The sequence below is a fragment of the Hippoglossus stenolepis genome, chromosome 4, assembly GCF_022539355.2.
Source record: "Hippoglossus stenolepis isolate QCI-W04-F060 chromosome 4, HSTE1.2, whole genome shotgun sequence".
NCBI lineage: Eukaryota > Metazoa > Chordata > Actinopteri > Pleuronectiformes > Pleuronectidae > Hippoglossus > Hippoglossus stenolepis.
The window spans coordinates 17,570,708-17,635,797 of record NC_061486.1 but is presented as its reverse complement, the minus strand read 5'-3'; the positions used below and the strand labels follow the sequence as shown (position 1 = coordinate 17,635,797).

The following is a 65,090-nucleotide window of genomic DNA, read 5'->3' as shown; positions in this document are numbered from 1 at the left end:
GAATGTGCAGTGTAACATGCACTCAGGCACACGTATGCACAGACTCTGACACACACACACGGCATACAAGCAGAGACGTGTACTCACCACACATTGCACCAGGGGGGCAGCCAAAGACTCCTCTCTTTCTTCCCCTTATCCGAGCATGTTGTCAGTTTTTTCTTCTCCTCTGTCCTGCTGGTTTCTTTCACCTCCCTCTTCTCATCCTCCTCCCCCTCCCTGTCCCCCCTCTCACCACTGCTGTTCAGGTCCAGCTCTGTCGCTGGTGGGGAGAATCCAGGCGACACACACACACACACATACACACACACTTCCACACACAGCTCCGGGCAAAGCTTTGAAAATACACTCAGACACAGCTGGATTCAAAGCTCAGCGCACTCACACACACACACACAGACACACCTCTACACAAGCTCACACAAGCATATAAAGCACAAACACAGCTGAGCTCCTCGACAGTCCTTTACGCAGCCACACACAAACACGCAGCTGGTCTGATGTGCGCAGCTGGATGGAGACGTTGTGCGTTGTGTCTTCCTGCGTTATTGTGTTGACGTTTTGAGGAATGGGTGAGTCAGGTAGGAGAGGCAGCCTCTACGTTAGTGTCACAATAATATTTCGAGCCATCGTGACTTTATCCAGTCATAGATACAAAAACAAAGTATGCATCTCGCCTCCAATTAAATGATCCTTTGTGTTGATTCAAATTAAAGCATTTCCACAGGTATATATTTCCTCAAGCCGTGACGGCAAGCCTCCACTGGACTGTTCTCAGAGTTGGAACTGTACCAATCAGTCCAGGACAGAATAATGTGAGGAAACGTTCATGCACGCTTCAGCGCTGTTTGGCTCATCTTGTCCGGTAGTGATGTACCTCAAAGTCAATCCAGGATATGAATCTGTACTCAGCAGCCAGACCTGGTTCTTGAAGAAAAGAAGAAATCGCTCCAGTCCTGATGTGATCGCTCACATCTTCTTCATCCCGTAGATGTTCCCATGTGAGATAAACTTCCAGTTTTCTCTGTAGACTTCCAGGAACCCCGAGTCTTGACAAATGTTAAGCTCTTGCCTTAATTTCTAGCAACGTCTCAACTTCGCCACCCTCGGCCGTCTTCTGACAAAATCCCTTAGAATAAAAAAAAGAAAAGATGACTGTGGTTCTTCCCCCTGCTTCCTCTTCTGTGGTGCACGGAGCGAGCTTTTTCCAGAGTGGCCTGACAGCATCAATATTTAACAGGAACCTCTTGCTGTGCTGCTGTCACAGTTAAAGTTTCCTTGTCCCTGTTGTTGCACGTTGAACGACAAGTTCTCTGGTCTGGGATGTGTTCTGCTCCCCTCTCTTCCTGGTCTTTTCAGCTCTCTGCCGGGATGTATTGCGCTAACGTAGCCTGAATTGCCCTTTTCCTTAGGGTTATCGCTTCTCTACCATTTTCCTCCTTTCCTGTGGTCAACGGGGACCTCGCCTGACCATATGCAAACCTCACTCATCTTCTCTCCCTGTAGCGAGACACAATCACTCAGGACTTTCTCCCCTGCAGCAGCTCGAGCGTTTTTTTCATCAAGCCTGTCCTCTGCGTCCACTTTCCGCCCCCGCAGCAAACCTTCATTTAACCTTCCCTCAATCAGCTTCAGTCATACCAAACCCTTTACTTCACTTCCCAAACCTGCCTCCCTCTGCCTCTGGCACGCTGATTCACTTGGCCTATATCTCACTCACTGGCCGCCAGTGCTGCTGCTGCTGCTGCCTCTGTCCTCACCCTGTCTATTTCTTCTTAGTCTTACGACTGCTCAATTCTGGTCAGGTCCTCCTCCTCCAATATCTTTCCTCCCTGTGTCTCTCCCCATTGCCTCTCTGGTCTCCCTCTGCCTCTTCTCTTGCATGTGGAATAAATACCCTGTATTCTAGCTGCTCTGCTCTGAGTCATGCAGTTCTCTTTCCTCCCTGCTCCTCGCAGAAGCTTGCAAATGTTCTTCTGTGCGTGTGTGTGTGTGTGTGTGTGTGTGTTTCTTGTCTCCTCTCTCTAATGACACGCCTGGATGTGCTCAGCATCTCTTTTTGTCCCAAACACCAAAATGATGCTGCTGCATCCTGGCTGGGACAGATGGAGGGACGGCCTGTGGATAGACAGTCAAGCAAAGAGCGATGAAGGAAAGAGAGAGTCACACTTTCCCACAACTGACGCAGGAGATCTGCTTTTCAGTGCACAGCCTGTGTCTCTCTCTGTTCTTGCTGCTGCTAATAGCCTCTTAGTTTTGGTTACAGGTGACTGCTTTTCCCCTCCTCTCACTGAACTATTATCCTTTTACTTGCTCTGGTCAGTCATGCAAGTTCGCTCCCCCCCCCCCTCTCTTTAATCCCTGCTGCTGCTGCTTCTTCAACTCCATGTGTGTGACAGTCTGAAAGTGACGGGATAAAACAGGTAAACAATCCCTTAAAACACAAGTATACAAGAGAGGAGCGACTCTGAGAGGAAAGGACAACGACTGGAGAAGAAGGATGGGGAGCTGAGTTTAAGAAAAAAGAGAGATGCCTTCAGGATGACAGTTGAGGAGATGTGGGGGGGGGGGGAGAAGAAGCGAGGAGGAGGAGAGTTAAGAAGAGGGGGGAGGTTGTGAGGAAGAAGAGCTTGTGTGTGGGTGGAGATGATTGTAAGATGGATATGGAGTGAAGCAAATGTGGAGCTTGTTTGGGAAAGAAAGGGATGGATGGGTGAAGGTTGAGCGGACAGAGGCACGTGGATGTATGGATGGTTGATGGAGAGAAAGAATGATGGGTGTGTATGGATTTGTGGATGGATGGAGGAATGGTTTGACAGATTGACTGCTCTTCTGTGACATCAGGAAATCTTTTCATGGGGCTGTCATGGAAGAAAAGTGCTCTCTCAGTCACTGTTTGTCAAAACAAATAATCTTCTCATCAAGAGCTGACCCATGTTTTTCTCTTTTTACCTGCATGGGAATCCTGAAGCTCTCTCCTCTCCTCTTTCTTACTTTTGACATCCTTCTCCTCCTCCTCCTCCTCCTGCTCCTCCTCCTCCTCCTCCTCCTCCTCCTCCTCCTCCTCCTCCTCCTCCTCCTCCTCCCCCTGTCCCCCCACACTCCCATTCTCTCTACATTTGTCCTTCTCTGCCTCTCTCCCCCTGTCCTCCTCTCCTCCTCCTGTTTTCACTCTTCACTCCTCTATCCTCCCCTTCTCACCCTCTGTCTCGGAACCTCTCTACATATTCCCCATATTCCATCACCACGTCTCCACCTCCCTTTCTCTTTCGCCGTCCTTCACTTGTTCATTTTCTCCCTTCCCTCCCTCGCCGAGAGAAGCTTCCAGAGCAGAGTGGACAGGCTCTGGGAGAGGAAAGCTCTCACGACATGTGAACACCATTCATAACCCTGCTACATGAATAAAACACACACAGTACATTCATATTTTCTCATATGCAGGAACATATAGACCTCCTCACACACACACACACACACACACACACACACACACACACACACACACTCCCTCCCTCCCCATCTGTCTGACAAAAAACAACCTGCTGAAAAATGAACATACAACAAGGTTAGTTATGCATGCATACCTGAGCAGCATCCACAGTGCAGTCACACAAACACACACACACACACACACACACACACACACACACACACACACACACACACACACACACACACAGTATCCTGAAGGCATCGATAATAAAAGCGGATCTTCTGTGGTGTGATACCACAGCTGTAAATCGATTACAGGCTGAACAGAGAATATATGTGCATGTTCATGACGCTGCAGAATGCACACATGATCGCATGCACGAGCGCACACACATGCTGGAAAAACAATACTTAAAAACAATATATTTGAAAGGGAAATTCTGTTTGACAAACAGCGACCGACTCACTGAACAAATAAATGCAACCTCAGCCTCATTGAGTTTGTGTGTACGGTCAAAGAGAGAAAGATAGAAATAGAAGAATAGTAAGAGAGAAAGAGAGAGAGGGAGAAAGAGAGAGAGTGTGTGTGTGTGTGTGTGTGTGTGTGTGTGTGTGTGTGTGTGTGTGTGTGTGTGTGTGTGTGTGTGTGTGTGTGTGTGTGTGTGTGTGTGTGTGTGAGAGTGTGTGTGTGTGTAACTGGTTAGCGCTGTCCTTTTGGCCTCCAGCATCACCCAGTGCCACCATCTGTGCTGCCAACCCGATGGGAGGGGTTTGTGTCTGCACGACTGTGTGTTCATGAGTGTGAAAGTGTGTGGGAGGAGATCTTTTGGGTGAACTGATTAACAGATCAACATGAGTTAGGCTGGTTATTGTTTTGTAGGAATTATATCTCTGCAACTCTTACATCTGATTCTCTTTCAGGTCTCTGACTCATCTAGGTCACTGGATAAACCTTTTGGTCTGGATGAGTCTTAATTTTCAATCCTTAATCATTTCCAAACATCCCACTCCAACCGTTTTGACTCACTGCTTCTGCATACATTTGATTGTTCTCTCAGGTAGTTTTAATATTGAAATATATTTGACAAGTTGCATTAATCTGTTCACATTTTCCTTGTGACGCAGATGAGACCTTAACAAGAGGAACCTAACGTCCTGAGAAAACATCTCCAAACAGTATCAATGATGAAAAGGTGGAGACCAAAATGGAGTTTAAAAATCACAGAGTCGCTGTGTATTTTCATTGATAAAATTAACGTTTTTACAAACAATGACATAAAGGAAATGTCCATTCCTGTGTGCTAAAATCATCCCCCACTCCGCAGCGTATACCGCCAACAGTGCTAGCCTGGACGTAGCTGTGTGTACTGTAATACGGACAAAGTACAGTGACAGAAACAACTTCCGCCAAGACATATCTATAAGTCAACATAACTTCATTTCCAGAGCTCCTCCAATCACAACAGAGAAAATCGTCTCGTCTTTCTATACTTTGCACGCTGACTGGTTTCTACTGCTGAAAGTCTGCTTAAATGCTGATTCAGCTATCAATATTATCAGGTATTATCCACGTCTTTCCCGACTCACCACCCTGGAGAGTGCACTTAAACTCCACCTGTCTTGTTCCAGATTCTTCATTTGTACACAGGATGTGGCAGAAAAGCATCTGAATTTCTGTAAACATCCAATAACAGCATATCATTGACATATCCTCCTCCCACTTAATGAAGTTATTAGTAAATGTTTGCCTGTTTTCTTATCCAGCAGTTGAGTTGAGTAAGACTATCATTAATATGGAGGTGTGTCTTTGGCCGCAAATTTAAACCACCACTGTCTTTCAGCTCTTTTAGCTCAGTTTTGGTCTCTACCAACACCTGAGAGATATATGTACAGTTAAAGACTGCTTCATCTGCTTTTCAACTTATATATATCTATATAATATGAATATACAAACATCTATAGAATATAAAGAAAATAGGAAATTGGTGGTAGTTTTACTGGTGGTTTTAAATATCTTGGTACTACAGATGACATTACAGTGTGATGTCGTGTAGATGTTACTGATGTTGTTGCTCAGATTTTCATAGGCATAAATGTTCCCACATACTGTATGCATAAAAGCACTGTACATACTGCATAAGCTAGAGAAAGAAGCAGAACTGACACAGTGGTTAATCCTACTAAATACTTTAAAGATGTGGCAACTCTGGTCCAAGAGTGTAGTGTGTAGTGTGTAGTGTGTAGTGTGTAGTGTGTAGTGTGTAGTGTGTGTGTGTTATTCCTCTTAATTGAATTCTGTTTTACTTTTGCATCTTTCTGGATATAGTGAGCTCAGAAAACCAACATGTATCCGATTATATAACCGACATAACCGATTTTTATTTTTATTTTTTGCCATTTGTTTATTTGCTCTTTTGCCAATTTTTCAGTTATTACTTTGTCTACTTGTATATATTGTTGTTTTATGTTCTATGCACCAACCACACCAAGTCAATTTCCTGTATGTGAAAATATACTTGGCCAATAAAAGAATTCTGATTCTGATTCTGATTCTGATTCTGATTACTTATAGAAAAGAAAAAAATCACTTCACATAGAATATTTGTATGCAGAGGAATGAAGTATACGCAAAGCGCAGAAGTATTCAAACTACGACTTCTGAAAGTAGTAGAGGCTTGTTTTCAGAGGCAGTCTTCCCTCTTTACTCCAGTAGAATTAGTGTTCGACTGTAGATGAGTAGGACACCACATCCATTCAGTCCCGTTCAGGGATCTGTATCATCTTAACCAGCCATAGATCCATTAGAGATAATTAATGTCACCGTTAGATTGTCAGCAAAGATTATTGTTACTCTATCATTTCCCCGACCCCACCCCTGCACTCTCTTATAATCAGTGTCTCTCTCTTTATTTGTCTTAATGGATGATATATCAATTCTGACTTAAAGGAAAAGACTGCATACACACACACAAACACACACACACACACACATAGAGAGAGTAAGGATCATCATCAACGGCAATAAGATTGATGCACATTTGCATATCCAACACTGTAAAATGCATGTGCACATCTAGATCTTTGTAAACACACATGCACAGATGCATGTTTATTATTTTTTTTAAATCTTCCATCTGGGTCAACAGCAGCAGACACTACACCCTGTCACTGTGCAGCTGAGCTAAACTGAGCAGTCGGAGGGCGCCCCCCTGTGTTGATGTTTGAGACTGCAGGGTGTTCTGGAATGGATTATTTCTAGTGTATAGTCTGTCATGGGTTTGTGGTGAGTGTATATGGTACGTAATCAATATATAATATATAACAAATATCTCCAGGCTGCTTCTAAACGCACCTCTGCTTGAATGAAGCTGCTCAGGTGTGAGTTCATGTATGTGCATCTATGCATCTTAACCACGTTCCCCCGGGGCTACAGCTGCTGCTGGAGTGCATCCTCATTCACCTTCCATTGTTGAATAAGAACCAGAAAAACAGCTTCTCCCCAGAGGCTTTCGTCAACACTGTATAGAACATCCTGAACAGCTGTGACCAGCTCGCCTGGAGCTCACTTTGATTGTGTAAGCATTTGGCTGATAGTCTACAGAGTGACTCACAAAAACCTGCACAGGAGACAATCAATGAAAACAGCACAAACTCACTGACAGAAAGCCAGTTAACTCGGGATGAGCAAAGTATTTATTTATCTCCAAGTAACAGCAACAAGATACATTTTCAACTCCTGTCGACTGTGGAATATTTTCAGTTTTCAAGTCATAATAAATATGATTTGATCTTGTTGCGTTTCGCCAGTTAGCTCTAATAAAAGATGTATTTCACATATAGGTTTTGTTCTATTAAAGCTGCAGTTGGTGGTTTTTGAAATAAGAGGGGAAAAGAAATTTTACCGAAGTAGCCAACAACTTTTAGACAAATTTACAAATATGATAACATGACACTAACCCGCAGTAACAGTTGTAATTAAAAAACAAGCAGTGATTGACACTCGGTCCCGCGCTCCTCCTGGCTCTGATTCGTTGCTTTTCCAAACATAACCTTAAAAAGAGCAGTAGGTGGAGCCAGAGGAGCTTTTTTTTTTTCAAGATTACCTGCCTCATGTCTTACTGTCAGATCATAGTTTTGGTAAAAATGATAAATAAGTTCCTTTGTATATGTTCCCCACTGTAGTAACATAGTTTTATACAATAATCGGACTGATGGTGGCTCTGACATGTTTGGCTCAGTTAGCACATTAGGTCTCAGACGACAGGTGTTGCGGCTAGAAAAATAAATGTATTTATAGGGTAAATTATGTAAACTGATGAATCCAATGTCTCACCACAGATATGACAGGTCTCTTAAACAACCGTCCACTCCTGATTCAATGTGATGCATGACTGCCTCCCTCTGGTCTAGAATTAGAAGCCAAATATTTTATACATTGTTCATTCACAGTGAAGTGCACATAGTGAGGTTTACAGAAAACTCCTCATGCATTATTATTATTCATAGTAGATGTTTTGTGCCAAAGGAGATTTCTATAACCTGCCTCTTCAGCTCTTTAATGATACTTGCTTTGACAGTTTGGCTCCTGGTGCAGTTCAAAGGTTCCTCCTGCTGCAGTCTGATCCCAACTCTACTGTACAGTAACCATATGCCTATATATACACATGAAAAAGAGGGTACACACGCACAAACAGACATTCATTCATTCTTTTTGTGACTTAAATATATAATAATATATAAATCAAAACCCTTTGTATTGAAGAAACAATTATTATATTATTTGTAACCATAATTTTTCACACTCAAACAAAAGTTTGACTCACAGGTTTTACATTATGCTGCTAAATGTCATCACTGCAGAGTGTTTCCTTCCCTAAAACCGACTGGAAACTCCCCATTCACTGAGGTCAAGTTAAAACGATGTGTTTTAGTATAATTTTACCTCTTTAAGGATGTTCTTTCTGTAAGTACTGCTTCTGTCCGTCATTCATCCATCTGTTCATACACTCATTTCATATTTTTGAAATCAGATATGTTTCATAGTCTACAGATTTTCACAAGGCTATGATGGCACATCCATGGAACCAAAGAAAGAGAGATTCAATTGGGATTTTAGTTGAAAGCTAAACTTTCACAGTAATTCTAGCCTGGTTAAGTCAATTTCTATCTAAAACATTAGAAACATGCTGATGTGTGCTGCTGTCCGTCTCACTGAGCTGTGATTCCTGCACTTCAACCCATCCCCACAGTCTGAAGCACAAAAAAGAGTATAAGACAGTTACTAGAAAAGCACTTTGCAGTAAACTTTATTCATATCACTCTGTGCTGTTAAATCTCTTTGTATAAAACTGGAAACATTTTATTACATTCATGGTACACAATGTCCAGCATTTCCTTCGTAAAGCTCTTTAAAAGTTTTTTTTGTTCACTTTAAAACTACATTCAAAAAGTATCACAATGCTAAAAGAAAATAGACCTGCTGAATTTATACAATACAAAAATACAAACATCTTCTCGGAACACAGTTGACTATTTTAACAGGTTGGGGTGGCTTTTCTTTTGTAAACATGTGAACAAAAACAACGTTACTAACCTATCCCAGTTTTAGGTAAATTGACAGCTTTACTCTTAAAAGAGGCTAAATCTCTTTAAAAAGTTCAGTAAAAAACATTACACTGTTTCATAGTTTTGTCTGTTACAATCCACCAAGGAGGCCCCATTAGCTGTTGACTCTTTTAAAACAGTACTGGTATATTTTCCTATTTGCCATGACAGTGAATATGAACCGTTTTTGTAATGCATGTCCCACCTGAAGGTGGCACAATGATATTGATTTAGACATTTGTTGAAACAAGCGTTGTTTGACTCTTGACGACATTGATATGGAGACTATTAGGGTTCATGTTCCCTAGCCTCAAAGTCAACACTTTCAGGGAACACACTCATTGGTGTCACACAAGTGGGAAACCACCCATTGGTTTTTGAAATGCCGTTTTTAAAACCTTGAATTTGGCATTTTGTCCAAAGCCATCTTGTTTTTTGAAATTATAAGTAACAGTGTTTAGAGGAGCGGGGGGATGAGCCTGACGGAGAGGACACTGCACACCCTCCCCCACCTGTGACCCATTGGACGGTCCTAGCTATCAACTACATGGCATCCACACCCCAATGCATCCTGATTGTCCATGAGACCCTGATTTATAAAATGAACATCGTGCTGTATTGAAGAAGAATAGAAACTAGTGAAACAGACTTCTTTTTGCAACCAGTGGAGTCACGCTCTGCTGGTAATACGTACTTCAGGCACTTCTGCATTGGCTTCACTTTCAGGACCTAGAGTCATCAGTGTATGGTGTTACTGCATATTCTTGGTTAGTTCTTTACAGTGAGGACAAGGATAGGATAGGATCGGACCAAGCCAACAAAAGGCCTCAGGTAGGGACATGCACCTCCCCCACACTCCTCTGTTTTTTGTTAGAAATCCATAGATAGAACTTAATGTTCATGCATAAGGACAATTGAGAATTCAGCAGTGGGCGAGGACTAAAGCATTTTAACATCGATATGGAAAACAGGAAAATAGAAAAATACAATTTATAGAATTTTTTGTGCTTTTTTGTGCTATGCTTTAAAATGTGAAGTCTGTCAAATCCTTCTTCTTCTTTGCTTGCCTCCTCCTGATCCTGTCCTGTGTGTGAAAGTACCATACATACTGTCTCCTCCTTTCATTCCTATGCTTTTCTACGTCCGTCCCCCCCGCATTCCTAACCGCAGATCACACCCACATCTTCCCCATGTGAACAGTTGTGTTTCCCAACCCTGGATCTCTTGCACTCCAGCAGCGATCTCTCCCCGCCTTCACACTCCACGTCGTCCAGAAAGATCCTGACGCTGCTGTCAGCCTCCCCCAGCGCAGCCCTCTTCATCACTGCCAGCACCGTCGTGAAGCCGAGCTGTCGACACACCACTGTGCCCGACTTGGTTGTGAAAAGGTCATCGCACACTGTCCCCCACTCTCCTCGGATAAAGATCTCCACTCTGCCTCGATCCAATAAACCGTCAGTGCTCACCAGTCGCAATGAGCCAGGCCTCAGCCTTCTCCCTCCTCTTCCTCTTTTGAAGATTTGACCTCTACCTCTTCCTCTGGGCCTCTTATACACTTGGTTCCCCTCCACAGCACTTTCCTGCTTCTCTCCGGGCCAACGCTCCTCCTCTTGAGCTTTAGGCAGCGTGCCGTTGACTGGTGGTCTCTGGGGATTGTAGGAAGACACGGTGGGTTTCTGGCTCCAGTACGTTGGACGAGGTGTGGTCCACGCTCTGGGGTGCTCAGGGTAACGCGTAGAGGTCAGAGCCATCTCAGATCGTTTCAAGGATGTTGCGGATGGAGAAGGAGGAAGCTTTGGTGAGGTTAAAGGTTGGGATGTGGTACTAGGGGGATACTGAAGGGGTCTCTCATGTCTCCTTGTTGGACGTGTGGTGATGATTGGGGTTTGAGTAATCCTAGAGGAGACTGCAGTCATGACGGTTGTGCGATAACCTGAGGGAGAGACAGAATCACCCTCTTTATTTGAATATAGAGTTTAACATGTGTTTCATCTATTTTTCTGTTTAATACACAAACCTTTCGGTTAATAAGGACCAACGTCCAGCAGCCGGTTAGCTTAGCTTTCAACATAAAGACTCAGAATAGGTAAAAACTTGTCTGTCTCTGTACAAAGGTAATACAATCTGCCTGCTAGCTTTGTTATCTACAAAGTTTTTTTTTAACATTTCAAAACGGTTCACGCAAAAAAAGTGTGAAAGCATACATAGAAATGGTTTGGCACATGATCCCTGTAAAAGCCCAAATATTTACTTTCATACCTTGGTTTTTGTACAAATTGAACAAACAAGATATAATATGTTGAGGTTAGAGCGCTGGTTACAGAGACTGTTTCCTCCTGTTTCCACTATTTATGCTAAGCTAAGCTGATTAGCTAGCTAACTTGCTGCTGGATGACACCCTATGTCACTATAGAGGACAAATAGAATGAAACCTTCTTCATCTTCTCATCTAACTCTTGGCAATAAAGCAAATCAACATTTTTCCCAACAGGTCAAACTTTTCCTTTGATAATTTTCAAAACAGTGAATTATTATGAAATAATTATTTATCATTAAAGCCATTTAAAGAACTGTTCTCCGGGTAAAGGAAAGACGTGAACACAGACACACAAAGATGAATGTCCAAACTTAGGCTGATGCAGAAACATTTATTCAAAATAAATAAAGCCAACGTACCTGATTTAACTTTAGGTATAGTGCAAATACTCGAAACACAGATAAGCACCGTTTAGCCTGCATGCTTTAGACTCTTGTACCAGCCAAGGAAAAGCAACTTAGCAGGAATTAAAGTTAGGCCTTTTCAGATAATTCACACTGTACCTGAGTTGACGTTAGCTTGTGCAAATGGATCATTGCCCTGTCTACATCTACACAAGCAAACATATTAATTAAGTGGTTGAGATTTTGAACAGGATTATAATTGATTTTCTTTTCCAACAAATTGACAGTTGTTTATTCACATTAAAAACTGTGAATACTGCTTTAAGCCGGTAATCACTTCACAAGTGAAAATCCCTTTTTGATTGTGCAAAGTGCAAAGACTGACAAAACTCATATGTATTATTGTAGAATTACCTGTTTGTGTCAATAAAGATTTATGGACTCTCATAAAAGGATGAAAATTAGATAATATAAATATTTTGAGTTTGTAAGTAAGAACTCTGCAAAATAATAATTTACAATAAATATATGACTGTATCATTTAAGTTAAGTGTATTTACTGTTTTACCCTCATTTATTTATCGCCTTGTTTTTCCATTTTCCCCGTGGAGGAAACTCATACTTCAGAGCTGTGTGGTTCATCTTTACCATCATCTACAAGCTGCAATCAGAACATTTAGATAGATTTCACTATTCTTGCCTATCTACTAAAACTATTATGGACATTTAAATAAAATAGCCAGAGCTGCACTATGCTAAAGGCCATATATATCCTGCAGTTAATCAAACTGATAGACAGATCAAAAAGTGGGGTAAAAATCTCCCTTTGCGTATCTACAGTAAACATAGCTGCCAAATAAATAAAATATCATATTAATATGGTGATATTTTCATTCAACTAATAATAAGGCTAAGGACAATTCTAGCAACTAAGACACCAGCGACAATTCTGTGTAACTTCATCGTTTTCTAATTCTACTGTTATTGTAATTATTGTACTAGTGCTGTGATTTGATCACTTGAAAGAAAATCGCAAAAAATCTTACATTTGAAAGTATGCCAGGATTTGTAAAATCTAGCTATTAATATAATAATGTATAAAAGAAAAATAGAGCACAGAAGAAGAAACCACCTGGTTTAAAACTGGTGGCTTGTCCTCGATTGGCGGTACGACCTGGTCTAATGCTGGGTTTAATGCTGGTCGACCTAGTGGCTGGGTTAACACTTGACCTAGGAGTCAGGTAATCGGTGGAGCTGGCTTGGTGCACAGGTGAACCAGTGGGCCTACCAGTGGGTGTGGTTGTGGTGGGACTTGTTTCCGTGGCCATCTGGACAGTTGTGGGTGAGGTTGTTGATTTTATTGTCGTGGCTGAGGTTGTTTTTATTGTTGTTGCTTTTATATTTGATGTTGTTGGTAATGTTGCCCTTCTCGTTGTTGTTTTTCTCGTAGTCTGCGGTGTCATTTTTCTTGGTGACGCTGTTGTTGGCGGTGGCTGCATTTTTCTTATAGTTTTTCTGGTTGGCATTGGTGGTTTTATGATTATTATGGGTTTTCTTGGTGACTTTTTGGTCGTTGTTGTAGGTTTTCGTGTGGTTGTCGTGGGAAAAGGTGTCGTGGTTGGTTTCTTGTTGATTACAAACTCTGCAAACACCACAAAGAAGAAATAAAGACATTTGTTCATGGGCATCAAAGACTTATCTGCACTTTGAAACAAGTATATCCAGAGTATCCATTTTGCACATTGACAAGTCAATGAGAATAATATTTGATGTTTTGTTTCTAGCTTATGTTTTAGTTTTTATTTTAAATGTTCTCTTACCTTCTTTGGGGTGGAAGTGAATCAGTTTGCCCTTAATGTTGACATGTGAAGGCTTGATTCTGCACTTTCCTGGTGGGGCTCGTCTGTGTGGTCAACAAAGACAGAAATTAACAGACCTATTAAATAACCTATGAAGTACTTCTTATGTAAATTGAGTCATTTTTATTCCAATGCTACATGACTTGATCCTGGTTGGTATATAGTTTCTATTCACCTTTACGGTGAATTTACATTCTCACGAGACAAAGAAATTGATAAGAAGCTTTCTCAGATTTGATCAGAGGTACCTAAACGTCTGCCCCCCACATCATAGGTATGATGAAGTATTCCAATGGTTATAACTACCTGGAAGGGTCCACTATCTTATAGATGACGCCTGCTCTGGCTCTGGCACTCGCGGCCCCTGTGGCTAAGAAATACAGCTCACCTGGAAAGATGGACAGAGGAAAGGGAGAAAGAGAGACAGAGCAGGGCAGACGAAAAATTATATTGGCAAGACAAAACAAGACAGGAGTGTGAAATGAAGGTAGAGGGAGAGAGAATAAGTGAGGAGATGGGGAGAGACGAATCAGAGAAGACACACAACAAGTTACACAACATGTCCTGTGGTGTATAAATGACAGAAGGTGTCTTTACAGCCTTTGGATGAACTTTTCAACTTAAATCTGCTCCAAATCACTTTCAGAGGGAGGATAAGAGATTATCTACAGTCAGCATCATGTGTGCAACACTCTCCATTAGGTCAGCCGCCTGCTCTTTAATTCAAACCAGATTCTACGTCAAACCTGACTCTGCTGGAACATGCTAACTCCTCAGAAACTCAGGCAATTTAGTAAATGAAAACTTTAACATCACTGAAATTCTTTTACTTGCACTTGCTCATTATATTTAATGGCAAAGATGCCTTGAAGCACATCATGAATCACTATGAGTAACTCAATAGTATCATCAATTTGAGAAGTAAAAGATTGCACTGTAGGGACAAAATAATTACCATGCAAAATTTCTCAATAGAGAACTTTAATTTTTTGTGATAACAATAATATATATTGATGAATGTAACTGGCAAAATATGTTTCCTTTAACAAATTTAAAACACTTCTTGTATAACTAAACTTAATCCTCATTTAATCCTAATATGTCATAACATCTCTTAGTTTTTTTTACTTTAACAAATTTTCCCTTTAAGTAGCCAGTCACACACAGTCATTACCTGCCTCATCCTCCGCAAAAGAGATGATGTATTTATAATAACTGTTGATGAGTTTGGGGAATCTGCAGGTCTGGTCTGTTCCCATACAGATCTCATTGTAGTGCCATTCACTGGTGGTGACGTTCTCCTTCAAAGACATCAGCCGCCTAAACAGAAACACATGCATACATATCTACATCAGCACATATATATATATATATATATACATCCATATAGATTCAGTCAAGTGTAGCTATGAAATGAGGCCTGTGTTTATTAAAGTATAAGTGCAACTTATTGTACTTAATGTTATTGAAAGTGTTGAAAGTATTGAACACTTGCCCGCTCATGAAATCCCCAAAGAAGTAGAGTCCGTTGAGGTTGGGCATCTGGCAGCCTCTGTAGATGTATCCTCCTGTCACTGATTTTCCCAACTTGTGGGGGTAGGCAAAGATCGGCAAGATGTCATCTACACAGACACAGGACATCACATAAATGTAGGTTGAACATAAGGAAAGTGGAAAGTTTTAGTGGCTGAGCTCACAAATGTTCAGACAAAAATGACACAGTAGGTTTCGCAGAACAGAAATATTATTTTAATATTATTTATTTTCACAATTTGATCCTCCTCAGCAGCGTAGCTCCTAAAATGCAAAAGTCAAGAACACGTCATAGCACACATCTGCATCCATTTTGCACAGGATACTACGTACACTCTCAGTGTAAATATCAGATTTAGTTTCACACTCTAAAGTCCGTGAAGATCAGCTCACCCAGAGATGAGTTCTGGCAGAGTTTGCGATCGTAGCAGCTGAAGCCCTCTTTGGCCCTCCATCCGTAGTTGCCTCCTTTAAACATACATTGACACAGTTAGTAAAACCACTCAGGAGAAACATGCTTCATTTTGCTGGGAATATACTTTTAGACTTACTGAGTTATTGTTCGTCTGGGAAAAGAACCATGTAATTTGATGTTTATTTCGTGCCCATCCACTGTAATTGTCAGGGAGCAGACTGAGATTAAACTACGATGTCTGCTTCCCTGTGTGACTGTGTGGTCTTTGAGAGAACAGTTTTATGTGATGAGGGGCTGAGTAGATAATAAGAGCCATTTGATGTACTGTTAGTGAGTGAATAACTTCAAGTGAGACTCATGCTGAACATTAAAATCCCCCTTCATAATAAAGTGCTGCTTCAAATGAAATCATCGTACCTTTAACAATGAGATCCACCTCCTCGTATTTGTTCTGGCCCACGTCACCACAAAACATCCTGCCTCTGCCTCGCCCTGTGAAGGGGTCACCGCGGTCAATGGAGCAACGCCACATGTTGCGCACTCCATAGGCATAAATCTCTGCAAAGAACGGAAGGAAGAGCGGAACAAAGAAATTTACACACTGACGCAAATAGCATGCATCCCTCATAATGACTGAACCAGGGCACATCTGGAATGAAATGGAATTTATGCACCCGTCATTACCTTTTTCTTCAAAATGACAGTGTTCAGTAAGACGTTCACTTTCGATTCCTGAGATATGTATTTCTCTGCCCGAGTGGTGAAGTCACTCAATATTTGAGCTCTTTAGAGAAGCTAAAATTAAATCCAGGAGTAGTTGTTTCTAATGGTGGCGTTCATCTTAAAGGAGACATACGATGCTTTTTCAGTTTTCCTCCCTCTAGTGCGTTATTTTGTTGATGTAAAAGGTCTCCAAAGTTAAAAAGCCCATAGTTCGGGGTACAGAAAACCCTGCTCTGCACGTCCCCTAACAAAACCAGGGAAAGCCAGAACGGAGGCCGACGTCCTACACGTGGTAGAAGTGGTCAACCAATCACGACTGGGCTTTATCAGGAGGGGGGGCTTAAAGAGACGGGAGCTAAAACCACGTGTTTCAGACAGCGGCTGTAAATAGGAGCTGCAGCAATGGACAATATGAGGAAAGTGATGTGCTATCTGAACAAAACCTTTTCAAGTAATAATCCAGATTAAAATTACCTGAACCTGAGTATAATCATAGAAATAACATGTCTAAATTATCCCACATTTAAGGGATATTTTAAGGGATTTTACCAGGTCGTGCTTCAATCTCCCTCAGGAACGGGTTGTCTGGAGGAATGCTGTACGGAGCACCATTGTCGTTATTCTCCACATCAATACGCAGCACCTTACCAAGAAGTGTTGACCTGTCAAACACAGGAGTAGATAAGAGTGTGTGAAGGATTCAGCTTATCGAGTGGTTTAGTGAGGGGCCTTTTTCAAGGCAGGTAAAAATTGGTATTGACCTGAATCTTACTCTAATTTGTAATTCAAAATTTGTTCATCTTTGTATGTATCTCTGCAACTCAATTAGTAAACCTTGTGTTGATGCTGATCCTTCTTTTTCTTCCATCATTCCCTCCTCTCCATCTGATGTCCACTCTACCTTCACTTTTCTCAATGTTCTCTAAGTTTGTCCCTCTTCTTCTTTCTTATTATTCCTTTCTCAATCTTTTTCCAGTCTGAATTACTCCTCCCCCATCATTCATGTTGCACCTCTCTCCTCCCGGTCTCCATACACCCCAGTCCCACTCTCCTCTCTTTCTCCTCTGCACATGCCAGTGCGTGGCGGCCCGTTGTGTGTAGTGTCAATATTAGACTAGACAGGGTGTATCCTCTGTCATTCCCAGAACAGCTAATACAGCATGTCAACATCTCAACTATATGTCTGGTGGAAAGATTTCGGCAGCAAAATTATACTGAATGTTCAATAAACAGATTCATAAATTGCACTTCAAATCAAAATACTAATCTTTTTCTCTATGAATTAAAAAAGTAACAAGGTTATTGTTAACCTTGTTACTTTTAGGGCTAACCCTAACCCTATTTTGGCATGAAGCTGCTCTTTTAGTGTTATGTTTCAGTTTCTAGTGTCTAAGTATTTGTCACCTGCACACTTCACAGTTCAACTCTTGCACAGCGGTGTGGTGCAATGAGTACAAGTGATTTACACTCTCTACCCTTGTGTCCTTTGGCAGTAATTAACATTTAAGCCACTGAGGGTTGATCAAATGAGAACGAACAGTTGCATCCACATGTATACGTGCAGCACTCAAACATGGTGTTTACATGTAAACATATGAACAACATGTTGCCTTAAGGTACAGCTAGCCTTTCTTTAGAATGAATCAAATGAATCATGACGTAAATGTTGTGTGGTGAGAGGTGAGTAATGTTAACAAGTAAAAAAGCCCTGAAGTCCCTTTGAAAAAAAAAAAATCTTTCACACACTATACATACATCTCTCATGGCATCAACACATCCTGCCACCTCTCACTGACTTGTCAACTATTTGACATCTAAGACATAAACAAATGCAGCTCTGAGGATGAACATACAGCTTTAAGCGTTGCTATAATGTTGTTTAAATGGCATACTAAAGTGTGCCATTTAAAAGTGTGTTTGTTAAAGGATACATGTTTATGATCATTTTAACCTCGAAGTAATAATATGAATTATATGAGCAGGTTTCCAGTCTTGCTAAGTAGATCCTTGGTTTACAGGAATTTTTCCAAGTGGAAGATTACCAGTCTTCAAACAACTATTTCATTTATAGGTCTGAGATTTAAGCCCTCCATAATTTTCATAAGACGTTATTTAAGTGGGATTTAATTCACCGTAAATCATTCTTGGCAGAACTGTCTGCTTCAAATTGGGCTTTGGTATTTTGCTCGAGCATGTTTAACTTTAAAAGGAGGTAGAGCAATGTGAGGTGTGTGTTTATTCTATCTGGGTAAATTATCTTAAATTACATATGAAACTAGAGCTTTGAAAGAAGTATAATATTTTAACTAATTTGGTGTCAAACTTCTTGGCCTCACGTCATAGATGGCATGAACACATATTTTGATGCAACAATAGTTTGCTCATATTGAATTTGATCTCGTGAGCCTCACTCAAGCAAACTAGTTCAATTTTATTTACTTGTTTTGTGAATTGCCAAACTTTCCAAAGGGGTCTCCAGCTCGGCCACCATCTCCGATGAAGATGTACAGATATTCGTCATCGTCAAACAGAAGCTGTCCTCCATTATGATTGGACGCTGGCTCCACCACCTCAAGGATGGTTCTGCAGCAGAGGAGATGAGAGGTGGATGAATATACTCACACAAAACCATTTACATGTGGGTCAGTAAATGAGCAGCTCACACAGACACAACATTTCTGTCTCTTTGTTTCCGTTTGAAGTTCTCACCTCTCGGAGGAGTGGTCCAGCTGGTTTTCATCATGAATTGATAGGGTGAACTCACTAACACGTATCCTCTCCTCGTTCTTCACCGACACAGAATAATACACATAGGCTTTTCTGACGGTCGTGAACCTAAGCAGAGAAGAGACGCGAAATGTTAATCTCCGTGTCAGGCTTTCATAAAAAGTTTTTCCTCTGAGGTAAAAGGTGCAAAAAGCCAGAGTTGAGTTCTCTGCATTAACATCGAAAATAACTGTAACTGTTAATGTGAAAGTATGAACCTGGGGTGCAGGGCGATGCAGAGGAACCCTCGCTCGTCTCCAGCCCAAGGTGACGTGAGGACTGCCTGCGTGAGGTTCAGGAAAGGTCGGTCGATCCGGGAGCCGTTGGCCAAATACACCCACACATAACCCAGCTGCTCTGCCACGAAGAAGCGATGAGTCCCATCATTTGCGTGAATCATGGCCACGGGGTTACGCAGCCCATTGGCGACTTCCTGTAAACACAGCTCCAGACAACCTTTAGGATCCTCACGTACCAAGCCAAGTTGAGCATTTAGCTCTGGGGAGAGAAAAGAAGACACAAAGGTGAAAGTAGAGTTTGAACACTAAGATCTTGGTTGCAATCACACAACAGAGCGTGGGTTCAAGGGATTTGTTGTATTTGAGTCTAAGTGTTTCAATCTGAAAATATTAAATCTGCAACTGAAAACTATAAGACCCCAATTATCAAAATATATATAAAAAGTGAAAAATGAAAATAAACATTTGATTCAAAACTACATTGAATACATTTTTGTACTTGAACTTTCAATTTCATTTTTTTTTTCCAAATGATCAAAACTATTTGTCTGGATTTGGCTCGATAAGAATCAGGCCTCAACTCAACTGAGCAGCAAATGGTACACATGTAAAAAAAACCAAACAAGAGGCATTAAAACTTTCTCATCTTGTCCAGCTGCTGCTCTGTTGCTATAGGCGATAGCGGTAAAGACGGGGCCAGCTGGTAAAACAATAGTCTGACCTCGTCCTCTGAAGGAGACGTCCTCTGAATTGTGACATAGGGTTGATTATTGCAACCTCCGGTTCTCCACGTGTCTACAAGTTTGTGTTTAATGTGTCTAAATTTGACCACAACAGCCACATCTCCTGTATATATACATTAGGCATGAAGGGATAGCAATGTCTGTTGCTCTAGCACTTTGGTCCTGATGGATTGCCATGGAAACTTGGACAGACATTCATTGTTCCCAGAGGGTGAATTTTGGAAACAGGTGTGTGTGCCTGCTAGTAAACATAAAAACACGCGTCCAGCACCATACCTGCATTCGTCAGCACATTTGGATAACAGTACTGTTTGTCCTTCAGCTCCAGATAGTTGCAGAACTTTCTGCGATCCTCTTCTATCGTTGCAGTCAGGTTTGCAAACTCATAAGGGGACCCGAGGTCCTCCAAGAGGAGACTGAGTGTGTAGCGACACTGGTGCCAGTAGTCGGAGCAGTAATCACCACACAAACCAGGCAACATCCGCATAGGCGTGTTGGCATCTTCGGCATCAAACAGATGGGCGGCGTATGGAGAACACTCCTGTGTAGGAAGAGAAACACAAATTTTGGAAAGTTAAGAGGAAACATTAGTTTTGTTATTAAACATATGCCACTGTAGATATAAACCTTTGCTCCCTTCTATGTTTATTTCATCAGGCGTGGAGTGGTTTTAGTGTCCATACTTATTAAGCCTCTTCGAAGCTGATGTTTATCTCAAAAGGTAGTTAAGGACATGTATGGATCAGATAAATACAGGAGTTGTGTACTTTTTCTACTGCAGCTCCTCACCGCCTCACTATAAGTGGCCAGGCATGACTTATGCGCGGCCTGTCTTGAGTGCTGCTTGGTATAAATGGATCCCAGGAAGGTCCAGTCAGTTATTAAGTCACAACCACACTAGTCCACACCCAGAATAGTGCAGCAGCAGGCCGATGGAGGCACGGCAACCAAACCGTCCTGTGGTCGTCTGGTGTTCTTTGACTCAGTCAGTTCCGACTCAACCAATCTTCACCGGGAAGCCAGAGAACAAACAGCATGACATCATTTAATTAGTCATAAAAACAAAAATATAAAAAACCACCTGTCCAGATGGTCAAATGATGCACGAACTGTGATAAAGATCAATGTCCGGATAGTTTAGTGTGTCCTCACATTGTACAATGATGGGGCATGAGGGTTGAATCATACAGGCATACAACTGATTTCAATTTGACTGGAGGATTTGTTGAGAAGACAACACTGTTCTAAAGAACGTTTCTGACATTTCAACAACAAAAAATAACTGGAGAGAAAAAGTTAATAAAAATAAGTTAAAATAATTTTGTACAAATTAATTTAGACTGACTGAGTTAAAGTGTGTGTGTGCATGTGTGGGTTACTGCAAGTACTTGTGTGTGTGATTTGGCTAACTTTCTGATTAATATATTAAAGTTACTTCAACTTATACACACAAGTGTTTGTAAGAGCATTAATTTGTACATATTCATATTGTCAATGTTGTTTTGAAATAGTTTGGTTATTATATAGTTTATTTAGTTTCATCCCTCATCATCCGACTGCCAAAATGTATTAACTGTTGCACATGACCCACTTTGTCTGTCTGAATTGAAGTTAGTCTCTAAAATGACAGTGGCTGATGAAATATGCTAAAAGCCACAGGAGAGTCTCCCTTTTAATTTTGAGCCCTGTGAGATGATTGACCTGATAATTTGTTGATGAGATGTTTAATAAAAGTTTTTAATATATGCTTTGAGTAATTTGTTTTTCATCACACGGCTGCATATAAAAATAAAGCAATACTACTACTGGCCAAAAAAGAGGCAGAAAAACTATAACAGAAACAGAGAATCTTTGTTAAATGAAATGAAAGCACATTTCTGGGCAGAGATCAGAAACTTCCTAGGAAACAGCTTTGGCACTAAAAGGAAAAACTAAATCGGAGTTCAGTGTGAGCTGCTGGGACTGTTGATAAAAGCAGCTTGTGGAGCAGACAGTGTGATTTATCTTCTTTACTTTTCTGTTCATGTAGATGTTCCACCTAATGAGCTTTTGGAGGCATATTAAAGTAAAGGGGGTACTTTGGTACCGTAAATCACCTTATGCCAGGTTCACATTGTCTTCATATTGTCTCTTGTTGGAGCCACTGAAGCAGAAACACCAGCCAGTCTTCTGAGACAGTCTTATTTTTGGGTCCCCCTATCATAGGGTAGGATAAAAGCATGTAACTGCAAACAGCTGCTCCCGAACAATATAGCCACTTCAAACTGCTATAATTTGGTGTTTATGTTGTCCAGTTCAGAGCTGACTGAGATTCAAGCCTGAGAGGAAAATAAAAGCCCTTTGTTTCAGTGTTTATTACTGGCCTTTATTTTCCTCACTCTTCACACTGACTGGTCCACATGGCTGCGGTTTATTATAGCAGAGAGGGAGAGACAGAGCAAAGACTCGTGGCAAACAGATGACTGGACAATGTGCAAACTTTAACGCTGACTGGACCCCATGAGTAAGAGATGGAGAAGGAGGAGGGTCCAAAAGAGAAGCATAGAGGAAAGAGAACTTTGCCACAACTTTCCAATAAAACTATGGGCCTGACCAAAACACTGTAAATCATAGCTGCAGTCAGAGATACTGTGCACGGATGCTAAACTCGAGTAAATGTGATTGCGGCCAGAAATGGAAAAGAAACTAAGACAGCAGCTTGTTGGATGCTCTGTGTGTGTGTGTGTGTGTGTGTGTGTGTGTGTGTGTGTGTGTGTGTGTGTGTGTGTGTGTGTGTGTGTGTGTGTGTGTGTGTGTGTGTGTGTGTGTGTGGGCATGTCTATCTATAGTTATGAGGGCCAATTTTGGTTCAATACCATCATTGTGAGGACATTTTTGCTGGTCCTCACAAATTAAATTGGCTTTTTGAGGGTTAAGACTTGGTTTTAGGGTGAGGCATTTAGGGTTATAATTAGGTTTAGGTTAGGGTTAGGCATTTAGTTGTGATGGTTAGGGTTAGGGTAAGGGGTTAGGTCAATGAGTGTCCTCACAACTATAGAGAGACACGCGTGTGTGTGTGTGTTTGGGAATTGATGGTACGTTCCATACTGCTGGTAAACTTGAACATCTGCAACTTTCTGCTGCCCTCAGAGCTAGCTATTCACAACAGACTTTTTTCATACTGAGAGTCATAACAGTCTGAAACATGCAAGAGTGCTGCTACAGTAGTCTTCTTAAAAGTGCTTATTGAAAATGCAGTAAGGGAAACAATTCATTCAGTGTTCACCTAAGTGCTCCCTGAATGTTTTTGAAGCGGACTCAGGTGGGTTTTATTTGGGATGTATTTTAATATTGAATGTGCAAAAGCTGCAGTTATAACACACACACACACACACACACACACACACACACACTTTACCTTACCCTTACCCCAACCTTAAAACACGCCTTCACCGGAAAATGCGATGTTTTATGTTAAGAGTTCTTGCTTTTTGTCTCCATGGGAAGACAAGTCCCCATAACATGACTATGGCAAACAGATTTAGGTTCCCACAACATTAGTAATAATCCCATGTTCTGTATATAGTTGTGGGGACACTCATTGACATAACCCTTGCCCCTAACCTAAAACTAAACTTAATCCTAATGCTAACCCTAAAACCAAGTGGTTTTGATTTCAATTGATTTTGGACAGTCTGACCAAAACATTATCCCTCACCTTAACTCAGAAATGATGTTTAGCCTCATTCAGACCATGCTTTGGTTCCCATCAGGACTAGTGGTCCTGACAAGGTCAATGTTCATGGTGGAAATATCTACAACTCCAGGTAAATTTCCTGTTTGTCTGAAATGTATTAATCTTTCTTTCGGTCCTTCTTCCTATTTAATTTCGGCCAGATTTGTTATTTCTTTCATTACTGTTATGTTTCTCTCTTTTGATTTCTTTTCTTTTACCTCCTCCTCTCACTCTCTCTCTCGAAGGAACTTGATATATCCTGGACCCCCAGCCAGAGGAGGAAATGGTTGTTTGTTTGGTCAGTTAAACTTGGGGATCATGACAATCTCCCCCCTGTCTCCCTGACACGCACAGGGATGCACACACACACACACACACACACACACACACACACACACACACACACACACACACACACACACACACACACACACACACACACACACACACTGGTCTCTCCTTCTCCTCACTGATATCAGGAAGCCCCTGTAGTGCTGCTGGAACAGAGCGCCTCAGTGTGCTGCGTTGACCCAAGATAAGTACCCTGGTAGTGGGGTAACCTGACCACCTCCAGGGCCTCTTTTACCTCAGACCATTGACCTGGGAGCGACCACAACTACAGAGTGGGTCTTTTTCCAACACAAGAGTAAAAAAAGAAGCCAAAACAAAGTGAAAACAGAAATGACTCAATAAAAAATGGGCAAATAAAGATGTTTGTACCCTTTCAGATAATTGTGCTCATTTAAGAAATGAATAAATTGTATGGTCCACAGTTTCCTCTGTTTATCTAAAGGAGTTTGTTGACTAAAACAGCTGTGTGATTTAAACAAATACCCCCTCTTCTCTCTCTCTAAGCTTACATATTTACATTGTCCTGGACTCAGGCTGCGTCTCAGTCAAACTAAGACTAACCGCTGAAAGTCGAATGTGCTCTGCAGCGCTGTCATTACACTCAAGACACAGCCTGCGCTGCCTGGAAAGAACCACAGCAGGATATAATTACCACAATGAGACAAACCTATATTTTAGGGGTCAGAGGATTTGTCACTGTCTTTACGTACCCTGTGAAGTTTTGAACTCTCTGTGAGACTTGCAGAGTGTGTTTTTTTCCCCTTCCACTGGTCCGGTGCTGATAGCAGACATGAAAGTGTTTTTCGTGGCACGGCCCTCGGCCCGTTTGTTTTGCAAGTAGCGAGCGTCTGAGCTGCAAAGTCAGCACGTTATTATGCAATCTCAGAGTGGGACCGGCTTAGTTTAGCAAACTCAAACTAAAGCTCAGTGATACTGAAATAGAAAGAGTCATTATTCCCAACATTTACTAAGATTGCAATCTCACGTAAAGTGCAACTTAAATTTAGAACAAGATCTAACTTTACTTTGTCAGACTAATGAAACATGAGTCATTGTAAACAACTGCTCTGTCTTCTAAGAAACTATTAGCTTTTACTTTCGTCGAGGAGATTCTGTTTCTTGTGCTTGTTTGTTTGTTAGTTTGTTTGTCAGCAAACTCCGTAGAAAGATGTGATACGTGTCAGGGAAGAACCCATTCAATTTTGATGTGGATCCATGAATTTATTTTCACTTTCTTAACCATTGCAAGATATTTTTTAACAATTTCACCATTTTCCCAGAGAATAATTTATTGATCTAGATGAAGAAAATTGGGCACATTTAGGGAACTGATGTCTAAAGTTGCTTTCAGACATGCACTGAACTAAGGAGTATCTAAAGACATTATCTAGAGGGGCTTTATGTGAGAACACAAATGTCAGAGTAAGAGGCTATAGACTTTCTCTGGAGTTTGTCCCCCCCAGTAAAAGCTCCAGAGGATGCCTGAATGAGCCGATGTGAGAAAACAGCAGGAGATCCTCTGTAGGATTCACTGCAAGCGAATGGGTGTGTTGATGACGTTTCTAACATGCGAGTGCGAGAAGTTCTTGCTGTATTGTTCATGTGTGAAAGGCAAACTACGGAGAAAGTCTGGACCTAATTGTGAGGACATGCCGGTAAACCGCTTTATTGAGTTAATTTTGTTGCAGCTTGATTGAATTTAAGGGGACTGTTGGGCCTTGGCAGAGGTGCTGTATGCGAGTGCCATTCTAGTTCAAAATAAAAGTCTGTGTTGATTCCTTGCCCAGTTTTGTGTTCTTTTTTATAGATATATGTTTACTTTTTCATCCACAAATAAGGGTAGTGCAAAGATTTCTGTTAATGTGCTCGAAAGTTAGACCTTACCAACTGTTAATGTGCTTTTAAATTGAGGTACAATCTTCCTTCATACAGTTTTTCTCCATCAGGGTCTGTGGACTCGTGTGAGTGAAGATACTAAACACATGTTTTCTAGGACCCCTGAAGGGACAAAGCTTAGATTTCATTGTATGCACTGCACATATGAGAAAACATAAGCCAGTGAGTCTCCTTTGTTTGGCAGTTTCAAGACAATGGTTCAACATGGTTCGCTTTGACGTTTTGTTTTTGCAATCGAGCCATTAAGTACAAATTTTACTTTCCGATTTACTCTAAATTTAGTGGTAATGGTCCAATAAATTTTAAAAGGTTTACTTAATTGCACTGCACTTTTTTTTAGGTTATTTCAGTCAACAGAGCCACGTTTACAAGCCAACCCATCAAAAAGTCATGAAGCGTTAGTTAAGCGGGTGGTTTAGCATTGCGAGCATGAGTAACTGTCTAACAGATGTCAACTTCTCCATTAAACTTCACCATAAACCACATGTTTTGTAGGTTGCTGTACTTCGGTTCTCTCTCATGACAAAACACACCACAGTTTCCATTAGAGCGAGACACAACCCTCTGTAACCTTACTAATTATAGACATTGTTTTTTAATTACTAGTTTGTATTGTCATATTCATACTAGTATTATCTTCAAATTAAGTTTATTATATAATTTTTTTTACATCACTAAATTGTATTGCTATATATATTTATATGTTAATATATTATTACATAATTTTATATACATTAATGTGTATTTAGGTTTCTTATTTACATTTCTCATGCTTTTGGTTCCTACCTGCCTGGTGTTTCCAGAGGGATAGTTAAAAACAGGGCACTGGTGTTGAACATGTGTGGTTGAGAGGATAAAAGAATATTGGGTGTCGAACTGTGAAACGTCTGTGCCAGTGATAATTAATGAGTTAATGATAAAGAAACTTGTACAGAAATCCGGGTAACGCTGGTATTTTCAGGTGGTCTCAGTGTCGTTATTTTGTCTCCAGTGACATATAAACGGCATTATCGTCAACTAACATGATAAACTGGAGGGATAAACGCCCTTTTATTCAAATATACTGCTCAAATAATGCTCTGGGCTCATCTTACAGACATCCTGGTGTTATACAGCAACAGCAGGTTTCTTGTTGGGTCTGCAAACATCCACAGACACATTTACACCTTGTGTGAAATTCACTTGGTGTAAATTTGGGATTTACTAAATCAAAGACCACAGAGTCACAGCAACACATAGTGAGAAAGCTTGATGTTGATTCTACAGGGAAAAGTGACAGGTACACTGTACCAGTGCAAAGGTATGTTTTACAGATGGCCATTATGCTTAGAAAATCGCATCATCACCTAATAACACATAATGCAAATGCAATTAATAACAAATATTAGCCCTTTGATGTAATTTGCCTGTATAATCAAAAATAGAAGTGATTTTTAGGGGGGGTAGTCACACCTTGTTAACCAATTGCTTTCAATTGCTTCTTGTGAATATGGGCTTTACAAATCAAACTTGATTGATTGATTGATGATTTAATTGAATACTTATCTTACCTGGCAGAGGATGCTGCGTATGTACTTGCCGCAGGTGACGAAGCCCGAATGGTCAAAGTTCTCCATAATGCTGTAAAACTTCACTGATATCTCCCCATCCCTCTCCACATCACAGCATCCGAACTTGGAGTACTCCTTGCAGAGGACCAATGGCAGCCGGGGCTCGAACGGAGGCTTGTAGTCTAAACACTGGGGGTGACAGCTCCCCCACCAGGGCTGGAGGAGCAACAGCAGCGCAGACAGAAGTAGGTGGGGAAAGAGGGTGTGCGACAGGATGCACTGGGGGGGCGGATTACAGGTCCTCGTGGTCATAGTGTAGAGATGCTGTCTTTCAGTTTAGGCTAGTGTGGCTCTTGATCCAGTAATGTAGTTAATCAAGGCAGCTTGTGTGTGATAGTTCAGTATGATGGGTTAGAAGAAGGAAGAAAAACATGTTACATCTCCACCAGCATCTGTCAAGCACGGGTTTGAATCTCAAAGTTAAAATCCCTGTTATATTTTAGTGTCTAGTGTCCTCATCTGATGTCCTGGTCTCTGTAGTTAATGGCAGCCATGTGCATGTGTGTGTGTGTGTGTGAATGTGTGCATCAAACACTCTGACCCAGCATCACACCTGCCTGCAACTTGGCTACAGACCAACAAAGCAACTCAGGATTGCGCTGCTTAAAGGAACCTCTGCCTCTGTGATGTTGTGTAAATAAGGTGAAACTGATCCTGGTCCAGTGAATCCTTCTGACGGTGAGGAGATGTGCAGTATGTTGAAGAAGAACCCGAGTCCCCAGGTATCGTGGATCACGGGGCAATTTCCCCAAAGGAAAACCGGTTTTCAAATCTTCCTTGAAGTTTTGTAGATGCGAAAAAAAAATCATCCGGGAAAAAAAAGCAGCAGTCAAATTTCTAAGAAGTAATCCAGCTTCTTATATGACGAAATTCAAAAAGCGTTAAAGATTACACCTTTAGCTGCAGCTTCTGCAAAATATTTACCTCCGGCTTGGAGTCACTCTGAGAGTCCCGCTATGTTTGCTCTAGACATGTGCTCACTTGCTGCAGCGGATATAAGCCATGCATACAGACAGACAGCAGCAGAGAGAGAGAAAGAGAGAGAGGTTCTTTCATTCAGACACAGAGCCACGCTGCAGCCTCAGCTCAGATCCCTCCCTCCTCGCTTCTTTCCTCCACCTCCTCGCTCTTCCTTTCCTTTGCTCTTCAACTCTCCTACAAAGACACATGCATTCCTTCCCATAGCATGCGGTCTATATTGCCCTGAAGTTGCAACTTTCCACCTCTCCTCCCACTGGGCTCTCCCCCCCCACACAATTTCAGCATTCCCAGACCTCCTCTCAGCCTCTGCCGTTTGCAGACAGGCCCACTCTCACTGCTGTGTGTGTGTGTGCGTGCGTGCGTGCGTGCGTGCGTGTGTGCGTGTGTGTGTGTGTGTGTTGTGTGTGTGTGTGCGTGCGTGCGTGCGTGCGTGTGTGTGTGTGTGTGTGGTCAGATGAATCAGGACGTGTGCTGGAGGAAGAGACCAATGGATTCTCCAGGCACAATCCCAACTCTTATGTTAAAGAGCAGAACCAGCCAAAGTTTAATTAGATTGCTTCAAGTAAGAGCAGCTGCATTTGTCAAAAATCATTAGCTCATAGCTCATTCAACTTTCAATATGTACCTTGGGCCACTAAAGATGTCCCAATCAAACAATAAGAAAAGACCTAGTTTGATGACGTTGTGAAGCAGCCGGGGATCATGGGAGTTGTTGTTTTCACCACCACTGCAGATGAAAATCTACCTGACACCACTCAGGCACAAATCATGTTGGATGAAATAACATAATAAAGTTTTATTCTTGTTGTCGAGGAATTTTTGACCATCCTCACATATTACTGTATATGCCACTATATATTATGTATATTGTATATTACACATCATATATGTACAGGAGAATAGTGCCTGTCTAAATTCCACAGATACTCCCTTCTCTCTCTGAGCAGTACCCAAGGTCAGGTTATAGATAAAGGGCCAACAAACAGTACATTGTAGTGTCTACGTTGAGGGACTTTCATATCTAACTCAGATGCTCCAGACAGAGAGACACCAACTTCAACCCTCACCGACTTTAACTCTTTTGCGTATTTCATCAGTGGCAAGACGCAAGGACACAATGTGATTTAGTTATGCATACTCTAGGCTTAACTATCCAATAGGATGCGAACACCTACATGTAACATAGAGAGTGACAGCAATTCTAGCCGTTCATGGATGTGCTGTTGGAATGGGTGACGCAAGTAGAGAAAGATATATGGGGATGCTTTGGAAGACATCTTCAGACTTGGGGGTGACAATTGCTCATGTTACTCTGTTAGCATTTGTATATTGTTTCACCTTCTGGTCTCCTTGATGCATCAAGTCTACATTAAACTCTTCTGCATAAGACACCAGCTGCTGCCTGACCTCTCCTTTCACCAGCTTCCAGACAATTTCCATAACACTTGTTATGCAGCAAACAGCAATGAATAATTGTGACCCATTAAGCGACTAATACAAGTTAGAGCCGAGATGGACAAAGCCAAGGGTAAAGGAGATATGTTGCCATTACAAGGCGACCAAAAAGAAACATCCTGTTACCCTGAATAAAATTGTGGATTTATCTGGGTTTGAACACTGTTGGAAACATTATGGAAAACATAAGTGAACAAGTTATCAAAATATATAACAGAGGTCTAGTTGTTTTTAGACATTTTAATGAGGAATATTTGTGTATTATATCTTTAAAGCAGCTGTACTACAAAGACACACATGACTATTTGAATGTAAAATGGATGCTAATGGAGACAAACTTAGAGGATTATCTCCAGATCAGATCCCCTCGACTCTGTGAAGCGTTACTGTTTTGGTCTGAAACTTTTAGAGAGAGAGAAAAAGAAGCACCAAATTACACACAGACAAAGTTGGCGAGTCACTAATGAAGGTACCATTTTGCAGCTAAAGATTCAGGGTGTTTCCTAAAAAGTTGCTGTATGTGCATATAGGCAAGTTCACGGTTTTGCCAAGTTTCCACTGCCTGCAATTGTTTAAAAAAAAGATGACTAAGACAAAAGAACGAGAAGTGTGTGAGTGTGTGCGTGAGTGTGTGTGTGTGTGTGTGTGTGTGTGTGTGTGTGTGTGTGTGTGTGTGTGTGTGTGTGTGTGTGTGTGTGTGTGTGTGTGTGTGTGTGTGTGTGTGTGTAGACATACTGCCTCCATCTGTGTCTCATTATTGTCCAGCTACCTCTCAGATCAGAGAGTGACTCCCAGCTGGCTGGCTGACTGTCAGACACTTTATCAGCCTGCACTCACTAACAGGAACACAAGATGCAGCCAGACGCTGACTGGATTAAACAGATCAATGAGCACTTCATCATATTATGTAACTTAATGATTCATCACAGGTCTTATAGTGTAATAAGGTGATGAGGTTTTATTTTCAAACATAAATTAGTGTCTTACACACAGCAGATCCTGTAAAAACACTAAAATGAACTTTACTAGAGCTGTGTTTTATATATCCCTGAATTAATTTAAAGGTGGTTGAGTCGTCATTTCAGAATAATAACAAATACAACAAAAAATCAGGGTAGAGTTTATTCTTTAATTATTTGATCGATTTTCCATAATTAATATGCATTTTTATTAGTTTAATACACAAGAGATTGCAGCAATATGCTTTTCCAAAAATATGCAAGTAAAAGCTGTCACAGTAAACAAGTATGTAATCACATTTGGGAAAGCAGGACATTATCAGGAAAGAAGTACATTAATACTTAGCCAGCTCCTAACAAAGCTTTTGATATTTGTTGTTTTGTCATTGCTGAAAATCCAAAATCTTTTAAGAGCGTTTGTGTCGCTACTTCCATGAGAAAACCGAACTTCTACAAAGTAATGAAGAAGATCAGATCTACAAAGACAAGATCAGACCTGTAAGCGCCACGTAACAGCTGAAAACCATATTCAGCAGACAGTTTTTATTGTCTTCTTTATTGCTTCTAAAATGTGTTAAAATGTGAGTCTGTGAGTCAGCCTTTACTGGAAGAGAGAGGCAAACACACACTCTCACATGCACACACACACACACACACACACACACACACACACACACACAACCTAAACTGTGTTATCAAGGCAACCAAGCACTCACACTGAATTACTTTTTTATTCTCTCATTGTTTTATTCTGTATGTAAGCAGCTCCAAAATCTGTGGGAATTGTCTGATACAGAGTTCAGTCCAAGGACAGTTGGACTGGACTCTCTCTCAAGTCATGTCACATTCCTATATATTCACTATAACTAACTATAACTATTACTTTTTCTGTGTGACATACGTGTAGAAAGAGAATGAGAGCATTTCTGTGTGTTTCCAATATATTTAACCTATTTATCCCTATAATGTCATACATTTATACATATCATACATATTTTATTATTACTCGTCCTTTACTTTTACCCCTAGTTTACTTTTTTAAGCCAACATGAATTGTTGATGGAAGTTAGACATACTGCAGGACTGATTAATACAGGACTGATCAGACTTTGACAACACAAGCTGTGTCCTGTTGCATTTGTCAGTACAAACAAATAATACATTGTGCATCTGAATGTATTATGAGGTCATCTGAGCCCCTCAGCTCTTAACATTTGTGCACAGGCTTCACTCAGATATATCTGTTAAAGTGACGTTGACCTGCTAAGGTAAAAGTGAGGTGACAGTTTGCCAAGAAAAACTGTGAGTCGTTGTTCTTCTGTGGCCCTCTCACACCATATATAGACATCTTTCAGCCTGACTGCCACAGCTATTCAATGAAAACACTATGGTGTGTGTATGTGTGTGTGAGTGTGTGGGCTCTTGTATAGCTATCTTTGTGAGGACCATGTTAAACCTACAACCTAGGTGAGGACATTTTGGGAAAGTGGGGACATTTTGGCCGGTCCTCACGTTCTGACCAACCTTTAATGGACTGTTTGGGGGTTAAGATTTGGTTTTAGGGTTAGGGTTAGGGTTAGGGTTATGATTAGAATTAGGCTTAGGTTAGGGTTAGGCATCTAGTAGTGATGGTTAAAGTTAGGGAAAGGGGCTAGGGAATGCATTATGCCAATGAGTGTCCTCACTAAGTGAGAAGTACAAACATGTGTGTATGTGTGTGTGTGTGTGTGTGTACCCACCTGCATCTGAAAGAGACGCGCCGGGCTTTCACTTAACTCCAATGTAAACCCAACTGGGGCTCATTTCGATGCTCAGCATCCTTTTACTCCATTATAAACTTTTTTAATCATCTTTTATTAAAATGTTTTGTAATATTAATGTAATGTAATTTTGTAATAAAATCTTTAAAATCACTTTATAGTTTCTTTGCTGGTCGACTGGAAGTCTTTTCCTCACTGTTCATAATGAATTCCCAAGTGACATCGTGTGTCTCTCTGACAGCAAGCATAGGGATCCCCTCTCCCCTTTTAAAAATACATTTTTATTTTGCTTGTTACTTTGAGGCAAAGCCCTCTGAGTTGTATTTTAGTGTAGTGTATTTCAGTTCGACTAATTGTGCTGATGAATGATCTCAATAGTTTTTTTTTATTGTTTCATGTGATAGGTACACCCATCCAACAGGTATATGTGGGCCCCACATGGGATTTGCTTGGGATACATGGGTACCAAGTGGGTATGGTCCCAAAATGGGAATCTTATCTGAGGCCCACTTTGGTTGAAACAGATACGACCAACATTGATGAAACCAGGTGGGCTCACTATGTTGGTCCCGTTAACCAAATGGGTTAGACATGTGCAAACACAAATAATCCCATACAGACTTGTTACATGGGTCCAAGGGATTACACAAATAGCTAATCAGTATAAGAATTCAGGGTTACCTTGTGCTTCTGTAGAAGACACCATAAATCCATCCATTATCTATACCGATTAGTGTGCTTGGTCAGGAAGCCCAGGTCAAATACTCTTACCACAACAATCTTGAAATTGTTTTCTATATCCTTCGTTGTCTGTGTTTATCATTCATTCATCCCTTTCTCCTTTCGTTTACTGTCCTCTCTCCTCAGCTGGATTAAATGTAGTTATGCATCAGTGATCACTGTCTCAAACAGATGATGCAGCCACGATAGAAGAGGTCTTTTTTTTTTCATTCCAGAAGACAGAAGGTTTTGATTTTACCTTGGGATTTGTGCTTTGCCTTGAATGCAGGTTTGCATATCGTTGGAATAACCACCATCTATTTTAGGAAAGAGATAACTTCAGGGTTTTCTAGCAATGACTTTGTTAGATTAGAGTCAGATTGTCTACTGAGGGTGATTAGCAACAGTGTATCTATTTTTCTTGTTCTCTTTCAACAGCCCTTTTCACCACATTCATCTAAATCTAATATTACGCTAATGATCTTAGAATTTATTTTTATTTATGTGTTAAATGATATGGGATTTTCCTATTTTGTGTTCGAGCACGGGTGTGTGTGTGTGTATGTGTGTTTGTGTGTGTGTGTGTGCATGATTTCCTTCATCTGTGTGTTTTAGGAACTCTCTTTTCCCCAAAGACAACCAAGCCTGACAGGGTGACAGATGGAGTGTTTGGGATAGCCTGTAGTGCTAACACACACACACACACACACACACACACACACACACACACAAGCAAACACATGTTTGTGTCACCATCACTTCAGTGAGTTCATTCCCTGGAGGCCTACTGTGACCTTAACTATAACGACTACCAACCCCAAAATACCCTTTACTTTAACCTGAACTCTAACCTAAATCTAAACCTAGCCCTTAACCCCTGGTCCTGGCACGAAAATGAAACCTAAATCTGAACCCAAATCTAAACCTTACGTAACGCTTAATGCTAACACGAAATAGAAAACCTACACCTGAACCTGAAAGTGGAAAGAAAGAAAGAAAGCTTTTGTCTGAAATTCTCTTTGTCATGATTCATTTCGTGTTGAAATAAATAATTCCATCAGTTAATTTCCTTGAGTAACTGGAAGTGAGATGTTATTGCTTCATTGGATTAATATCTAGTTGAATTTTAAAGAGAGGAAACGGTCCAGGAAGATGAATGAACATTTTACAATCCACATGTGAAGATTACATCATTACAACTGCAGACATCCTGCATCCAATGTAAGTGCATTACATAAGTTTTATACAGTAGTAAGTAAAAATGTATAGACACTACTGAAGCTGTGTAATCAGAATGTTAAAACTAATATAAATTAACTTAGCTCATTTTTCAGCATCACTTTTCATTAAGTGTTAAAGATTTTTTTTTGAGCTGAAGCCCAAAATTCAGTTTTAAGGTGGATATATTTGTATGTAATGACTTCTGCTTTAATAAATAAAAAATACATGCGTGCCATTGCAAAATGGAGCTGCAGTCAAACTAGTTAGAACAGGAAAGTCTGTGATCGTTTAGTCAGAAGATGCTAAATCGAAATGAAGTCACATTACCACTAATTCACATTTAGTCAGAGCTGAGATGAAGTCCTATTTAATATTCACTTTGAATTCATCATTTGATTCTTATTAAGTAAGTTACCATTATATTAATATATAACTTATAATGTGATGGTTAGTCATGATTATTCACTATCATCTCTACAATTGTGTTGGTTCTCCTCCATCTTCAGGTACCACTAAACTTAAAGTAGATTATTGTGCTTTTTGAAGATATAATTAATAATCGAAAATGTATTAAATGCACACATTTCTTCTTTTTCAAATGTATTTGTGTCATATACAGTCGGCACAACATAACTCGGATATTAATTCGTTTCCGGGCTGTTCTAAAAGGATTTTATAAGAATATTGACCATAAAAAAAAAACTTGATGCAGCAGACAACATCTCACATTCTGAATAATTTAATGAAGTTATATTACAGAGGATTGAATGTAGGGTGAGATTCATACAGTAGAAAGGTCTAACACAACTCCCTTTAAGAGTAAAGAATAACTAACTAAAATAAATAAATAGAAACATCATAAAAACAAATACTAAAGCCACATTAATATGTATCAACTAATAGATCTAAGCATGTAGTTTGTGTTACTCAAGTGCAAATGACTGAAATGTATGTGAGGAGGTAAACAGTTAACTCCATTAAGGAGGACAAGTCAGGGAATTAGAGCGATCTAGTAGCCATGCATGTGGAGTGAGGTGGACACAATGCTGAGATACGATAATGCTACAATGGTAGCATGTTAACATTTAATACTGTTTCACCTCCTCCTGCTGAACACACAGGGCTGCAGATGTTTACAGTCATAGTGTTTCTGTTATATGTTTGCATTGTAATACATTTCTCATTATGTGTGTTACATTTGTTGTATCCTTTCTGATCATCTGATGTATGAATGTGTGATGCTTTATGACACATAACTCTGCTCTACCATTGTACTTTACATGTTTTAGCCTGTAGACTTCACAGTGAAGCCTCTGAGTAACCACAGCTAATACCTGATCATAAGTACAAATACCTCATCCTGTCCTCATCAAGTCAAGACATTTGAGATAAACAAATCATTGTTTAGATAGTTTTATGTGTTTTCTCACAAATTAGAGACAAGCTTTGGATTAAAAGGTTCTGTACAATTATCTTTCTGTCATTCCTGTATTGTCCAGCTCCAGTCGGAGACAATGAAGTATTTATGCCGATTTGTGAATGAAGAAACATCTTCCGCTCAAACAAAGACATTCCCAAAATATTATAATATAATAATTTAATGAGATGCTACTTTCCTCTTTTTCTCATCCTGCAAGGGATCATGACGTCACCACCTAGCAGTTTTTACAAGGACAAGAATCAAGAGTCTCTCTCCACGCAAATCCATTTGGTATCATGATTTAGAATATGCTCATCCAGATACACCTGCATTCCCACTTTTTTCTTCTCATCCAGAGCAGAACTGGGTCAGTGTTGCAATGTAGCTCCACAGTTTATTTTTCTGGCAAACAGACCAGTGTTATTGTCATTTCTCCAGGCTGTTGCATTCAGTACTTCTCCTGAATGAAGATCAATGAGGAGGATCTATGTGCAGAAGCAGAAAAAAACGTTTAAAACGACAGTTAATTTCAAACCACAACAACAAAGAAGCTAAACAACACTGTCCAACAAGGACAGTTTGTGGGTCTGCCAAAAAAACATTTTTGCATATTTTTCTAAAATGCAGACAGGACAGTGATCACATTATACTATACTATAAATTGCGTTCTCCCTCAAGGTTCTATTGTAGGTCCCATTTTATTTCCTCTGTATATGCTTCCCCTTGGCTCCATCTTCAAAAAACATAGTATTTCTCACCACTGTTATGTGACGGACACTCAGGTTTATCAGTTTCACCTGATGACTCTCCCTTAATTAAAAATATTGTGAACTGGTTAAAACTTGTCAATGCTTATGCATTCTCCTAAAGGAAAAGTTTAAATTATTGTCAACATAGGGAGTTATGTATTGTTAACCCACTCTAATCGTTTTTATGATCTTGAGTCATTCTTCTCATGGTCTAAAATTAATAAACAGATCACTGAAATTGAAATTGAATATAATTTTTCTGTTAAAACACATCTGCTGAAGCTGTGTCTGCTTACTATTAAACCCAATGTTCTGGCTTTAAGGCTAAAACTACAATGCTATTGGTATTCATAATTTATTGAGTAATTGATAAATGATGAGTAAAAAAGAAGCAGGGAAAAACAAGATTACAGAGATGAAAGATGGTGTGTGTGTGTGTGTGTGTGTGTGTGTGTGTGTGTGTGTGTGTGTACGGAGGGGTTACACAATGTGGCCTTCATGGTCTGGTGCCTCACGTGCATGAAAGGAGGGAGTGTGGGAGATAACAGACGAAGAGACGGCAGGACAAGAACAGAAGGCGCAACGTGACACACTAGAGAACCAGAGAACGGTGTACAATAAGCTTTTTAAATAACACATCCATTACAATAATAAGTATTCATGCTTTACTCTTCACCTGATAAGAAGCTAATGGTGCAAAAGATGAGATTAATACGGATTCTTCTTGGTTCAACAAACTTAGAGTCGAGTTGTAGGTTAAAATGTGAGCGGGGAAGAGATGAACTCCCTGTCACTTCAGTTTGCTGGATCATTTAGTTTGCTATATGCTGCCATCTTGGGTTCATATCCAGTGAAGAGGATTTTTACTTCAGCACTTTAAAGTTCTTTGGTCTTTGTGTAGCAAGATACTCTATCTTTTAATACAAAGGAAAAAGGTTCAGTTCTTTAATTACCATTGCATATAGTGTGGATACATTTAATAGTTTAAAAGATTCATTATGCAAAGTCTTGATTCCACTCAGATTACACAAAATGCATGATACTGTTGATTTATTTATCTACTGTAGCTTCTCCCATAAAACTTAAGCACGATTATCTGAATTTTCTTTCAGATTCATGCATTGGACTAAAAATATCTTCCTGCAGGGTATCTTGTTGAAACTCAGATTTTAAGCAGTGACTAATGTTTGCCGCAGACTGGCTCATCACTGTCACTGGGCGATGCTGCAGTTACACTGATAACAAGCCTTTTATTAGAGGAGAAAGGAATGTGAACATGAAAAATACACAGCTGACATTTGTGAATTGAAGCAAGAAACTTGTTTTACGACTGAACGCAAACGTCGCCTACATGAGGTCTCGGCACAACACAAGTGTCATCCTCACCTTGGGGCTGAGTGGCTGAGTAGCTGAGGTTACTGGGACAGACTGATACGAGTCTGCAGTTGGAGATTTTAACCTTCACTTCTGTGTGACTTTGCCTGCAGGTCTTAGCAGCAAGATGACGTAAAGAACTGCCTTGTCCGAGAGTGGCAAAGATTGTCCTGTCCACAATAACAGACACCAAGATGTCCATGCTGTCATTTTTTTCGTGGCGTCCATTGAGTCAGTTCCACAAGCTTATAGGATCCCACACATTAGTCCATGCTTCCGCAGAGTCTGGCTGCTGATTGGACAGAGGGTAGTGGTGGTGGTGAACACTGGACACCTGAGCCTTGACCGACCAAACAACGACCACAAACACATTCTGTCTGGAGTGAAACTGTGGCGAACATGTGATGGATGGTTGCTGATAGTAGTTATGAAGGAGTGAGGACTAATAAATGACCCGGGCCTCCCTGAGTGGCCTATATATCCAATCATTGTGATTGTGGATGGGAGATATGAGCTCATAAATCATGCACGCTGATCAATGCATTGTCACTGCAACAAATGTATTCGGTTGTTTGTTACTTTAAAACCCATTCATTCCCACTTATTCTGATTCTGACGACTATTACTTATATTATTTCCATCATACTTGTTAGTATTGCTGTCAAATATAATCCTTCTCACACCTCCTTCCTTCCTCTCCTCTCTCTCTTCTTTCCTCTCATTTCCTCAGTCTTAAACAATGTCGCTTTCCTTGTGGGTAAATGCTTAATGGCAGAGATGAAAATGAGCATTCGCTGCCTCATTATCTTCCCCCTATCTCCCGGATATTCCTTTTTTTTCACTTCATGTGTCACTCTGCGTCTCTTTATCTCAGATGACAAATTTTTGTTCTTTCTCTCCTCCGCTCATTTCTGTCAGCACATTTAGCTTTGCTTCCGAAGGCTGAAGTTAGTTCTGCAAATTAATTTCCTAATAAAGTTAACCGCAGTGATGTGATCTTGCTCTGACCACCCTGATAGCCGTCAGGGACACTTTTCCCTCCGGGACATCAAGCGAAGGAGATAGTGGAAGGAAAACTGGACAGGAAGCTCGGGTCGGGAGAACGAGAGGCACGTTACAGCTCATTACGCTGCAGAGGACTGACAGAACGGTGACGCAGTTCAGACAGGATGAATCTCGACTGAGTGATAGTGATATGCATGTGCAAACACATGCAAGTGTATGAACACATACATGTGCAGTGGAAGACTGTGGACCAGTCCTCTGAGGCAGGAAGAATGGGATCAGAAAGTATAAAACTACCAACGGACTACTTTGATTTTGATTAGATTCAGCTAACAAAAGAATATCCTAATCTACACATGGTACTAGTTGACCTGATGATCTACCATATTCTTAATTAATTGTTCAAATTAACAAACAAAAATGTTGACATAGGCTCTCTAGAAAATACATACAAGTATTTTTTGATCTAATGATTCTATGAGCGAGATAATAATTTTAGTCTTTTTATGTCGTTTTATGATGAGGGTGACTTGCGTTTTGGGTTAGAATGACTTTTATCATTGAAATGCGTTCTCTACCTTCATTTCGTATACGGACACATCTTCTGAAGGCGTACGGATACCGACAAAATGGACTAAACGGACTAGTTCCATGGGAGATCGTGAAGAAGAAATTTCAACAATTGTGAAACCTTTTGAGGAGAGACTTTGAGTTGTTAAGAAAATACTATATAATGTTATTTCACGCAGACACACTCGACTCTGCGCTGCCCTCTAATGGATGTATTGCCTAACAACCATGCAAATGATAAAGACACATGTGGGCAGTTATGGTTACATCACTTTTAAACAGACGTACCTCTTTTAGCACGTAAAGGCAGCATACATGAGCCTTAAGGGTGTTACTGACCTTAGTGCCTTAAATTAATTTTACAGAATAAGCCTTTAGCCTTTTGATTATTTTTATTCACTTGTCTTGGTTCATGCTCAATGCTCTCATCAGTGTAGTTTCCAGTCTCAGCAGGAAGCTTAAAGCCCACTGTCCATATAGCACCAAGCCCCAGACAAAGTTCGAGGCAGACTAATGAGCAAGTGTATGGTTGGATTTTTTTGCTAGTTTCATGAGGTTTCCTCCATTACTTTTTGACCTGATCTGCTTTATCTGCCTCCTCCTCTCTCACCTCAAGAGTCTACCTCGATTGCCTCTTCCCTATGAGCTGCATGGAATTTTATCTCCTCTCTGACGACTAAGTGATTTGAAGGGTGCTGAAAGCAAACGGCACTACCCTTCTTAATGATGTATTTATTCTTATAAGGGGGGTAAGTAACCCTGACAGAAATTATTCTCTGTGACCATCGCTTGTTAATTTCAACAAATCACTGCTCAACCCCTGCAGAGCCCTGCTCCTCTCTGAGAGGAGTTTGTTTCCTCTGGGCTTTTTGAGGGCTGTCATGGTTTCTTCAAATGCGAGACATGCGGGTCAGATGAACTGGAGTTTTTAGGTAACCTATTAGTGTGGATGTTCATGGACAAAGAGGAGACTAGAATTTGCTGAAGCATCAAGTAATGGAGATATAAAAAGAAGCTGTAGTCACGGCATGGGAAAGTCATAACTGAGGGTTTTGCTACACTCCATCGAAAAAACAGCAATTGTCCAATCATAGCATTCTGTCAGGATTCATTTCCCTCAAATGGTGAATAAGCATGTTGAGGAATTTGAAAATAAGAGACACTAAAGATTTTGAAGGGCGGTGTCTCCTTTTTTAGCTTTTACGAAAAACAAAACTACAAGAGTGAAAGTGTTCGGTAAAGTTGACGACAATGTGGGCTGTGGTCTCCGCAGGTGTGGTAGCGAGAGGGGACGTTGATGTAAGGGAGGAGGTTGAGGTGGAATTTAAGAGGGAGGAAGGGAAAGGTAAACCTCTACTGCAAAGACAGTAGAGACAGCTAGGTGTGGTAGGATCCTCCTTGAGTCTAGGTAGGAGGTTTTGGTCTTGCTGGGAAGGCCATGCTGGAAGCCACTGCGTGTATCTGAAGCTGAAGGAGCTAAAAGTACGGCACAGAGCTCCACTAACATCAAGCATTACAAGGCCAAGTAATGAGTGAGTAAATGACCACTGCTCTTTCGAAATGAACTGGTGCAAACAGGTTCCATTATTGCACCCTTTTTTGCACCCCAAAAGCAACTTTTTTTGTTCAAAATATGGGACAAATCCGGCAACTTTTGTAACTGCCTGCAAGCGAGAGGCTCACCACAGTTTGTTACCCAGACAGAGGCTGTGAACCGTGTAACAGACAAAAGCTTGAGCTTTCGAGACATAACCCGGAGGAGCCGCACGTGTGAACGCAAATGTCCAAATCGGTTAAACTGGACATTAAACAGATGTTACGCTCCAGTTTCCTATTGCAAAGTCTGACTGAACCATGTGAAAATATAGCCGAAAGTTGGCCACCTCTGTCTAAAACAGGTGCACTTTCTACAGAAAATAAAGCTAAGCAGACACAGCAACCATAACTAAAGGGAGCAAGGCTTCGCAGGGGTCAGTTCCTCATTGCAAGTTTTCAGATTTACTCTAGTAAATACACTGGGTGCTGAAAATGTAAGAATGAAAACAACAGAATAGAAAAGAATAGTAAAGACAGCACAGGTTAGAGTTCAGCGCTTTGATCGAGCATCCTCTTGACACTGTCTGTCACTGGGCTCAGACCTCTGAGCGTTCAAACAACTAAATCATGCGCAGCCTCGACTGTGGATCTCTTTCTGGCCTCTGATCCCTGTAAGAGATCAAACTATGATCTCGTCTAATCCCTGTTGTTCTGAAGCTGACCTCTGCTGAGCCTGTGGTGTAACTGGGACTGAATGGGTTTACATAACACCAGCTTGGCTTGCATAACCGACTGACCATTGGCGAGCAGAGAACTATGATGTTATCACGTTTGGAATCCAAAATGAATACATTTGGTATTTAGCTCGGGGACTAATGCTCATTAAAATAATGTTATTACTCTAAATAAACATCCATTTGAGCTGTTCAGTTTTAACGATAAAGGGGGAATGTGGGGATTCGTTTATGTGAATGTGTTTTCAACGGTCTCAGTTTTAACTATTTAAGTAAAGAACAAAAAGCCTTAAGTCTTATTGTATTTGAAAGCTGATAAAACAAATCACCCATTAAATGTGGCTGAACCTGAATAACGTTTCATCCAAAGGTTCATCTAACATGGATGTGATGATATGACATGGCTCCTAGTTTTAGGGTATTGTGATTGTGTAAGGCTCGTCATCAAAAGGTTACTGGTTGAAATCCAAAGCTGAAAAACTCTTAAGTGAATTAGTGAAATTATATTTACTGCAGTGACAACCTGGACAAGGTTGCAGGAGCAGGATCATCTTTAAACTGTGGGAATCCAACATGGTGAATGTGTGCTGGGTATAGCGTTAGTATTTGCATGTATGGTATCAGAGTGTGTTGTTGTTTGGTCGGTTTGAGGTTTCGACTCAGGTCAATATTTTGACACGATGACCTCTTTTGAATAAATAAATGTGTTTTATGTCCTCTTTTTGAAATTTAAGTTGAATATTTTTATTTGTCAAAAGTGTGTACTTTAAAAAATCCATGGTCATCAGTTTAAATCCATTTTAAGGCTATATTACATTTAAAGGTTTCCAACGTTCCCACACAGCAGCAGTATTTCTGCTCCGCTCTCCCATGCTGTCAGAAGGCACAGGCACAAACCACGGCCACCACCACTATGTTGCCAATAGTTGCCAGCACGGCGATCCAGAGCCAAATGGTGTCGCTGGACACTTTCCCGTCATCCTCTGCTTCTGAGGGTCGAGAGTAGCCGGCGTTGAGGTTGGAGGTAGAAGTCTGCAGGGACGTGTTGCCATTGTACGGAGAATCCATGAAGGCCCCGCTCACAGCAGGGAAATGCTGTCAGGAGAGAGGGACAGAGGAAAGGAACAGGAAAGGGAGAGTTTAGATAAAAGTCTGTCAAATTATTTTTGTTATGCAAAATCAAAGAATATAGAACATTACGGAGCACGCAATTTGTTCGATTACTACAAGACAGAGAAAGTTTAAATTGTCGGAATACATTGTACAGGAAGGCAACAAAGTACATTATAAGAAATTAGATGCTAAAGATTTTTGATGAATACTCATTTTAAAATGCAAAAACTTTTGCATTTTTAGAGAAATTCCACTGTGTGCGTAAACAGTGATTTTTTTTAACCAGAAATATCAATTATTTCAACATGCAATCAATCATTTCTTAAAAATAAACACTTAAATTAAAAACCTTAAAAACCTAAAAAGTCTTGGTAACAAGACTGAGAAAAATTCAACCACCTTGTCTTTGAAACCGTGACTGAAATTTTGATTAGATACATGTTTGTCATTGGATTCAAAATGTGTTGAAAAATATTAAGTTTAATTTGGAAATTGCAAAAAGCAAATATCAATCAAATATATATGTATAATTCATAATATTAACTAAATAGTTTATATAGGAAATCATAGTTTGCAGATATTTAAGCGAAATTATTATTTTTTCATGAATTTTCAATCATTTATCTTCGTTATGTGTCCAGATTTCCTCTAATCAACAAAAAAGTACAAATTTGATCTATAAACCCGAAAATGTGACTTTTCCAAACCAAACTTAGAACTGAAAAAGATTTGTTGTAGAGATGAGTATAATTCAGGTGCCTCCTTTTGAATGAGAAGATAACTGATTGATCAGATTGGATCAGATGCAGAAGCATCTTCAGATATTTTTTTTTGTTACAAATGAATAAAAATCGGATGCATTCAGCCCTAAACGTCTCACTATGAGTGAACAATGACATGTTCTGTTAACCCCACAGCTGTGCCTGGTCTCAGGACAGCTGTACTGTACAGTGCAGGGGAATCAGCATCTCAAAGGGATTGAATCTCAGACAAATTAACAGAGTCTGACACATGTCGCACACACATATAAACATGGAAAGAGACAGAGACGGACGCACGCAGATGATGTGAGAGAGGGACAACAAAATGATGGATGGATCTCACTTTTTGTCACAGCTGGATGTGTTTGTCCCTGCAGGGCTTCCATAGGACCCAGTCAAACAGACGGGAGACGCAACAAATATACATTCAGCCACCTCTGGTAACTAATAACCTAAAATGTCTAAAAATAAATTATATATTCAGTATATATATGCACACACTCCATTTCTTTCAGGGTCACACACACAGGTTTTAGTTGCATGCGTTGCCTCCAGCTCTTTGTTCTGTAGGTGTAACAGCTGTACTGCAGACACATACAGACACAGGGTTTGAGCACTCAGGTGTGTGAACTGAATATAGCCGACTGTACATTTTTACACGAGCTCTTCAACACACTGTGAAAAAAGACGAGTACACGGGCTGACTCACACTCTCATGTACGTGCGAACACAGACTGCACAGTGTGGCCATTAATAATTCAAGCTTTAAATCTGACATCTGAAAGGCTCGAGGGAGTTTGACCCTTTAACACGCGGTGTAACCGTATCTTCAAGCCCCATTATGTGATCGACAGTATATTAATGCAGATATTAGATTTCTTTTAATCTCCTATACTCGATAACTCACATGTTTTGCTGTGTTTAAATTCAGTTCCCTGCCATTGCATTAGAGAGTTCCAAAACCGTAAGTTATGTGTGTGTTTATTCAGATTTGTGAAATAATCACATGAGTCATCTCATTTGTGAACTTTCAGCAGATTAATATGAGTTTCTGACTTCCTCAGCATAACTGAAGCTCAGCGTCAAAGCCCCGGGATTGTAAATAGATTTTTTTCCCCCGTCAACTGTGGTTCTGGGATGCTTTAAAGCGTCAGGTTCAGTTTGACCCAGAACTCTGGGTTCTCTCCCTCAGCCACCCTGACTCTGCTCCCAAATAGCAGATGTGACTTCAGGGCAAGTTCTCACTAAGGAAACCCTCATACTTCGCTGTTAAAGAAAAACTGTTTCTCCTCTGTTGCCACTAAATGTTACAAGTTAAAAGAAGTTTAACACGTTCAGTGCTAAAGCTCCGTTAGTGCTCATTGTTCTTATTATGATGCCTTCAAAGACAGTGGAGGTGTTTGAACTGAAATCTCTTCAGACCTTGGTTGGATGTTGGATAAGGGGTCAACAAGGAGTCAGTGGGGGCATGATATGAGGTTATGTGACACCATGTGTCTCAGTGGAGGACTAGGCCACTGATACATGGTTCAAATGTTTGGTGGTTTGGGCCAAATCAGCTTCTTTAATCTGCCTTTACACTGAGTGAGGTGCACGTATTTTGGAAATCAAAATGAAGCTTTTCCAGATGTCCCAACAAAACCAAAAACCAGCTGAACATACTCATGCATATTTATGCAGAAACCTAAATCTGCTTCTCAAATTGTGAAAATACCTGAATGCACTACTTGAACTGTTTAGGTAAGAATTGAACATATTAATTAATATTAATTCAGCAACTTGCACTCAAATATAAACAGATTTTAAATTAAATCTCTGATTCTGATCTTAAATGTAGTTAATGGGACAAAAGAGTAGGTTTACAGGGATTCAGATATGCTCCAATTACACGTGCAAGCCGAATGGAAAACATACTGAACAACCATGAAGCTATAGATTCCAGACCCTGTATATCAAATCCCACCAATGTACAGTATGATGATAATTGCCATTATGCATCATTATTCATGCACAACTGTCTCATCTCATCCAGTGAGACCAACATGTGTCTGTGTTCCTTTCTCCTCAGAAGTGAAAAAAAAAAGTCTAAAATGTTGCGACCATTAAGATCCAGCAGCATAATTTATGAGAGCTCTCACATCATCCACTTAATATGTATATTTAATTAAAACTGCCTCTAATGGTTTTTCATGGGGGAAGGAGTGGGGCAGGCGTATATATTTGGCTGTTCCTGAACATGCGACTGACCCACATTAATATCCTATGATCCAAACTGAAGACAAAACATTTTTCCAGCAGCGGGAACGCTGCACTTGTTCACCTTCTCATTAAAAAGTCTCTGCCCTGGAGCCGTGTCTCATTCTGCGAGCAAAACGCCACAGAAAGGTCATCAAGCTAAACAAAAGTGAGCTCAAACATGTGCACGTGTCATTACAATAACCGTTGCATGCTGCAGCTCTGTACTCAAAGTGGCAATAAGTTCTGAACGTACCTCAGTGGTAATCAGGCAGGTTACTGATAACTATTGTAGTCAAAACTTCTGCTCGGCACATAAAAGAGCAACTCCCTTTTGAGTAGAGCGTTAAACCATAGACTCTACGACACATCTCGTCTTCCTCCCGTTGAACAAAAATTAACCCAAATATCACGGATGCAGGTGACGCCATCTTGCGCTTGTATTTAATTTGGAGCCAGAGTGCAGTACTGATCGTGGTGTGGAGTCGTCGTATTGAGGTCTCGATATTGAGGGCTCGACTATTGCGAATCAGTCTCAGCTGTCAATCATGATGTTTCACCCCGTTTCAGCAAAAATTACTCCACCATTTTGAATTTTTTTGTTTGGTCGAAATCCCATTTGCTCTTGACATGAAAGAGGCGGGGTTTATGACCAGGCGGCGACTTTTGGGGAGCTGTCATGTCGTCCATCTTTCATGAGATCACGAGGCGTTTTAAGTGGTAACTTCTTCTTAAATCTGCTGCTGTCTACACTGGCTGCCATGTTTTTTCTTTAACCTCGGCTGTGACTCGTATTCTGTTTTCACTCCCTGACTGAACAGGTCTGGATGAAATTAGTGATTAATGAGGTTCTACAAAGAGGAAGACGTTGCTTGAAGAAATTAATTACATACCACAGTGAGACATTTCATACACATCTGCACACCGACTGTCTATTTCCTTGACTAAGAGTCCACCTCAGAGATACAACATCAAATGAGTGGTGGGGACAAGAATGTTTCCAGACAAACACACATGAATGCTCACACACACACACACACACACACACACACACATATACGCACACAGTGCATTCTCATAGTCATTTTCATTGAATCTGTTCATTCAGACTAAATTTGCAGTTACATAAGGAGCTGACAGCTCTCTGGTCTACGACGGTTTTAAAGTTTCACTGAATCTACTCTTTCCGTTTATTTATTCGGTTACACACTGAAAAAAAGACTGTGTCTGATTAAAAATGTGACATTGCATCCAACCACTAATTATTTTCATGTTTAAATGCGTAATTTCTCCAACAAAATATGGTGACAATGCCCATCTTCAGAGCCCCAGTCAACCAGTGACTGAGAAACTAAATCAACAATCATAACATATCTAAAGAAAAGTTGTTGTTATAAGAATAGCCAATATTCTGCTGATTGTCTAATCCATTCATGCACCCACTGTTCCAGCTTTACCTGAAGTTGGTAAAGGAGCCGGTCAGTCAGTCTTGATAATGAGACAGTGGTGTATTAGTACAACACAACCAGGTAACATAAAAAATATAGGAGGCCAAAACAATCAACAAAAGTAGATTTAAATTGTTCAGATGGTTATAAAGGAAATTTTAGATGCACAAATTTTACTTCCAAAAGAAACATTTTTTGCCAGAGTTGAAACAAGAAATCTGTTTTCTGTTGTTCATTCCTAAAACACCCCCAAGCATCACAACAAAATCAAAGAAGCAAATGTTCGACTGCATTTCAACACTTTATTCACACACTGATGTATTATATATTCTCTATAGGTGGAGAGAAAGTCTGACTGAAGGTGAGACACAGAAACAGAAGCCTTCAAAGTTTCAAGTCACTTCAACATTAGAGCTGAGTTACTCGGTCCTAAAACATCCCTATACATGCAGCTATAAAAGCCAGAATGGAGAGAGTGAAAATATATACAGTAAAGATATAGAGAGAGGGTAAAGAGAGACAAAGAGGAAGACAATAAAAACAGAGCGAGACAGAGAGATGTACCTGCTGCCAGCTGTATATGAAGAAAGAGCTCAGTTCCTGTCTGTCCCGTCCTGCACTCTGACTTAGACTGAGCACATCCACGCAGAGAGAAAGAGAGAGAGCGAGAAAGAGAGAGAGAGAGAGAAAGAGAGAGGGGGGGGGACTGATCCCTCCCACTGAAAGCAAGTGATGAGAGTGCACTGTGAAAATGTGTGTGTGTGTGTGTGTGTGTGTGTGTGTGTGTGTGTGGGTGTGTGTGTGTGTTTGTGTGTGTGTGTGTGTGTGTGTGTGTGTGTGTGTGTGTGTGTGTGTGTGTGTGTGTGTGTGTGTGACACAGATTTTAAGATGATGCTGTGGGACTGAGTCTAAAGATGTAAAGATGTGTGTTTGTGTGTGTTGAAGTTAGTTGAGTTATGTAAATTGAGACTGCAAACACACCATGGTCGTTAGTGTGTGTGTGTGTGTTTGTGTGTGTGTGTAGATGACAGAGTTTTCATGCTTTCCTCTTTGAAACAGCTCAGCTGGACACCTACCTAGTCACATACTAAGAACATGTTATGATGGTATGATCAAATCTTGTTAAAGCTGTCAAAAACAGTCATTGCACAATACAAATGTAAAGGAAAGGAAGCATTAAAAGTGTGATAACAGCAACAACCTCAGGCTTCTGATGGATAATCTAGAATAAATCTGACAGGGTTGACATAACAGTGTCTTTTCCAAACTGATGATGTAAAATGATCAGTTACAACCCCGGCAAATGATGCTTCTATTCGGTCAGGGGAAAATGGGTTAACAGAGAAAACTGTAAATCAGATATCTGGAGCATTTGTTCTTTACACGCATGCATACATGTATATATGGTTTGCACCTGAGTATTTTTGCGTGTATGGACTATGTATGGACACTGATGTGTGTGTGTGCTTGTACGCATATTACCAGCATGCATTTGTGTACGTATGGGTGAATGCATATGCACGGATTAGAGAACATGTCTCTGTGCTTGTGAGCGTCCTGTTCTGTGTGTGAACCAATGCAGAAAACAGCTGTGTCAACATATAATCTGTCTCACAGGCAGTTTCCAGATTTGTGCTTAAAGAAGAACAACAAAACAAGTGAAAAATATTTGTTCTTTTGTCAAAGATATTTTGGAGCAAGACAATAACCATTGTGTAAGGGAATCTTTGTTTGCTTGTTTATTTAAACTTAAACAATCTAATATCTGAAAGATTTTGTGTAACCGTATCCAGTGGCATCGTAGTGGGGGAGGGGGAGTGGAACTGACTTCCCAGGCCCCAGAGGGGAGGGGGGCCTTTAAAAGGCCTGAATGATAAAATAATAATTATATTGTTATTTTAATTTCTAGGTACTTAATGAAAATGGATGAAATTGGCTGAATTGATTGACTGAAATCTGTCTCCAAAAATAGTGGAGGGTTCCTAGGGTCATCTGTCTCACCCCTACAAACAAATGGTTAAGTTCTTGCCGCACGCTTCAGAAAGCAAGGGCAGACAACTGTGGACAGATTTCTTTCTACAGAAAGGTGAGTCCATCCAGCAATGACACAGTTTTATTACACCTGGTCACACTGGCTGCGGCCGCGCCAGGTTTGTGTTTTGCAGATTCAAAGTGTGCTTTTTATGTTGTAAACTACGCGCAGAACAACAAGAAAATAGGCGAGACCTTGTATTACTAGAAGAGCAGCGTAGCCTCCGCAGCTGAACCTCAGAACCGCAGAACTGCAGCAGGCCCGATGTGGCATCTCTAATTTGTTAACATGGGCGCGGAAATAAATGAGCAAGTTGTTCCGCAGCCAGTGTGACACAGGCGTTTACCCTCTGGATTCACAATTTTGCTATAGTGACAAAATTCTTTGGTTTTAATCTGCTTGAGTATCTCCTTGATTATTCATGCCATTGACAGAGTGGGACCATCTTTTAAAAGAGTGTAAAATAATACAATTTCAAATGATGTCTTATTTATATCTGTAATTGTAGGTGATTTGTACAGTTGACTAAAAATCGAGAGAGGAAGGGGGCCCACAGAGACTGTGTATAGGGCCCAGAATCTTATGCTACGCCCCTGGCCATATCCCCTGCAAAGGCTCAGGTGTTCTCATCTAAAAACTAAAGCACATTTTATCCCTGTAGTGTCTGATCCCCTCCACTAAGAAGATTATCTTTTCACCCTTGTCCATTTCAGGGCTTGTCTTTTTGTAAACAAGATTACACAAAAACAACAGAACAGATTTCCATGAAATTTCTTTGAAGGATGTGGTATAGGCCCGAGAGGAACCCATTAAATCTTTAACATTGTGAAATAGGGCATTTTTCAACATTTTCACAATTTTACCAGAGAATAATTCAGGGATCTTGATGAAAATCATTGGCATATTTAGGTGACTGATATCTTTGAGTTTGTGAAATGTGGTTCTGCTTGATTAAATTTAAGGGAACTGTTGGGCCTTGGAGGAGGGTTAGGGTTCTCCCATTGTCCTCTTTCCTTTTATTTGTGTGTCTCTCTCCATTTTCATGCCTTATCTCTGATTCCTCCCTCCATGTCTCACCTGTCCCCTCCTGTCGCTCAGTTTTTAAATCAAACGCTGACTGGGCCAACTGCTCGTCCCATTTCTACCTTATACTTTCACACCGCATCTATGCCAATCTGTTCACACACCATCATTCCATTACGCCCCTGCTGCACCTGTACGTCCTCATTGTGACTCCTCTCCACCTCTCTTACCACTATAATGTTTGCAATTTCTTTTCTGCATCATCGTCAATTTTACCCCTCTCCCTCTGCATGGATTCCTCCCATTAATCCATCCATTGTATTTTCCCATAGTAACGACAGACAGGACATCCCGGTATATAGCGTGCTGTGCTGCAGGTCTGGTGGGATTACAGACGAACAAACGCAGCTCCAATCCTCCAAATCTCTGTAAATGAGAAACCTTTGACGCATGTGACATACTGAGTGCACAACGCAACTTTTGTGTATATTGAGTGGGCATATGCTACTGTTTCCTGTGCCCATCTGCGTGTGTGTGTCCTGTGGGGGCTGAGGGGGAGGAAGCACGTGTGTAGTCTTGGTCTGTATATCTGTGTGTGTTTGCACATTTGTATATCTGTCTCTGCTCTATATGCACAGGTACATGTGTTGCTTGTTTGTGTATCCAGTAAAATGATGGTTTATAAAGTTACATAATTTTCTTCCAAATTTGGGAGAGGTTCAGAAACTGCCTCTGGTGATCACACACACAAACATAGAGTACACACACGCATGCGCACACACACACACACACACATACACACACACACACTGGGTACAAATGACTACACACACATATGCAGCGGGAAAACACATTCATCAATCACCAGAAGCATGCGCACACACATACACAAAGACTTCGTGACACACTGGGGCTGAGCAAAAAAAATATTTGAGTGAAAAAATACAACAAATTTTCCATAATTAGCAAACGATGTGGGGGGAGAATAAAAGAGGCCTGAACTCACTTATCACTTATGAGGCGTTTCACTCACAAACTATTAGTGTCCTTGTCATGAAGTTTGCTCCCGGGCGAGGGGGCATATTTCAGCCTTTCACACACGGTCTCACACTCCAAAAAAACTTTATATCATATTTATATTTCATGTTAAATTCTAAACAATACATTTCCAAACGTGAAATTTGGGTCTCCATCTGCGACCGCTTTGTCAGAAAAATACAGATAAAAGAACAGAAGGGGAGGGAGAGCAGAGAGAGAAATGAGGAGGTGAATAAACAGCCCAGCAGCAGCCAGCTGTTCCTCTTCTCTCTGAAACATCTGTCAGAGTGGGAGAAACACTGGGAGAGACAGAGAGGAAGTGATGACGGGAAAGAAAAGAACGAAAAAGGAAGAGACACATGATGTTAGAGGGTGAAGAAGAGATTTTTGCTCGTCTGTTTTTGTTACATTGTTTTCACTCCTGCTCAGCAGACATGAAGAAAATTACAAGCAAAAATTTGACAAATTTTAATTTTGACGATATGATGCGGTTATACAGACATGGGCTCACACAATGAATTTAACCCGAGAGCGAAATCATATCAGTTCATCATAATGGGTAAAAAAGTTTGACCTTGACTTTCACCCAATGCTGGGGAACTCAGTAGTGGATGAAACATTATTTAGGACCAAAGCAGTGAAGCAGTCGATATCCACAGACTCACAGGGCTAATGTGACTAAATCTTCCTCATTCATGCCAAAGTCGGATCTTATCACTGAACTTCAGCATCACTGAAGCCCCCTGCAGCTCTGATGTGCTCATCTTAGAAAATGCAATTAACATTTAAATTTAGCTTTTTTTTTGTTGTTGAGTATCCTCAGTAGTTTGGCTTAATATGATACATTCGGTTTATTATGACGAACTTTAGTGGCATTAAGGATGTGGTGTGGGTCAGGGAAGAACGCAGTACGTTTCAAAAGATCCAGATCAGGGGGCGGAGCCAGTATTTATTTATTTTTCCCTTTCTTTAACATTGTGAGGTAGAATTCCCGTCTGTGGGTTATGGTGAACGAGAGATGGGAGAAATATAAGTGTGGGCAAGAGAAAGAAAGAGAGAGCGAGAGACAGATAAAGAGAGAAAGAGAGAGAACTTGTTGTCATGGCTGATTGAATCTTTGTTCAGTTTTGCTGGAGGCGACAGAGACTGACAGACGAGGGAAGAACAGCATTCACTGACATCATTAAATGACCTCATCCAGATTTCACAGAACCCCTCACTTTCATACACACACACACACACACACACACACACACACACACACACACACACACACACACACACACACACACACACACACACACACACACACACACAGATGTGGATGGACACAATTGCACTTTTGTTATGTTAGTGACACACAGTCACTTTTGGAATAATCTGAATACATTGATTTCATGTTTCTATCGACACATCAGATTCAAACTTGAAGGGACTCCATCAACCACTTTGTCCAGAAAGAAACTGCAGGTATGAATATTTGGTGTCTCAGTGACACACGGCTCTTACTGTAACACGAGCCTGACTAACCTGTAACCTCATTACACAGAAGTGCATTGTGGGAGTAAAAGTGTATTTAAATTGTACAATTAAAGACATTTCTGACGCTGTAAATTTGAAAATACAACTAATAGTTCATTCGCCTTCTGGGACAGCATGGCAATACAGTATTATCTCTATTGCAATTTCACATTTGTTGATTTTCTTTTTATGAGAGGATTAGGATAATCTCCTCCAAGTGCTTGGTATGATTACTGCATACCCATGTAATAATGTAGTAGTAGTAATGTGGCACTGAGTACTCATAATTTGTGGCAGGAGGAAATACTTCATCAGCATCCTTCCACAGTGACCGTAACCATTAAGACTCACATCAATGAGATGAGAGAATAACACAGTTATTCTGTTTCACATGCTGAATTGTTTCTTGCGTGTAAGTTGGCAGTTTGAATCCAGAGCTGGGAAGGTGGACTTTGCCACTGAAATTAAAACCTGCTCGCCTAAATAGCTAAAGATTGCCATTATAAATAAGAGCCTATAGAAAGTAAGTCATTCAGATAGCAGAGCGCATGGAAGTCCAACTACCTGATATTAAAGTTATAGCTTTATGATCATAACTTTATATCTTAGTCCTGCAATACCCTGGCGACTTTTTCATGTTGTACCCCATTTCTCACCTAATGGCGGCTGGGATTAGCTTCAGCCTCCCCACAACCCTTAAAGGAAAAAGGTGTAGATGATGATGGATGGATGGACATTCTCAACATTAAATACAAATTCACTTGGACTGTGTGTTAAAAGTGCGCAGTCTGTTATCAAAAGGACATTTTCCTTCTGTAGGTGAAAACATAGAAGCAAAGTTTCATAAAACACACGTCAGCTCTCACCTCTTCATGTAACAGTAACGGAGCTGGTATGTCTGTCTTGCAGAGCTAATTACATGAAGCTTATAAGAGCTATACAGGAAACTGTAGCCTATGCTGAGAGAAAGCATTGTGTCTGTCTGCCGTCTCTGCACGCACATCCTTGTTTGCCCATGTTGTGCGAGCATTTGCAGACTCAGGTGCTTGTGTTATTGTTCGTGTGCTTCAGTTGCAGATTTACTTGCTTATTCACTGACCTTTGAAATTCATAATATATTAATATGTTGCTTACATGTGAAATTGGTGAAAAAAGACTCTAAAAGCTTTTCCACAAGCTGCAGTGTGACCAAGTTCATACTTTTTTGTTTTAAAAGCTTCCTACGTACAAATATTTTAGGATTCGTTGTCAGTAACAGAAAGCAGAGACGGACAGGAAACATATAATGAGGGACGGTCGTGATATTCAACACAGGGTTAAACACATCACACTTGACCTTATTGTATAAAATGTTTCACTGGAGTTTGTTTATATTGTATTGTTTGTTGTAGTTTTATGATTTTGGAAATATGTTTAATATATTTGGGCTTTTTTCTGTTTTACCCATGACTTTATCCACAGATGTGCAGAGTTATTCTTTTTTAAGCAGAGCATTTTTTAGGGGCCATTTTTGTCTTTATCTGATAGTTGTGAGTACAGATGGGGATGAAAACAACAAAGGGTACTTGTGTTAAACCATCATGAATGCTGTGTGTGTGTGTGTGTGTGTGTGTGTGTGTGTGTGTGTGTGTGTGTGTGTGTGTGTGTGTGTGTAATCTGTCATGCCATCTATCCTGAATTAATAAAGCTTTACAGAGTTTATATTTTGCGTGCCATGGGTGACTCATCCCTCTTTATGCTTAATGTGTTCAGCAGAGTCATGACCTCGTTACCTTTTCAGTGTCGTTATCTCAGCTCTATTGTGCTGAAATAATAACGGAACAAACACTGTGAAGATGAATTTACATTTTCTACATAAACAGAGTTAATACACACATCGTTCCCCCTCGTATAACGTCAGGGTTTGTCCTGCAAAATTACCCAGAAAGCTTCATGTCAGTGCTCACACTCGTGAACAATGGAGGAGCTTTGGTATTCATACCTACAAGACTGTATATAAAGATGGATGACAGGATTGCTCCCTGAAAGTGAAGCCAAAGAATCTCGATCACCTCCTGGTGGCTGACTGCAGTATAGGTCATAAACCCCACCTCCTCCATGTTAGTGGATGTTACATAGGCCAAACTAAAACGTCAAATACATTTTTCTCACAGATGGTTTCTATCATAATAGGTCATTCTTATCACACTGATGTATATTCTAGTCTTCCTGTTTCCAGTAAGTTTGGTTTTAATTAGTTATTTGATGCTATATGACGAGGTGAAACATCATGATTGACAGCTGAGACTGACTCACGATTGGCTGCGTGCATGTCTTGTTGGCACCTTGATACCGTGGCTCTGTCCCCTGATCGCTACTGTTCAGAATCTGGCTCCAAATAAGGTCATCGGCGCAACCTGTCAGCGTTTGTATCCAGGACATTTTTTGTGGCTTTATTTCTGCATAGTAGGAGGAAGAGTCGTCCCACTTTATATACAGTCTATGTTCTTTATATACAGTTTATGTGCAGGACATTTTGGAAAACTATATAAATGCAACAGCAAAGTACATTTGATTAAAATAAAATTAAAATATATGCACATATATATATATATAAATGGCTTTGGAAAAAACAATAGTATTTCACTTAAAGTAAACATTTGGCCTTAAAATGCATAAACACTGTATGGTAGCTTTATTATACTTGCAGCTGTAACACTGAGAGAAAATACAATCTGCTTTTGGATTCGGTGAAAGAAGGAGCTACTCGTGATGGATCCAATTTGCTGTGCATGTTAAACAGATGCCCCCACTGACGTAGTGGATAAACTATTTAAACAGATGCTAATCTGACCTAATCTCCATCACACACACTTTGATAGGCAGGACTAATTAGGACCAATCTAACAGTCACCCAGTGGAGAGAGAGAATCCAGTTATCTACACAAGGTCACTCAGTTTTCATCAAAGATAGAAAGAGGAAAACTGAAGTCAACATTTACATCATTCGATTGACGAATGCACCACTTTATGTAAGATTAATAACATGATCAACAGAAAATAATAAATCTGTGATGTGTTCACAGTCTTTCTCTGATTTATGTGAAGAACCAAGAATGCTGATGGTTGCTGTGCCACCTTTAATGTCTGGATAAAGTTATAACAACCATAATAAGGTCTATTGCATGTTTGAACCCTAAAGCCTTTCAACTTCAACATTGTAAAATTGCCGTTTCTTTTTCTATTGAAGTTTTAGAGATGCATGTTCACATCATCGATCAGTCAACAAGAGATTTGTATAACGCTTTTAATTCAATGTAACGCAGAGTGATTAATAGAATACAAGCAATAAAAACTATACCTCTCCCTCTCTCCATCCACACAAAGAAATATTGTCTCTATAGTCTATAGTCTACTATAGTAGAGGAAACACTATAATAAATCTCATAAATTAAGAAGATGAAGACAAAATAATCAAGATAAAAAATAATACAATTATAAAACAGATTAGATATTTTAAAGTAAAACCAGAGATGAAAAATAGGATATTAAAAGAAAAATGAATGAATAAAACATGATACCAGTAAAACAGTATAAAGTATAGGGTTATGGTTGCTAAAAAGGTAGCTCCTGAGTTTGCTTTTAAAACGATCAACTCTCCGGCAGTGATAAAAGGCAAGGCGTTGACTGCAGGGCGTTGGGGGACAGTTAGTGTGGGGTGATTAAAGACCACACATCGAGCACAGCTGATTAACTATCAGAGAACAGATGGCTATCAGATGAGGCTCTCCATCAAACTTCTTCAGCCAGACAGGGTTCACGTCTGGAGCAGACAGGCTCCGTCACAACATCCAGGCACTTAAAGGAGAATAAACTACTCCATCCAGAAACTGGAGTGACACCCGGAGTCGGATTTCTATTCAGAAATATTCAGACAGAAATATTATTTTGCCAAACAATTCACAAGTCAAACTTCTTGTGTGGAAAAGCTTTGATGAAAGACTGCAATGTCTCTTGTCACCACTTGAATGTGTCATTACGCAGAGGGTTGGTTGATTTAGCACCGAGGAGCAAATGCATTCATGGAGATTTTCCCTCACATCTGCACAGCTGGACAGGGAATATAGGCGCACAGCAGGCAACATCTAATCTGCATGAATCAGCAGCCTCATCACTCCTGATGCACCTTAAATGTTTCATATGTGAAAGCTCAAAAAGCGCAAACACACAAAAATTGAGATTGGAAAATTATTTATTGGTCTCAAACGATACCAGCAGATGGCACCATTTCACACTTCAGCAGGCATCTGGCCGTCTGAGTGACAGCAGGTTTCTAGAATGTGATAAATCTCCACTGTGGATGGCAGATGTCATCAAACCCTGCTGTGTATTATGCTGCCCTACCGTCACATGATCCATATGCTTTTTGAATCTGTCCAAACTTCAATGCAGAAGTGGAGACAAAGTCCAAATCACACCAAAATGGGTTTTGCACCGTGAAACTTTTTTCAGTAACACAAATATCAACTGGACCATGACACAAACACATTTGCTATTTTAACTTTGCTTATTCATAGCTCTAAACAAAACCATTTTCATCATGAACCCATCTTCCATTATGTTTTTTGACGAGCAAAGAAAAACATCTTCCTATTGCAAATAGAGCAGAGGTTCAGTGCTGCAAAGAGAGCATGCAGGGGGTAGTGGAACTTCCACTGTGCTTGTGCACTTAGAAGCTTTACTACAGTAATTACTTTCAAAGCATATCTACTGCAGGCTACATCTCCCTGCACCTCACAAGAGGACCTCGACAGTAACATACAGCTCTGCCCCGAGGCCCCTGAAAGCTCAACATCATAGGTCAGAGGAGACAGAGAGAGAAGAGAAAAACAGGCACAATAATATTCTACCATGATGCAGAGGAAACAAATGCAGAAAAATAAATGAAACTGCTGCAGCAACTGTGGCAGGGAGAAGCAAATAGTCCAGTAAAAAATACAAGAGTTTAATAATAATAATAATATACAGAACAGAATCCATTTTGTTTGCTTTTTTTTTGCATTGTTAGGGAATCTGTTGCTTATGCTTCTTTTATACCAAAATTAGCAGGTATACGCAGGTTATTTATACACGGGTAAACTAAATTATACGCGCTAAAAGGAGATTAACTCCTTTGCCAATGCCAGTAGAGAAGTTTGCCATTCTGTGTTTTTTTTTTTTCAACAGTGCAGCATTGTTGACGTCATGAACGCACCAAAAACTGAGAAGCTATGTTAGTGGGGATTTTGACCAGTGGAAAAGGGGCGTTTTACACCTTTTGACACATTCAGTATTAATATTATGCCTGAGCTGAAATATGTTCCACAGATGGTTGACCTCTGCAGGAATGTGTTGGGAGTTGCCATCTTCTCTGGTGTTGTGATAAGATGAAACTTGACAGTGTGCACTCTCATGAAGAGAATGGGCATCTTGACTTATAGTGACCTAGAATGCTATCTGTTTCCTCTCATGTGCTATACTACTGAAATCCTTTTATTGTTCTTCAAGGTTTGTGGTTTGGCTGTTCACATGTATGTCAGACCAAGAATCTTCTCTGTCGACACATCTCTTTCTTTTTTTTTTGCATCCGACCAATCAATGTCAAGAACAGGTAGACACAGTGCACATGGGTGATGAAGACAGGACTGTATGTATGTCGTACAAAATTCTTTAGTTCACTCCCTAAAATGCAACGTGAAACCAAAACTAAGCGGATCAAATGTAAACAATGTGAACTTTGGTTCAGACCATGGTCCAGACTTTCAGGTGTAAAATTAGTCTAAATTGACTGTCTGCATGTGACAAACTATTTTGACACTGGCAGAGAATTATTCAATTTATATGTTGTGCATTATAAAGGGGTGAGTGCAGGAAAACAGCCGCGTCCTGGGTGTCAGTATCTTTGTTCGACTTCAAACTGTTCACTATGTTAGAACCAGGAAAACAAAAGTGTAACAAGTTCCTCTCACCCTCAAAACGTGCAGTTTTTATGGCTCATAGATGCTTCACTCTCCTCAGTTCAGTTAAATAGTTGATAAAATGTCAGAACAACTACAAAACAGCAGCCTCACAGTGACTCTGCTGTTTAAATAAAACCCCTGCTTGCTTTGCGTGTTTCTCCTTTTAGAGACGCCACTTTGAGGTCTGACTCATCTCTGTACGTGCACGCACGGTCTCAAATCCTATATCTAATATGAGAACTGTTACTTTACAAATGTACAAAAACTTATCTTACGCTCCAGTGACTCAGTGTGTGCATCTGTGTGTCATTCCTAAGTAATTTCCTTTGCATTCTCGTGCTGATGAGAACAGACCCTGTAGCATCTGTACTGTGTCTGCTCGTGTCACAACTTCATCCATTATAGCTGCATTTTATCTGACATGACCTGAGAGACTTCACGAACTATTGTGAGCTGGGGCTGTGGGTTCTTTGTACTTTGTTAGTGGGTAAAAACTAAATCTGACACCGATAAGGTTTTAAAAAAAATCTTTGCTGCAAATAAACCAAGGCAGTGAATATCTACTACCAATACTAATTCCATTCCATTTGTATGTGGAAGCTATATCCCACAAACTTATTGGCTTCACACTTGGAATGTGTACTGCTAATGACCCAGGAGAGTGCATTTTCAAATTTGGTGCAATTTGGACACCAAATCATTTAATATTAATATCAATAGAGGGTGACCACGCTGTGTAGCAGCCAGTGGGGGCGAGGCAGTGTGCTAACAGTCAGTCTGTGGATGAGTTGAACATGTCTTCTTCTAAGTCCTCACATAAAGTACAGTAGTGGTCAGCAACTGGCAGGCCAATCATTTCTGTCCCGCCCGATCATTTGGATAAATTGATTATTTTTATTTCCCCATATCGGACTGACACAGACAGTCGCAGGTGCTGATCTCCGTCATTGCAACAATATTCATAGAATCACTTCCTGTTTGGCAAATTGTACTCAAAGTAAAAGCATTATGTTTGCTTTGTTGCTGTAATGCTTTAGAAGGAGCTGATTTACAGAGCTTTTATTTTGAAAATGTGTGAACTTGGGTCTGAAGATTGTGTCAAGGCAACATTCAATTTATGAAAAAATAAGTAAGTAAGGAGCTCAGTATATTGTTCAAACTCATATATAAAAGCCTCACACGAGAGCAGTAACAAAGCAAATATTTTTAAATATATTAAATATTTATTAATAATATCTTCATTGCAGATAAACCAGGTAGGATGAACACAAAGTTTTCTAACTTCACTCTGCACACAACGTCCAGGACACAAACAATAAAAAGTGACAGCATATTGTAGAACTCGCTAATGACAAGGAGTAATTCTGAAGTGGCTTCAGAGCATTAACACAGGACAAGAAAACAGACCATTCCAAAAAGTAAGGTTTAGACACTGCACGAGTATGAGATAATCAAAAGTTACAAATAACATAAAAAAACATATTTAGTAATCTAGCACTGTTCTACTTCTTATTAAAACCCTTTGTAGTTCAATAGCCAAGAGTCATAAAAGTAAGACTTTGAAGAGACTTAACATTTTCCCGCTTCCTTACCTGTGCTGCCATCAGTGATAACTCCATCATCCCTGGATCGATGGTCGCCAGCCTGAGTGTGTGAATGAAACGCTCTTGGTGGGAAAGGGAGCGTTGTAATGTGAAGGAGAAACAAAGTAAAGAGTGGAAGCTTCTCCAGAAGGGAACCGAGCTGTTTCGCCGGATGAGCACAGTTGTGGATGTGCTACATACAGACACAATGAACGAGTGTATTCACTCTGCATATCTCCCTCTACTTCTCTCCCTCTCTCTCTCTCCCCCCCTCTGTATAGATGTGTATGTTGCGGGGGGCAGGGGGAAAGTGGTACTTGGAGCATGCCTGACATACCATACAGAATTATTGATGCTGGTGTGGCTTCGGCACATAAACTCGTTTTGACACTGCTCACGCCGTGTACATCTTCCTGCCATCACTTTCCTTCGGCTGGAATTCATAATCCCAAGTGTGCTTGAATTATTCATCTGCATTTTCATTTACATTAAAATCATTGATGTGCATGACGTTGTGTTTTTATCTCTTTCAAAAATGTTCTTATTAGTACCATTTAACTGGTGTGTAAAGAATGCATGATATCATGAAATAATTAATAATACAATCACAATCACTTTATTTATTTTTTGACCTATTTTTGTTTTTATTATAGCTTTTGAAATCTATTTTATGGTATTTCACTGTCAGCATTTTTTTGGGGCTTAATTTCATTAATTTGTCATTCGTCATTTGTGAAGCACTAATCTGTATGAAAAGTCCTATAGTTTGATTGATTGATTAGTTGATTGATCGTAATGGGAAATCATGAACGAACCCATGTACAAATGAGAACCAAAAAGTCACATGTAGTCACGCACTGTTTTCATTCTCTAGATGAACAGCAGAAAATGTCAGTGAATGCATCATGTTATGCAGCCGCTTAACCTACATTATCCATCTGGTTCTGTTTATACGATGGGTGAGGGGCACCTCATAATATACAGTATAAACTATATACATACATGTAAACATATATAATTATTGTTCCTTTTTACATTTTCAATTCATCTGTTCGTTCATATGGTTAAATCTTGGTTGTAGAAAATAGAATGAATTAAGTTTAGTCCTAAATGCATGAAGCCCAAAACTCAGGTAGGGGTGTGGTTATGAATTCACTGCCCACTGAAGTTATACGACTAATAATTCTATTTTCTGTGCTCATTTTCTTTTTTATTTCTATTCTAGGTGTCTGGCATTGTTTCTTCCTTGATTCAAAAAGTGCTATACAAATAAAGTTTCTACATAAATTTACTCTGAGATGAATCCGATTTAAATGTATCTGTGTGAGAATCAGCAGTCAGGCACGTCTGAAACTCATCTTTTTCCTTTGCATGCTGAATTGAGCTTTTATTTAACTTTTCCACCTCATCCTGAAAATGTTTCTGTGATATTTTCACCTCTTTTCAAATCACCTGCATTTACACTCATCTTCCTGTTGATACAAATGGGCTCAGAAGATTTGAGAAAAACAATCTCATACAAACACTTCAAATTAAAATACCCCCAAACGCAGTGTTGCTCATATACAGTCAGACACACATGTACACAGCATTTTTTTTGTTGTTGCATGTTTTTGCTTGAAATGAGGTTGAGTTATTGAATTTAATTTCCAAAGGCAGATTCACCACGAGCCACTCATGTGTATCCAGTGTCACCGCACACCAAGCTGTTAACTGTAGACCTCTATTGTACTCTCTCTGGCCTTGGGAACAATTACTACTGCATGAGGAAACCCCTTAAAATAGTATCTGTTCTGTGTGTGTGTGTGTGTGTGTGTGTGTGTGTGTGTGTGTGTGTGTGTGTGTGTGGGTGTGTGTGTGTGTGTGGGTGGGCGTGTGCGTGCGTGCGTGCTTGTTTACATATGTGTACGTGTGTGTGTGTGAGTGTGTGTGCATGCGTGTGTGCTTCTCTTTTAAGAGTTAGGGCAAAAAAGTGAGTGTGTGTTTATGTACCCTATATGTACGTATGGGTATGTGCTCATGTGTGCACGTTAGACAGGGCAGCTTTAGCACAATGAGCAGCTTTTTATGCACAGTCCATTCAAACAGAGATGGTCATTCGGCCTGAGGGCCACTCGAGTCCAGCTGTCAGCAGAGACACAGATACACAGTGAGTTTAATCAAAAGAGAACGAGAGAGGACAGATTAGGGCTGATAGACACAATTATGGAATTGTATTTTTTTACTCATGTTAATTTAACCATTACACCATCGCGATTTGTTAATGAATGTGTTTTATTTGTGTCGTCTTTGACTGAGATGAATCTACCCGCAGTGTTTCTCTGTCTCATGTTATTGTGTACCATTCTTTACAACACATCCACTCCATCTGTCTACAACAGCTCTTTGGCACAGATAGAAAACAAAACACTTTTATCTCACTTTTTTAAAAACACGACTGTTACTCGATCCCTGAAGGCCTCACACACAGATACACACACACACACACACACACACACACACACACACACACACACACACACACACACACACAGACACATGGATGAGTAACTTTCAAAGGCTGCGCTTTGCCTGTTTATACTGTGCACCCTTTGTTTGGCTTCCTGCGTTTTGTGTCATGTAAAAATCTTTTAAAGTGCACACCGCAGGTACAAAACAAATGTGCACAGATATTGAGAAAACACAAGTAAAAACTGTTTTATGAAACTACACAAAATCAGGCAAATTGTTCATCAACTAGAAGTGAACACAGACCTCTGCCATGGCTCCTCTCCAAGATGTAATGGGCTCTTCTTTGGGTTGTGACCAACCCCTCCACAAAATATCATGTAAATTGGTTTCGTAGTTTTTGAGTAATCCTTCTGAAAGCCAGAAAAACAATGAAAACACATAGATGTAACTGGTACATTGCTTTTTCATCACCTAATAAAACTGATATGGTGAGTGTGCAAACAATTTAAAATTATAGATATAATATGAGATATTATTATTAGGGATTGCTGCTATAACATTGCAGGATTATCCTAATTTATTTTAAGATGTAGGCAGAACTTTAGAGCTGGATCTAATTTTAAATGCTTTCTACAGTTGTCTCTACAAATTATTTGAGTAAAAAGAACAACTTCCTCTGAAATAGTGGAGTAAAAGTATAAATAAGAAAAGATAATTGAATAAATTACATAAAAGGCCAGAGTAGGGTGAACATGTTCAGACATTTTAAATGCATATTCAACTAAATCCCAAACAATAAGGCACGTCATAATCATAATATCACATAACTCAAATTTCAAAAAGACTATATATATATATATAAGATTATATATATAATACCAAACACACACACACATTTAACACACACACATGGTCAATCTCAAATTAAGATGCATAGATACTTGTAAAGAGATTTTGCTTTTTTTAGTTTACAACATTTTAGGTATTTTTTGAAAATAGTTATTTTGTTTAAATATGCAGGCAAAAGAGCCCCCCCCCCCCTCTTTTGCCTGCATATTTAAACAAAATAACTGTAAGAAATACTTACTTGATAAAATCATTCAATTATTTCCCCCAAACTCTGAGTGATTTGTCCTCCATTTAAAACCCTAATTGTATGTTTTCATATGTTACAACTGGATTCTAATGATAAAATGATAATGATAAATAAACATGCAATACTTATGAATGCAAGGACATGTAAAAGATCTGAAAAGATAAATGGAGAATGTGGAGGATTGAGGGCGCGTCAGTCCAGAGGGGGGCAGCACTAAAACATCAACTACCCTGAACCCTGAAAGAAGAAGAAGAAGAAAAACATTCACTTCCGTGTAAATGTTATAAATGACTGTGTGCTTCGTGTCGGTGGCGTCTGTGATTTGAGCCGCTGCTAGCACCGCGTCACTCCTGATGGATCCCACTGCAGCTCAGCCCGGCTTCAGACAGCGTAAGTTACGTACGTGAGTCCGTGGATCGAGTCAGATTTCACCGTGTGCGCACTTTGAGCCTGCTGCTGTTTCACGTGTTCAGCGGTTAAAGCCACGGAGACGTCATGTTAGCTCGCTGCTTTTAGCCGCTAACTTTAAAACAACTCAAAATAACACAAGCTTCATTGAAGACGATATACGCAAATAAAAATTGAAGTGACAGGGTTAGCCTCCTTTGAGATCATCAATCAGCTCTGAGCTGACGTAACAATGCTAACTACCGAGCTAACGCACATAACGTTCCACGGGCTGGGTGGATAACGGGAGCTTCTTGTCCTTTGAACGACGTGTTTCCCTGTGTTGAGGTTTGAGTTGTGGGACCAAGTTAGAAACCACCACCAGCTGTGGTG

General features: G+C 40.2%; 2 protein-coding genes and 1 long non-coding RNA gene across 5 annotated transcripts in view; 1 reads left to right on the top strand and 2 right to left on the bottom strand.

Annotated features, from left to right (window-relative positions):
- Nucleotides 1–8,760: 8,760 nt before the first annotated feature.
- si:ch211-136a13.1 (HHIP-like protein 1) lies at nt 8,761–28,703 on the bottom strand. The gene is made up of 14 exons (XM_035153555.2): nt 27,488–28,703; nt 20,252–20,516; nt 19,212–19,491; nt 18,937–19,062; nt 18,667–18,810; nt 16,777–16,889; nt 15,922–16,062; nt 15,483–15,557; nt 15,052–15,178; nt 14,731–14,876; nt 13,863–13,944; nt 13,518–13,600; nt 12,986–13,339; nt 8,761–10,969 (listed from the first exon to the last, which is right to left on the bottom strand). Exons 1-14 carry the CDS (start codon nt 27,797–27,799, stop codon nt 10,197–10,199), a joined length of 3,021 nt encoding a protein of 1,006 aa, XP_035009446.2. The 5' UTR covers nt 27,800–28,703; the 3' UTR covers nt 8,761–10,196.
- Nucleotides 28,704–35,366: 6,663 nt separating this feature from the next.
- LOC118106782 lies at nt 35,367–42,895 on the bottom strand. Its single transcript, XR_004695233.2, has 2 exons — nt 38,199–42,895; nt 35,367–36,548 (listed from the first exon to the last, which is right to left on the bottom strand). It is a non-coding gene; the product is annotated as an uncharacterized LOC118106782 (long non-coding RNA).
- Nucleotides 42,896–64,565: 21,670 nt separating this feature from the next.
- The window catches only part of yif1b (Yip1 interacting factor homolog B (S. cerevisiae)), a 21,257-nt gene continuing 20,732 nt past the window's right edge, over nt 64,566–65,090 (top strand). For 2 of the 3 annotated variants that reach the window (XM_047339691.1, XM_035154243.2), the window contains exon 1: nt 64,574–64,709. In XM_047339691.1, the coding sequence (XP_047195647.1) occupies nt 64,664–64,709 (46 nt within the window). In that variant the 5' untranslated portion in view covers nt 64,574–64,663. Of the gene's footprint in view, nt 64,710–65,090 lie in introns of all 3 variants that reach the window. The other variant, XM_035154244.2, reaches the window with a different exon arrangement.

Bases quoted from the DNA above. Each gene is read 5' to 3' on its own strand.
- si:ch211-136a13.1 (XM_035153555.2), bottom strand. From the start codon at position 27,799: ATGACCACGAGGACCTGTAATCCGCCCCCCCAGTGCATCCTGTCGCAC. The intron at 19,063-19,211 runs GTTCATACTTTC...TTCTCTGCTTAG, and splicing joins TGCATCGCCCTGCACCCCAG to GTTCACGACCGTCAGAAAAG. The intron at 16,063-16,776 runs GTAAAATCCCTT...CGTTCTTTGCAG, and splicing joins GGAGATTGAAGCACGACCTG to AGATTTATGCCTATGGAGTG.